Source organism: Nyctereutes procyonoides, unplaced genomic scaffold (assembly GCF_905146905.1).
Source record: "Nyctereutes procyonoides isolate TBG_1078 unplaced genomic scaffold, NYPRO_anot_genome, whole genome shotgun sequence".
In the NCBI taxonomy this organism is placed as follows: Eukaryota; Metazoa; Chordata; class Mammalia; order Carnivora; family Canidae; genus Nyctereutes; species Nyctereutes procyonoides.
The window spans coordinates 1,514,728-1,571,525 of record NW_026575035.1 but is presented as its reverse complement, the minus strand read 5'-3'; the positions used below and the strand labels follow the sequence as shown (position 1 = coordinate 1,571,525).

At 39.0% G+C, this 56,798-nt stretch overlaps 1 long non-coding RNA gene across 1 annotated transcript; it reads right to left on the bottom strand.

Annotated features, from left to right (window-relative positions):
* Positions 1-11,961: 11,961 nt before the first annotated feature.
* LOC129505339 (uncharacterized) lies at positions 11,962-45,461 on the bottom strand. Its single transcript, XR_008663509.1, has 3 exons — positions 45,368-45,461; positions 23,201-23,286; positions 11,962-12,145 (listed from the first exon to the last, which is right to left on the bottom strand). It is a non-coding gene; the product is annotated as an uncharacterized LOC129505339 (long non-coding RNA).
* Between the last annotated feature and the right edge of the window lie 11,337 nt (positions 45,462-56,798).

The window sequence follows — 56,798 nt, the reverse complement described above, 5'->3', positions numbered from 1 at the left end:
AAATAAGGTTTGATGTAGATGGCTTGTTACTGTTAATTTAAAATATTCTATAATTGTCCATTACCTTTTATGTTGTGTTGTGACAGATTTGGCTATATTTTTAGTCAACTGAAATATGATACTTTAAAAGTTTGTTTTTAGAAAGGTAATCCAAAGGAATAATGTTTATACTCTGAATATATTAGCCTCAGCCTATATAAAAATCTCTTCTTTAAAGTAAGCATTTTACCAGAAACAGAATTGACAGATTTTTCTACTTGCTGACTGCCTAACTTATTTTGTTTCATGATCTCAAGGGACTGCCTTTTCCCTTCTAGGTCTTTTTTTTAAAAATAGTTTTAGTACTAAGGTATACTACTGGACGTTTCTATTTTTTTTTTAAGTATATTCTTTTTCTGACTTACAGTACAATTTCAGGAAGTTGATAGATAGTAAGAACTTATGATTGGTCTCAGAGGTGACAATGATATACTCATAATTTTGTCTGTGGAGCCTTGGCAGAATTATGTGTCACACATTTGCTGAATTTTTCTCTTGTAACTTATATTTTAAATGAAACCTATTTTAGAGCTTGTAATTTTAATGAAGAAGAATATAAACTTTTTCTATTCACTCTAGTAACAGACCCTCTCATCCAAACTAAGATCATGTATTCTTAGGCTTCTCAGAGACAGTTACTTCCATATGGTCCCCGCTTTGTCATTATTATCGGCCCTCATTTTTCATATTCACTAGATATTTTGCTCATTTTAGCACCCTAGCAATTAAGAGCTTAAAAAAATGTAGGAAAGGGAAACTGAACACTAATGAATAGCCTTGAAATTTGGTGGGGGGAGGAAACACTAGGTGGGTTTGGCAGAGCCGTCCTGATGGAGAAGAGTAAGATGAAGGAGTTAATTCACGTAAAGCGCTTCAAACACTGTCTGGTACATAATAGAGGCCTAATACATCCTAGTTTAATAGTGGATGCAAACCAAGAGGAAAGGGGGAGAAAACAAAATGAAAGGATCAGGGTTGGGAAATCTATATTCATACAATAAAGTGTAAAATGCCTGAAGATGACTGGAGTAGTATAACATGGGGAAAAGTGTGATGGAAGAGGAGTTTGAAAATATCCTAAATTTCAAAACTTTGGTAAACTTTATATTTTTAGGATTTTTGTCAATTTAAAGTTTATTTTTCTGAATAATATTCCAAAAGCTACTTTTTTCCCCCAGTGCCTACATGTGCCATTTGCGCTTTACATTTTATCTAATTCCCAATAAGGTAGGTGCTACTGTCTCCATTTTATGGAAGAGAAAGGCTCCAAGAGATTTGCATAATGTAACTTGCCCAATATAACACAGCTACTAAGTGGTAGAGCTGGGTTTTGACCAAATTTGATTTTGAATGAAGCCCATGCTCTTTTTATGGGGCTCTATTAACTGCCTCATTGAACAACTTTTATAGAATTTCAGTGCTTTAAAGGAGTTTGTGTATGGAGACCTATTTTCCCTGTAAACCATCTTTGTTAGGAATTTGAGCGCCTCATCTTTCGTTCCCTAAATATCCTTATCACTCTTTTCCTCTGAGTACAGCAGTTTTGTCACCTGACTATAAATAAGATACCTGACCTCAGTGTAGCACATGCTATTAACTGGCCGTGGAGTTTTTATTTTTGAAAGGATGGTTTTAAAGTGAAGAACTTGATGTGAACCCCAGTTTTTGTGCCGTTCAGTCACCCAGATCCTTAAACTTAACTATGATACATAATATATGTGCTTAGAACTAACAGGTGTTTTTTTGTAGTCACTTTAGGATTTAAAGTGGAAGGTTTTTTTCCCTGCTGTATCCCTGCTTTCAAGTGAAGTCGAACAGTTTTAGATAGTTTAAAATGTGTTAGGGATAAGCACACTTTACAAGTTGTTTTTTAGCCCTGGATTTTATGACATTGGGTACTTAATTTGGAGTACACTGGCTATTGAGAACAAGATTTTGGGTTTAGGGGAGAGGGATGGTTGAGGCCATCATGAAATGGGAGAATCAGCATTTTAAACACTGTAAACCTAAAAGAACGCTTTCTTCTGCCTGCTGTTTGTAAAAGCTCTTTGGGAAGATCTTTTACGAAGACCAATTTTTTTAAATGTAATTTACCTACCTAGTATAAGTGTCCTAAGACATGTATGTAAACTTCCAAACCTGTTTTGTCTGTGTATTTAGAAAATACACAAGAATCTTTATCAAACCTAAAAATATAAACTTGTGAGCACTAAACTTGCTTCTGGCTTTGTGAATTTTGTTGACTCTGACATTTAATTCAGATTTCTTTGCATTGAAAGTGTACTGATTTAGACTAATTGGGGTAGGGGGGAACACCTTTGTAAACTTTGACTTGTGTATAATTCAGATATTTTTGTACTTAAGGTTTACGAGTTTGAATTATAGAGTATGAGGGCTTTTGGCCTTTTATGTTTTCTTTATTTTAATGAAGACATAAATGACTCAAAACTACCTCCTAGTGGTGCTTGGAGAGCTGCTTTAATAGATAGCAGTGATTTGTGATCAGTAATTCATCTATCTTTTCATCTTTATTTTCTACAGGTTTTAGTAAACAAAATATTTCCCCTCTAGTTTACATGTGTGCAAAATTTTGGAAGTGGTTTGAAAAGCAAAGGTAGGGCCACCTGGGTGGCTCAGCGGTTGAACATCTGTCTTGGGCTCAGGGCGTGATCCTGGGGTCCTGGGATCGAGTCCCGCATCGGGCTCCCCAACAGGGAGCCTGCTTCTCCCTCTGCCTGTGTCTCTCATGAATGAATAAATGTATGTTTAAAAAAAAAAGGTAAGCTACTTCATCCCATATTTACTGCATATTAGCAGGCTAATGAATTATAAGTATGTTTCAAGTCTTTGAAACTTTAATAATACAGAATACATTTTTCTGTTTTTTTTTTTTCTTTTAGTAATTTGTGGTGGTGGCAGTAATAGAACAAAGGAAATCATAGAAATGACTAGACACTTTTACTAAAGAAGTGAGTCGTGTTTGGAGAAGGCTGCCCATGTAACACATAAGGCACAGGGTCTTACTTTATTTTTTATTTTTTAAAGATTTGATATATTTATTCATGAGAGGGACACACACAGAGAGGCAGAGACACAGGCAGAAGGAGAAGCAGGCTCCATGCAGGGAGCCTGACACAGGACTCGATCCCGGGTCCCCAGGATCAGGCCTTCGACCAAAGGCAGGTGCTAAACCGCTGAGCCACCTGGGCTGCCCAGCACAGTGTCTTAAAATTGTAAAAACTGTCACTTGGCAGAATAATTAGATACGGGACACCCGGCTGGCTCAGTGTTTTGAGTGCCCACCTTCGGCTCAGGTCCTGATCCCAGGGGCGTGGGATCAACTCCCACGTCGGGCTCCCCAGGGGGAGCCTGCTTCTCCCTCTGCCTGTGTCTCTGTCTCTGTGTGTCTCATGAATAAAGTCTTTAAAAAATTAGATATATTCTCTATGGCTTTGAGAGGTAAGGATTTGGACCATTTGGCTCAAGATTAAAAAAGCAGCTTTTAATAATTATCAAAAGATGAAATGTGATTGGGAAAGAAACCTAGTCCCCTATTGTTGAAGTATTCTAGAGAAAGTGAAAGATTACCTGACAAGCATTTTGGCTAAGATAATACAGACCAAACATTTCTACCTAATAAACGTGTTTTTTTGGCTTTGTGTGTGTGTGTGTGTGTGTGGCTGTGTAGGTTTTTGGACCATTGTAGTTAACTAGGTTTTTGTTTTGCTTAGCAATAACATTGACAAAATCATGCATAAATTTGACTCCAAAAAAGGACACTGGAAATTTAGAAATGATGTTTAGCTTTATGGACCAATTTTTGGAAGGTGGTGTAGGAAGTTAGATTACTGGATCCATGGTTAGATGAGAAAATTAAAGGTCCTTCAGACCTTAGTCTTTGTCATAACTTTTTCTGAATTTTGAGCTAAAGAAGGAAATTAAAAAATGAACAGGAAATATATTCATTAAATTGAATCTTAAAAAATAGGTTGTATGACTGCACGGTGCCTCCTTTATATGCTATTGATACCATACTTGTGACTGCCAGCTAGATACTTTTTTCCAACACAGCCAAAGTTGGGCAATAAGAAATTACTATCATCCAAGCATATGTTATGTTTTATAATATTAGTGAAAGATAATCTTAGCCCGCTGTCTCAATAGTCAGTAAGAAAACAAAATGTTGCAAGATATTTGCAGAATGTTTCTGGTTGAAAAATTTTGAAAGAGCAATAAGGAATTGATTCCCCAGAGAGGTTACTACGGTGACTTTTACAATCCGTTTTGGGATCTAGGACTTCTGAACTTTCATTTCTTTACCTGTATCAAACTTGTTCAATAAGTGATTTAAGATTTGGGAAAACATATGTTGTTCGCTAAATGACTATTAAAAGACATCAACTTTTTAAGGATATTGCTAGTATCTAGTGGCATATAGTTAACACGCTAATTTGGTTTACAAGCAGTTTGTAGCCAAGCACAGAGTATGGAGGAGCCCTCGGGACTTTCCTCAGTACTCCCCCAGGTGACTGTATCTGAAGACAGAATGACCAAACACCAACCTATAGCAAATATTACTATAGAAGTCTCAGTGCAAGTAGCCTTTTGATTTTTTTTTTTAACACCATCCACATAACTTGGAATACTTAGTGACAAGGTTTAAGTATTAGCCGTTTGCTACAAAATGTTTTGTTTGGAAATAATGACTGGTGTAGTCACCACTAATATCTTAAGTGTCTAACATTCAGTGTATATAAGGAAGATGTGAAAACCTTAGAGAAAACTCTTGGGAGTTTACACCTTGATGTAGAGTGCAACAATGTAGCAATAAAGCATTTAGGTTTGATGCTTTTGTTGCTGGTAATGATTTTTGTCTTGTAGAGAGGCGTGTAGAGTGAGCATTTATATTTTGCCATATGAAAGACAAATGCGTGTTCATGTGGAAGATGGAACTTAGTACTTACGTCACCCATGTCACCCTCACCCTTTTCTCTGTTCTTGGTAAGACCTGGATTCCTAAACTGGGATGTTGCCATTTACATAGACACACGGGTAATTAATTCTCCAAAGTAGGTTTGACCACACTAGTTTTTCTAGTAATTGCCATCAAAAGCTTTAAATCAATTAGCTCATTCCAAAGAAGAGCAAGTCTAGGTACTAAGTCCAGGGAATTACCCTCACCCATGGCAATTGAGATTTGAAACCCTTTTTTGTGTTGGCATGGATTTTTTTTTATTGGCATTCTTAAATTTGCCTTTTAGGACTTTGTTTCATAGGCTTAAAGATGTTTGTTAGAATCCGACATTAGATTTCAGGCAGGTTTTTGGAGCCATTCGTTCTAAACTTTGGTTATTGTGCCTTCTGAAGGTAGATAACTTAGTGGTACCGCAGTCTGTTTTCTGGCCCTTCTTTGTTACTACTTACACAGTGACTTATACCCTACTCCAAATGGGAGCTCCTATTTTAGCCTATGGATTCCTCTCTTGGTTATAAATGTATTCAACAGATAAAAATCAAAGACTCACTTGTGAGAAAATTGGTTACCTGTGACCGATAATGACCTCACTCCTGTTCTCAATTCATCTACCACAAGCAGATTTGCAGTGGGAAAAGATTCAAAATTTAGCAAGGAACAAAAAGACTGCATTTCAGTGGTTTTAGGAAGGACTGGGAATTGTGGACAGGATAACTAAAAATATAAAGTGGTGCAGACTAAGAAAATGCATACACAGCACTTTGCATTGTCTCCCTTCAACATAAAATGAGAAAATACTTGTACCTTGAAGATACATCTTAAAATTACAGAGGAAAAGGAGTTGCTTCCCATATAACTTTTGCGTGGACCTTAATATTTCTGTCTTGGGATCCCTGGGTGGCGCAGCAGTTTGGCGCCTGCCTTTGGCCCAGGGCGCGATCCTGGAGACCCAGGATCAAATCCCACATCGGGCTCCCGGTGCATGGAGCCTGCTTCTCCATCTGCCTATGTCTCTGCCTCTCTCTCCCTCTCTCTCTCTGTGTGACTATCATAAATAAATAAAAATTAAAAATAAATAAATTAAAAAAAAATATTTCTGTCTTAAGTGGCAAACAAATGTTTGTCTGTTATCTCTTCTGAGATAGGAATATATTACTTTCTAGGTGCCTCCTACTTCTGTAGGACCAGGACTATATTGGACAAGTCTGTAAGATTAGGCAAGCTCTTTCTTCAGAGGATCCATTTAGGTACTCAGGGAAACTGTCTACCTCCTCTTTGAGGAGAAGAAGTTACTCGAACCTAGAGTTTTCCTATCCAGTAAGGCAGTACAATTGCAGGCCCTTGGGATTAATGTTCAGTCCACTTATTTTTGGCACAGGGAAAGAATATCCCCTTTTCTCAAAGGATAAAATTGCAAGCTTCTATATAGTTCTCCCCCCCCACACACACACACACTCCGAATTAATTCTTAGGGAAAGGAATAGCCTATAAGTATCATACTCCATTTTGATGCAGCTTTTTTTTTTTTTAAGCATAGAATTTATACCTCACGGAGTCTCAATATCAAATATCTAATCAGTGTTCAAACTTCCAGTCTGTCTTTGCACATTTGCCTGTGTGTTCTATGTATCTTACAGTTTGCTTTTTGGTCAGGATTCTAATTGCAGGAGTCAGCAAGCTTTTTGCCAGATAGTAAATATTTTTGGCTTTGTGGGCCATAAGGTTCCCATTACAACTAGTCAACTTTGCTGTTGTATCAAAGCAGCCATGGACAACACAAATTAGTGTGGCTGTGTTCTGATAAAGTTTTAGTTAGAAAATTAGGCAGTAGGCTGCACTTTGCTGACCCCTGATCTATTAAGTTCTCCCTCTACTCGACATTATTCATTCTCTCTCTCTCTTGCTCACTATCTCTGTCCTTGCAGTAGATACATCAAAGAATGATGTGCCTTCTTAATATCAATGAATTGTTTTCCTTCCAGAATTACAGACCTGGCATAGCAACAAGATCTCACACCTTGGTGGCACCATTTTAGCTGGGAAGAATGAAAACCTTACCATCTTGGCTCTGATTAGACAGTAGGGCCTTTTTAGGAACTCTGTTAAATATTGTATTTATAGTGTATATAGGTGTCGTCCCCCAACCCCACACCCTGGTTACTAAATAAGAAAATTAAGGAATATATCCAATTTAGAAATAGATTTAGTGCTTAATGAGAGAAGACCTCACTTGCTGATAAAAATACATACTTTTCTAATTTAGGCCTTTTTATTGTCACTTTATCCCATATTAAAAGATGCTTTTATTTTACATCAGGCCTCAACCTTAATCTAAGTACTGACTTTACATAGCCTTTAGAATGTAAACTATTTGGGAGTCTCATTAATAGCTCCATTCATAAAAGCTGTCAGTAAATTAGACTTTTCAGTCATCTTGAACATAGCTTGAAAATGCTAAGCTTGTGAGTAAATGAGCCAAAGTATCTGACCTGAAAAATACTTTCAAGCCCTGAGGAAATATTCTTAAAACTGAAGACTGCCGAACTGAACTGGAAATCTGTCATTGTTTCGGACATACTAATTCCCCATCATAAGCCCTATGAAGATAGTCCTGTGGTCTTACATTGCTCAGCTTCTTGCAACAGGAGGCTTTTACTAAATACGTTGTCAAATGAACCAATATAGAACACAATTCTTCATAGTAAAAATTTTTATTTAAAACACAGTCCCAGGGGTGCCTGGATGGCTCAGTCTGTTAGGTGTCTGCCTTCAACTCAGGTCATGATCCCAGGGCCCTGGGATTGCTCAAAGTACAGGCTCCCTGCTCAGCTCCCTCTCCCTCTCCCACTGTCCCTCCCCTCGCTTGTGTGGGTGCGTGCTCTCTCTTGAAATCTTTAAAAAAAAAAAAAAAGTTTCAATGTGGACTTGAAATGGTTCCAAGAGTTCCTATTAAAGCCCAAATTAATCAGAACAGAGGTCTGATTCTAAATTTAGAAAGTTTTTGTCACTCTTCTAATGAGACACTGGCCCATCAGCATCAAATATATTCAGAAAGGACATGATACAACTCTGAGAAGAACATAGTCACAAGAATGCAGCAGGGTTATACTCTCTGGGCAGTCCATTCACTCCGATCTCTATTGCAACTTCAGTATTTGAGTGAAACTGCATAAAGGACACTAATGATTCGTTGCCACATCCTCATCTCTGCAGCATTTAGTTCTGTTAAGGACTAATTTCCTTCATACGACTCTCTTACTTGACCCCATAAGTATTAGTATCCCCTGAAGTTCTATGTAGGGCACTCACCCAGTGTTCCTCCCCTTGATGTTCTAATTCAGCAAAAGTGATCACCATGACAAGCCCTGGTGACTCTCATCACTGACTGCTGTTCAGAGGTTACAAATATTGGTTTAAGTGACACCATGCATTGTTTTGAAACAAGGGATTTTAATCACAATCCTAATTTGGGTCATAGTTCTTTAATCTCTCTTGGAAGACCTCAAGAGTCTTTAGATTTAGCATTTTACTGTATGGGGTGGCACCATGAGCTGATACTGCATAGCTAAATCACCTTTAGAAAAACTGTAATGTTGGTTTCTTCAAAGATATTTAATGCATCCAACCATGTTAACACTTTATTTGGTGAGGTGGAATCTAAATGACTATTACTGTATCAACATCAATTAACATGTATGTATCTCTGTTAACTAGACAGACCAATAGACTCTTTGAACTGTAGTAACCTTAGGAACAAGTACTCTACACATGCTTACCGCGCCTCTGCTTGATTTCATTCCATAAATGTTCATCTCCAGCTCATTACCTCACATTGCAGGTCATATTAGCTGGAGATGCTTCTCTAGTCTTTAAACTGAGTAGAGTTGAAATTCGCTTATTCCATCTCTTAATTCACAGATTCTCCTTCTGTGTAATAGTCTACATAACAGTCGAAATTGAAAGAGAGGGGTGAGTATACCATATTTGAGGAGTGCTTAGGAGCTTATAATTTTTACATTCCTAGGGGAGCTCAGTTATTTGAGCCTTCAACTCCTGATTTCAGCTCGAGTCCTGATCTCAGGGTTGTGGGATCAAGCCCTGCACAGGGCTCTGTGCAGTCTCCTTGTCCCTCCCTCCCCACTCCCACTCTCTCTCTCAAATAAGTTAAATATTTTTAAAAAGGTTTTTTTCCCCATTCCTAAAATCAGTATTATATACTTTCATTCTTGTAAATATCAGAAACCCATGCTGTTTACCCTTTTCCAGTTTAGCGTCCCACTCTTAAGGCTAAGAATTAAATAGTTAATATAAAAAATTGATGCCCCAAAAGTTATTTTTTTTAAAGATTTTATTTATTTATTCATGAGAGACACAGAGAAAGAGAGACAGAGACACAGGCAGAGGGAGAGGCAGGCTCCATGCAGGGAGCCCGACGTGGGACTCGATCCCGGGACTCCAGGATCATGCCCTGGGCCCAAGGCAGGTGCTAAATTGCTGAGCCACCCAGGGATCCCCAAGAGTTATTTTTAAATTAATTTTTAAAAGATTTTATTTGAGATGCCTGGGTGGCTCAGCGGTTGAGCATCTGCCTTTGGCCCATGCGCCAAACTGAGCCATCCATGTGCCCCCAAAAAAAGATTTTTAAGGAAAAGCATCCAAAATAATTCTCATAAAGTAGAATATTAATTTGCTGGCACTGGTATAGAACACTTAACATAGTTTAAACTTGCTTCTCCAAGATAAGGTTAAGTTTGCAGCTTGATATAAAAATTTAAATGTTGCTTAATCCTGGGCTTTCAGGAATTTTATAATTAACTGATTTTAAATGCAGTGTAATTTTTAACATGTATAAATTTAGCGATTTAACTTCCTTTATAAAATGTATTACAAAGAGGATGAGAGTTACTTTTTCCTTTAATCGCATTTTAGATCATATTCTAAAAGAAGGGAGAAATTTTTCATTTTTATTAAGTTCTTATAAAACTTCAGGTCCCTCAGGCCCAAACTATTCCTCTCCTTAAGCAGCAAGATAGATTTATAATTATGGCTGCTTTTATTTTTATACTTATTTTGAAAAAATTTATGAGTACAGTCCTAGTGCATTTATGTCACTGATGGAAGAATGAGAATATTGTCCTTATTAGGGTAGCCATTAGGTACTGAATGCTCCTTAGCATATTTTTTCTTCAACGTGTGAACTTTAGAAATATGAATCAGGAAATTCCATTAAAATAGTTAGAAAAGCACATTTTGTAAAGTTTATTGCATGCTGTTTGAAAGTTACCACCATATTCCTTCATCTTTGTCTTAGCAAAAATCCTAGAAGAGATCTGAGAATCCTAAGAGTAGGTGATGAATGTCATTGCCATTTTCAGCCATTTATGGATATGAGAGAAGATGAGGATGTTTTCACTCTTTAAGCATTTATCACTGACATGCCAACTGGTTATAGCTTTAAGTTTAATGTAAGCAGTTTCTTTATAGTATTGCTGTGACTCTAATCTAGATCTTGAATGGCCATTTTGGGGAAACTAAGCATAAATGATGCAGATGTATAGTATTTTCTGCAAGCAGATAAAATTTTTGACTTAGATTGTTTGCCACTATATAAGTCTGTTTTGTGCATGTATAAAGGAAGTGACTTGAAAAATCTGATTTGAGAATTTTCCAAATCTATCATACTGTCATTAATGTCCTGCTTTTTAATGGAATCTTTTTTATTATATTCTCACCTTTATTAACATAATTCATTGTTGGAGATGATCAATAAGACAATTGCATTTTGCAGGTCTTAAAAAAACAGCATCAGTTTTACTTTTTAGCCACAAGTACATGCAGAAGGCCAAACTCAAGCCTGACAGTAAAGCCAAGTCTTAAGCAATTGAAATTAAAGACTATATAATTGAGTTCTAGTGTAATAATTTAAGAATATTTAAAAGTATTTTCATTGTGGGATGGATAATGAGAGTATGGTATATATTTAAGCCCTTTGATATTTTAGTTTCAGAGTTGAAAGCTTTCCAAGGCTTCTAAGAAGTAAAGCCACAACTCATTTATGTGGCTTTCTCATTCATGGACACAGGAGAAGGGACTTACATAAGCCTCACGAGGTGCACTATATTGGAAAGATGATTCCTCAAGCAAAAATTTTCATTATTTGAAGATGTGATTTAGAAAGTTTTCAGAATAAATGGAGTTTCATGTGAACTTTATATGTTTGAGCAGGTAAATCTGGTGAGTAATAAAATAATTTTCCTTTAATGTGTCCATTTGGTATATGAGATCATTATTATTCAGATTAGGTATATTTCTTTAGCTTTATTAGAGACTCTTTGTTTTTTCTGAAAAAAGATTTTATTTATTCATGAGAGGCACAGAGAGAGGCAGAGACACAGGCAGAGGGAGAAGCAGGTTCCCTGCAGGGAGCCTGATATGAGATTCGATTCCAGGACTCTGGGATCATGCCTGGAGCCAAAGCCAAAGGCAGATGCTCAACCGCAGAGCCACCCAGGTGTCCCTGTTTTTTTCTTCACAGTGATCAAAATTACCATAATACTGTTGTATTATACAGTGACTAAACTAATTAGCATGAACTCTTCAAACACAGCCAAAGCATTTCTATTTTAAAATCCATCCTTGGGATCCCTGGGTGGCGCAGCGGTTTAGCGCCTGACTTTAGCCCAGGGCGCGATCCTGGAGACCCGGGATCGAATCCCACGTCCGGCTCCCGGTGCATGGAGCCTGCTTTTCCCTCTGCCTGTGTCTCTGCCTCTCTCTCTCTCTCTCTTTCTCTCTCTCTCTCTCTCTATCATAAATAAATAAAAATTAAAAAAAAATCCATCCTTAAAGAGAAAATATTTTGTAGGATAATTGCTAGTAACAAAAAAAAATTGCTAGTAACAATATTCATTTTTAAAATAAATAATACAGTAAAAGTATATATAATGTGGATTTAAAAAAAAGATTTATTTATTTATTCATGAGACACACAGAGAGAGAGACAGAGACAGAGACATAGGTAGAGGGAGAAGCAGGATCCTCACAAGGAGCCAAATGCTGGACTCGATCCCAGATCCCAGGATCATGCCGAGCCCAAGGGAGATGCTCAACTGCTGAGGCATCCAGGCGTCCCTGTAACGTGAATTTTCAAAGTGAATCCATTGTTTGAACATTGTATTTTCTCTTTTTGCATTTGTGCTTGACAGGCAGTCACACATTGTCTACCCTCATCTCAGCGGGTACTACTTTAGCTCCTTGTTTACCTTTCTCTGATCTTTGGCTAACTTCTTTCAACTATATCCAGTTTTAGATATAAATACAAAGCTAAGGATCCACTTCATCCTCAGACTAACCTGATGTGAATGTTAATCTTATTTGCCAAAAATAATGTCAATTAAAAATGTTTTATTCTAAGGGTAACCATGTAAATTTACTGCCTAGTGTATTACTCTCTACCTTAAATTTGACCATTTTGCCCTATGATCTTTCTTATTTAAGCCAACTGGCTAACAAATGCAGAGCAACCCTCAAAAGAGGAGCATTGTTGTCGCTTCTAAATAACCTTCTTCAGGGATTTTCAAACTGTGCTCTAGGATTGTAGGGGTTCTTTGAAGATGCCTCTCTGGGTGTGGAGTTAGCTGGTGTAGAGTAGGTGGGGCTTTAGGCCCTCAACCAGACCTCTAAAACAGCTTCACTTTTATCTTATTCCTTGTGCTTTCATGGCCTAGTGGGTTTTTTAAAATTTTTTTTAATTTTTAAAGATTTTATGTACTTATTCATGAGAGACACAGAGAGAGAGGCAGAGACACAGGCAGAGGAAGAAGCAGGCTCCCTGCAGGGAGCCCGATGTGGGACTCATCACACCCTGAGCCAAAGGCAGACACTCAACTGCTGAGCCACCCAGGTGTCCCAGCCTAGTGTTTTTTTTTTTTTTTTAATTTTAACTGCCAACTTAATTTTAAAATATTCATGGGTGACAATAGTAATAGTAGCTTTTATTTATAAAGTGCTTATCATATGCCAGCCTCTGCTTTAAATATTTTCTAATATTAATCCATTAATCCTTAAAAACCAGTAAGATTAAGCATTTCATTATCCCTATTTACAAATGAGGCTTAAGGATATTAGCTTGCCCAAGGGGTCATGGCTACAGGTGACAGACTTTGGATTCAAATCTCGGGAAATGTAAGGTGCCATCCCCCCACTCTCCCACACTTGAGGCAGACAGGGCCAATGTTAAAATTATTTAACATTCATTCAACAAACACATTAGTATAATGTCACATGACCATTATTATGCAACCCATTAGATCCTTGTTCATAAAAATGTTTGAGTGTATTTATTAAATGTTCTATGAATAAAAAGTTCCTCCCTAAAAGCTATCTTTGATGCATTCTCTTTCCAATTATTTGTAAAAGTAGAAATCACTAAGCCGTGCTGAAGGGAATGAATCATAGTGGCTGGGTCCAATGACAATGCTACCAACTAGGAATTTCTTTTTTTTTTTTTTCTTTCTCCAACTAGGAATTTCTTTGAAGAGAGTTGAAAGAACCACTTTCTGCTGGTGAGGGTGTTGGCAAGATCTATGGTTGCAGTGTATAGTGAACTCCGTGTGCCTCTTTTGCTCCTGGTTTTGGTTTTGTCAAATGAGAAAACAGAAGAGCTGTCCTATTTGTAGCTGATCAGGGCTTACTGAAAAGTCAACCAAAGCCAGTGATTCTAGTACATGGAGGAATGTTAATTAGGATTGGGAGCATACATGAAGTAGAGAGAGAAAAGACAACTAAAAAACTATGTGATTCTAGGATAAGATTTTAGAAATGTAGGAAGAAACAGTATAAATTAAGACTGGAGATGATATCAGGATTATATATATATATTGATATCAGGATTATATTAAATGGTGTTTGGTAGCACTTCAGGTTCGGTGAGAGAGGTTTAGTTACATGTGTTTCAAAAGATTGCTCCCCTTCATAGTTCTAAGTTGCTTTATTAAAGCATCTAAGCCTAAACATTAAAAGTTAAAGTTTTGGTGTGTGTGTGTATGTGTTTGGTTTTTTCAAAAAAGATTTTATTTATTTGAGAGAGAGAAAGCAGGTGCCCAAGAGAGCATGAGCATGGGGGAGGGACAGAGAGAGGGCCACTGGGGAGGGGCTGAGGGGTGGGAAGCAGAGGAGCAGGGAGCAGAACCCCATCCAAGACCCCAGGATCATGACCTGAGTGGAGGGCAGACACTTAACCAACTGAACCACCCAGGCACCCTTGTGTTGCTTGCTTGCTTTCTTTCTTTCTTTCTTTCTTTCTTTCTTTCTTTCTTCCTTCCTTTCTTTCTTTCTTTTTTTTTTTTTTTTTGCCCCTGTGTTTTTTTTTTAAGTAAACAACCAGGCCACTGCAGTTATCTGATGCTACCACATACTAACTGCATGGAAAATATTCCACAGAAATAAAAAGCCCTTTTGAATGTTAACTTATAGATATATAGATCAATGGCAAATATCAATGTTTGATATAGTTCTTTTCCTTAATGATTTAGTGTAATGATTATGATCTAGGCCTAAGATAAATACCAAAAGTTCTTTATCACTTTAACAACTGAAATTATTATTATTTTTTAAGGATTTTACTTATTTATTCATGAGACACACACACACACAGAGAGAGAGAGAGAGAGAGAGAAAGAGAGAGGCAGAGACATAGGCAAAGGGAGAAGCAGGCTCCATGCAGGGAGCCTGATGTGGGACTTGATCTCGGGTCTCCAGGATCGAACAACTGAAATTAAAATACTGTAATATCAGAATACTCCCATGTGGTGGATTAATAGATGGCCATCACTTTTTTGGGAAAAAAAATCTACAGAAATTAAGAGAGTTACAGAAAAAATTCTTCCTTAACCATAAAATTTCTGGCCCATTATTTATTGCATAACTATCATCAGGATAGTGCTATGGTAATAGTACTTGCCATCAAAATACTATTTACATGGCAAATAAGCAAACAAAAATAATTCAGTGTAACTGGTGAAAGATAAAATATTCTAGGAAATGGATCACGTTATTTCTTAAAACTATAATACTCTGAATTAGTAAGTATCAGGTTAATTGAGATTATCATGACTCCTAGAAGAGACTCTCTGGAAAGCAATTTGGTAATATGTTTCACAAGTTATTAAAAAATGTTTATGCCCCCCAAAAGCACTTCAAGAAAACTGTCCCACAGCAGAGATGATTTTTATACAAGAATGTTTTTCAAAGTGTTATTTATAAGAAAGAATAGGGGTGTCTGACTCGCTCAGTTGGTAGAGCATGCAACTCTTGATTTTATGGTTGTGAGTTCAAGCCCCATCTTGGTGCAGAGATTACTTAAGAATAAAATCTTAAAAAGACAAACATATTCCAGTCATGTAGGAATAAATAAATTATATTAGGTACCAAGTAATATTTTCAAAGAATATTTGATAATTTAGTGTATATCTTATCTAAATATTAAGACAAAAAGACACAAACTGTAAATAAATACACAAAAATGTTAACTTTTGGATAATTTTTTATCCCTTACTATATTTTCCAAATTTTTTCCAATAAACATTTATTTTAATCGGAATATTATATGATAAATCATATATAAATCAAAGCATTTATTATTTTAGGAAACAAAGATCATTTCCATTTCAGAGCTTATGGAAATTGTGCTCTTTGATTAGTTGGTTGCCTTATTTCATTTTCCAAACAAACATAGCTTCTTGTGGATCCCTGGATGGCTCAGCGGTTTGGCGCCAACTTCGGCCCAGGGCCTGATCCTGGAATCCCGGGATCAAGTCCCACATCCGGCTCCCTGCATGGAGCCTGCTTCTCCCTCTGCCTGTGTCTCTGCCTCACTCTCTCTCTCTCTCTCTCTCTCTCTGTCTCTCATGAATAAATGAATAATATCTTAAATAAAAAAAAAACATAGCTTCTTTTTTTCCTGATAAGGGTAATGATGCTGTTACTTAAACACACACACACACACACATACGAAAATACAGAAATGTACAAATAAATAAAAAGAGACATGAAAAATTCCCCATAATCTCAATACTCAGAAACAGTCATTGTTATCATTTATTGTATATTCTTCCAAATAACGTTTATGCATGTATGTCTATTTCCAGGGCTGGTTTTCAGGGATATACAGCAATAAATAAGCATATTATTTACCACTGGTAACTGTTCTGGTGGTTTGGTGTCCATGCCTACTGGTAGCAAAATACGTTATCACCCTTTCATAATCTATCAATTGGTTCATCAATCAGTTGGTTAATCTATTTTTATATTTTATACAATTGATCATATCATATGCTCTGTTCTATAATCTGTGCTTCTTTTCATGTCACCACATAGTAACATCTTTTTATGTTAATAAATAATATAGCTCTACTTCATCATTTTAACAACCGCATTATACTTGATTGTGTTTATTTTTTAAAGATTTTATTTATTTATTCATGAGAGACTCACATAGAGAGAGAGGCAGAGACACAGGCAGAGGGAGAAGCAGGCTCCAGGCAGGGAACCCGATGTGAGACTCGATCCCGGATCCCGGGATCACACCCTGGGCTGAAGGCAGACGCTCAACTGCTGAGCCACCCAGGCCACCCTGATTGTATGTTTAGAAAAACCTTCTCTACTTCAAAATTATTAAAACAGCCATTTGTATTTCTTTCCACCTAAGCTTATCTTGAGTCCCGTGGTCAGCAAACTTCTTCTGTAAAGTGTCAAAGAGTAAATATTTTTGGTTTTATGGACCATATGGTTTCTATCAAAACTGGTCACTCTGTCACTGCATTGGGAATATAGCCATAGGCAATACTTTAGCAAATGAGTGTGGCTGTGTTCCATTACAATTTTACTTATGTATACCAAAATTTGATTTCATATAATTTTCACATGCCATAAAATTTTTTTTCAACCGTTTAAAAATGTAAAACCATTCTCCCTCTTCTTAGCTTGCTAATCATACAAAAACAAGCAGCAGGTCAGATTTGGGCCAGAGCTTGCTGACTTCTATAGCTGAATGCTTCCCTTCAAAGCTCTCATTTTCTGCCAAGAAGTGTATCAGTGTCACACCTAAGTTTCCTTCAGTTAGATACTAACCTTCTTGAAAACTGTTCTTTGAATGGTACAGAAAATCCCTCAGGAATGTCACACATTTCCAATCTAAATCCTAAAACCATAAAATTTAGAAGGAGGCTGAACACCTTCATTTCTGGTCTAGAATCACAATGATTTCGCTTTTCCAGAAATTGAACATGTTCACTGAATGCAGTGGTGTATTTTATGAATTCCATTTCTTTCTTTACTTGTAAAATTTTCCTGATGTTTTTATATTTTTACTGAGACAAAATTGACTTGATATTGAAGACAAAGACGTTACCATAGTATTATGGTCTTGGGAAGCCACATTCCCAAGCTTCTGTACATGCTGCTTTTTTATAGTTTGTACTGCTTAAATATTGCTATTTTTTTTAATTCAGCAACTGCCACAAAGGAATACTGAGCATTAATAGTGACCATGTACTCAGAAATGTTTTGTTTGCCAAGTACTCTGCCAAAGTCCTAATATACATTATCTTGTTTAATCATCATATAAATTGTATAGTGGATATTTAGGTCCATTTCACAGGTTTAAAAACTGTAGGTCATGAAGGTAAATACACTCCCAGCTAGCAAGTATAGGATCAGAATTTAAATCTAGATTAGGGAGTCTTCAAAGGCTGTGAGTGCTCCTGAGCAGTGCTAGCCTAGATCCTTATAATTTATCTGCCACCCCAATTAAGTATAATTTTTGGTATTCAATAAAAACCTTGTTAGAAGTTATTTTGATGTAATTACAAAGGCCTGTTTCTACAAGATCCATATCCCACTCAAAACAAATTACAAATTGGCCAGCATAGTCCAAGGCACAGAATGAATTAAGCTCAACAATTTAATTACATTATAAAAACAACAACAACAGGGATGCCCGGGTGGCTCAGTGGTTGAGCTCCGCCTTCAGCTCAGGGCCTGATCCTGGAGTTCTGGGATCGAGTCCCACATCGGGCTCCCTGCATGGAGCCTGCTTCTCCCTCTGCCTGTGTCTCTGCCTCTCTCTCTCTTTGTATCTTTCATGAATAAATAAATAAATAAAATCTTAAAAAAAACAAACCCTGCAGTGGACAGAGGTATGTTTTTCTGTGATACAATACATACAGTCAAAAAACCTTTTTAACATATTTTTATCTATTACCTTTTTGCTGTATGGATTTTTAAATTTAGGCTTCTGCCTTTAGTGTCTTGTATAGAAAGGCTTTCCTCTGAGCACCTGGGTGGTTCAGTCGTTAAGTCTGTGTTAGGCTCAGTCTTGTCCTGGGGTCCTGGGATCAGACTTCCTGCTCAGCAGAGGCTGCTTCGCCCTCTCCCTCTGCTATGTTCTCTGCCTCTCTCTCTCTTTCAAATAAAATGAATGAATGAATGAATGAATGAATGAATGAATGAATGAATAAATAAATAAATAAATAAATAAATAAAATCTTAAAAAAGAAAGAAAGAAAAAGAAAGGCCACCCTCAATTCAAAATTATTAAAATAGCCCTCTATTTTCCTTTCAACATTTCTCATAAAGTAAGCAAATCCCCAAATTGTTAGTAAGATTGCTTGGCAATTTATTTAGAAGAAATCCATATCAGAGGATCTGAGTTTAGTATGCTTTCACCTTGGTTTCAGTCCCAACAAGTTGATAACAATTTTATTGTCATATCCTCCTCCATTACAAGTCTTGACATCTGAATTTGTCATGTTCAAATCTAACTTTGCTTTTTAACAGATTCAGTTACCTTTGAAACTGTGCTTCATGTTTATGAATTGCAGAGAAACCCATGAACTGTGGAAAGACAGTCCTAGAGAATAATCTCAGAATACTCTCTAAATAGTTATCTCACATTTTAAATGATTTCTTAGGTGGACTCTTATTAATTTCCCACAAGAGATAAAATGTAATACAGAAAGTGCTTGTTGTATAGCTTTTCATTTTTTTTTTAAGATTTTATTTATTTATTCATGAGAGACATAGAGAGAGAAGCAGAGACACAGGCAGAGGGAGAAGCAGGCTCCATGCAGGGAGCCCGACGTGGGACTAGATCCCCAGTCTCCAGGATCAGGCCCTGGGCTGAAGGCAGGCGCTGAACCGCTGAGCCACCCAGGGATTCCCCATTTGTTGTATAGCTTATGTGTGTACCTGTGACACTTCATGGAGAAACTGGCTAAAATGTCAATCTCTCTAAAGCTCCACTAAGTTCTTTATCTGTTCTTATTATTGAGATTTATCATTCCCCAAATGAGATCTATGGGTTTGCAGGTGGAGTTGGCCATTAGAACTTTTTGTTTTGTTTCTTTCTGGTTCCACAGAGATGCTCTATTTCTATAGCCTTCCTCTTCTGCTCAAGGTGAACTACTACTGAGTAGCATGTGAGTTTAATTTCACTTACATTTCTTGTTATGTGTTTTTCTGATGAGAAACACGTAAGATTGTAAAGATAAGTGAGTATAAGCAGTATACGTAACTGGCAGAGGTTCTCAATTTTGTGCAAAAGAAGTATATATTCAAAGAGGTTCTTAATTTTGTGCAAAATAAGTATATATTCACAGAAAAATTAAAACCTGGAAAGTCTTAGCATTTGCAGTTGTTATTCCTGATTGATGGGATTGTGGACAATTTCATTTTCTTTATAATTTCTTTTGGTATTTCCAAAACTTTAACACAAACATATAGTACTTTTACTTTAGAGAATACTTACTCGGGTCTCTCCTTAAGTAAGGATAGAATCTGTGACTTGTTTTTTATTTAAAACATTTTTTTTTTAAGATTTCACTTATTTTACAGAGGGAGATGGCATGAGAACAAGTAGGCAGAGCCGAAGGCATAGGAGAGGGAGAAGCAGGCCCTCCGCCGAGCAGAGTGCTCAATGTGGGGCTCGATCCCAGGACCCCAGGATCATGACCTGAGCCAAAGGCAGATGCTCAACCACTGAACCTCCCAGGAGCCCCCGTTACTGGTTTTTAACCAATAAAATATGAGACAGGTGAAAAAAAAGAAAAAGAAAATAGTTCCTTGGGAAAAAAAACATAAGCCTCTTCCCTTTTGCTAAAACATATTGGAATTGCTATTATTTGTTACAATTATAACTTTATTTCTAAGTAAAAATAAAAATACAGCAACATATAAAAGATAATTATCAAGTCATTGCTTATTCTATAGCACTGTAGAGAATAAGGTGATGAAGAAAACCCCAGGACACGGGGACAGATAGAGTGCAGACTACTGAACAACAAATGGTGGGGAGACATTTAGAATCTGAGAATAGTTTCACATCCTTTTTGCTTCCTTCTATTTTTTTAAAATGAATATTTCTTAGAATGAGAATTCTTGAAAACCAAAAGATTTCTGTATTTATTATTTAAAAGACTAAATTAACTCTTTGATTACTAGCACTGGTGATTATAATTTTACCATTTTAAGGAAATTTATTTATTGAAGTAGCACATATAGAATACTGCCCCAAAAGAGTCTCACATGAAGCCAGTTAAGACCTAAGAGAACTGGGGATCCATGGGTGGCGCAGCGGTTTGGCGCCTGCCTTTGGCCCAGGGCGCGATCCTGGAGACCCGGGATCGAATCCCACATCGGGCTCCCGGTGCTTGGAGTCTGCTTCTCCCTCTATCTATGTCTCTGCCTATGTCTCTCTCTCTCTCTGTGACTATCATAAAAAATAAAAAATTAAAAAAAAAAGACCTAAGAGAACTTTTTAAAAATTCAAATGTTATGTTTCATTTCTTGATCTTGGTGATAGTCATAGGGGTGTTTTCATTTTGTAAACATTCATCAAACCCTATACGTAAAATGTGTATACTTTTCTGTATGCATTACACTTCAATGAAAAAAAAACTCTGCTTGAAAAAAAAAATCTCACCACAGCTTCTGTCTTTCTTCAATCCATTGTGATAATTCTGGTGTTCAGTTCCCCTAAATGTTCCTTTTTATCCCTACAATTCAAGATGGGGCCAATCAGTGTCCTTTCTTGGTCTTCACTCTATGTTAGGAAGGAGGGAGGAGAACAGAAATCTAGGTGGTTGAGTTGGTATTAGTGTGTTAAACCCTGTATATAATTTAGAAATATAGACCTTGTGATTATAATCAGAACTCTGGTCTGCCCCCACGGGCTTCTACCTGCCTGTAACTTGGAGCAAAGCAAGATTGTTTTTAAAGTACAGTGATAGGGCTTATGTGTTTTAATATTTCCCTAGGCTTTTTTTTTTTTTTTTTTGTATTTGGCTATTTACAAATTTGACAATTCAGAGAACCAGGAATTTATTCCTCATTATCTCAATCCCTCCTCTTATCAGCTCTCTGTGTTATGGAAAGGAAAGCTGATATTTTTTCATATCCTCAAGTTAACATGCTGCTTTTCTTGGTAAAACATCAGATTCTTTTACCTGAAGGTAAGGAAAATGTTCCCCATGATCCCTCCACCGTTACGGAATCGTGTGAGAGAATGAGTCTTAAGACGTATACAAATTTAAAAAAACAGTATTTAGTCTTCATATTTACCTTGTTGTGTTAGCTTGAATAAACACAAGTGTGGAATATTTTGTTGGTGTAGTTTGCATTTGCTACTTCCCAGGAAAAATACATTTCATCATCTCTATCAATGAATGTTTTATTTAGGGACGCCTGGGTGGCTCAGCAGTTAAGTGTCTGCCTTCGGCTCAGGCCGTGATCCCAGGGTCTCAGGATCGAGTCCCACACTGGGCTCCCTGCATGGAGCCTGCTTCTCCCTCTGTCTGTGTCTCTGTCTCTCTCTGTGTCTCTCATGAATAAACAAATAAAATCTTTAAAAAAAATGTTTGGGACGTCTGGGTGGCTCAGCGATTTAGCACCTGCCTTTGGCTCAGGGCATGATCCTGGAGTCCTGGGATCGAGTCCCACGTCGGGCTCCCTGCATGGAGCCTGCTTTTCCCTCTGCCTGTGTCTCTGCCTCTCTGTCTCTTATGAATAAATAAATAAATCTTTTTAAAAAAAGTTTTATTTAAATATTTAAACACCAGAAATACTCGATGCAAGTATGTAAAAGTATACTCAAAATTTGAAATTACTCAAAAAGAATTATATTGATTCATATATATATGTATGAATATATATATACCATACATTTCTAGACTAAACATTAAACATTAGTTCTATAATTAAATGTTTAAGAGTGACTTCCTTCAGGGCACCTGGGTGGCTCATTTGGTTAAGTGTCTGCCTTCAATTCGGGTCATGATCCTGTGGTCCTGGGATCAGCCCTGCACTGGGATCCCTGCTCAGCTGGGAGCCTGCTTTTCCCCCTGCCTCTGCTGCTTCTCCCCTTGTTTTTGTGCTGTCAAATAAATAAATAAAATCTTTTTAAAAAACCCAGCAACTTCATTTCTGGCTTTTCTATACTTTGTATATCTTTCTAGTATCTGCACATCTAACCTTCCATGGATGAGGTCCAAAGAAAGTCTATGTACATGTAAATGCATTCCCCCCCCCAAATCATTAAGAATGCATGCCACAAATACTTTCAAAGAGCATCTGAAATTATTCAGTGCACATAAATCTTAAAGCTTTTAAGTATAAAAAGCCATGATAAAAAATAAAAAGACAAAAATTTACGAATTTATGGCAGACAGATTTACTGGAGTGCCTGGCTGGCTCAGTTGGTAGAGCATGCAACTCTTGATTTTGGGACTGTGAGTGTGAGCCCCACGTTGGGTGTAGAGATTACTTAAAAATAAAATCTTAAAAAAAATTACTGTTCTGTGGGTATAATGAATTTTTAGAAGACAGTAAGGAAAATACCAATACATGAACTGAAAAATAGATATGGGTCATAAACTGGCAATTCACAAAAAAAGAAATAGAAATGGCCAACGAATGTGTAAAAATATCACACTTCATTAGTAATTACAGTGCATGGAACACAACAATGGGATGCATATGGTTATGTAAAATCTACAAAAATCAAGAATTTTGAATGAACTGTCGCCTGATACCTAGGATGCTGAGAAATGAGCACTCTCATTTGCTGTCAATGTATGTAAAATGCTGGAAACTGTCAGGAAGGCAATATGACCATATGCCTCGGATTCATACCTTTGGCCAACGGAAGTAGCTTCTGAGATTCTCTTCTAAATAGTAATAGATTAATTCGAGGATGTATGTGTTGGTATTGTACACCACTGTGAAAAACAGAAAATAAAAACCACCTCAATGTCTGACAATCACAAATAAGGAAAACAGAGACTAAGTATTTAAGAAATTTTCCAATGCAGCAAATGAAATGCAAGGCTGAACTTAAACCTGGGTCTGTGTGCCTCCCGCACCCTTCCCTAAGCTCCTTTATAAAGCTGGTGGTTTTCCTGAGATTTTCTTGAAGTGTCTCTCAGATTCTGGTATCACGAGTTTGCTTCTGAGCTCAGTATTAGATGGTGGTTTTCAACCCTGCCTGAGGCCCAGCCTCAACACTCTGGGGTCCAAGTAAGATTCTGGAGCCTGGGGGAGTAACACTGCTACACAACAAAACCTCTGACACCCTCCATCCCAAGGTTGGGAGACTGGCACAAAAAACCTGGACCCAACATTGCATCAGCACGATGGCATATCTCATGAACGCTAATTGCACTTAGATATACAGATTGTCACCTTCTCCAGGAACCAATGCCCTGGCTGGCTGTCTTTTCTGTTTTATTTTCTCACTAAAGAGGTGGTGCTTCTAAAAGCCTCTACTGTAGTTCCTTTGCCAAACATTCTGACATGGAAGGACAATGGTTGAGATGTTTCTCTCAGCAGATAACTATGATCTCTAAATTAGATTTCTGACTATCTGCATCGGAGGCTGCAGCTAAACAAGCCAAACATCTCCCACACCCTGGTTCAATTGTCAACTAAACCTCATGACCCTAAATAGTGATTTTCAAAGAATGCACCATCACCTGAAGCTTGCTAAGATATGTGAATTTGGGATGCCCCACCCAGAATCCTCTGGGTCCTCTGGCTGAGGACGGGTGTGGGGGGTGGGAAGGTGCAGGAAGGGTGGGGCCCCGAAGTCTGTGTTTTAACAGGCCTTTCGAGGGATTCTGAGGAGCTCAAATAGGAACCGCTGCACAGAGCCTGCAGTCCGCATCCTTTCATATGCCCACTCATATAGTATGTCTTATAAATTGACCTATTGAGATAACTTTTTTAAAGTTGTATTTTACTGAGCCTCAACCAAGAGTCATGCAGAATCCTGGATGGAGGGAGGACATACAAGAAGCCAAGTTGAGATTCTTCTTATTCTTAGGTGATGGCAAGAGTAATAGTATGAAATGCAGTGAGTAGGTGAAGCCTTGTGAGACTGCAGTTCATGATTAATTTCCAAGGGAATGAGGAGGAGGAGGACGAAGAGAAACTCCGTGGTTAAACAGGACTGTAGAATCCTTTGCCCCAGGCTTAGGCCTGCTAGGATCCATCCTAGAGAGCTGGAGGTTTATTCAGTGTTTACGCACTTCTTCCTCAGCTTGTCATGCTGTAGACAAGTGGTTGATGTGTGCAGACTCTTTGAGAACTTGTCAGGGCATACTGACAGTATTTCTACAGAGTATGCATATTTGGGGTCGGAGTGCTTGCAATACTGGAGCCGAACCATGAAGGAGGGCATCCTGAGAGTGTTTGCCACGTGACTGAGAAAGGTGAGAATCACTGTCACTGTCTTCTACACTTTGTCCCCGCCACTGCTGCTCTTCCTGGACTGAGATGCCTCTGCTTTTGAGAGCTGAATATCTCTAGGTGCAATGAGTAAGGAGGGTTACTCTGGCTCTGCATGAAACCTAAGGCTCTGGAGAAAGGAAGGGAAGTAGGCAGAGGGAATCTGATCCCAGAGGAATCAGAGGGGTGAGGCTCCAGGGATGGGAAACCCTTTGCTTGTCTTTTCTACCAGGCCCTCTTCCTCTTTTCCTTGGGGTTCCCAAAGATGTATAGCTGCACGTGCTGGTCACTGAAACATTACGTAATGTAACATAGAGTGTGTGACAAATGTCTGCTACAATGCCTGGTGCATGATAGGCCTTTATTATTATTATTATTATTATTATTATTATTACTACTACTACTAGTGATTTATTATTAAAGTGGGTTTTTTCCTTCTTTCATCTATCTTCTTTAGTTAGCTGTCTGGCAAACTCCCACTCCAAAGGCTCGTTAGAAATAGTACTGCTTTCTCGTGGAAACCTTTTCCACCTCTTCCATCCCTCATACTAACTAGATAACATTGCTCACATCCTTCTTCCATGTGGACACTTATATATTATATTATGTTGTGTTGTGTTATGTCATTACATCATATTTTGTTGTGTGTCCACACTCCCCCCTCATTGCGAGCTCTTTAAATGACAGGGCCCAGGTTTTACACATGTTCAGATCTTCCCAGGAAGCACAGCACTGAGCACTTACTGAATGTGTGTTAAGTGAATATTGAAGGAACTGAGTCATGGAGAAAAAACCGAAAGTCTAAGAGCTACATGTGTTAGTGTGAGAATACTATCTATCAACACAGCCTGTCACCACATATCGTTGTGTCCCCAGGTTTCCAAACGCTACCTCTTTTTTTATTATCTTTCTTAAGTCTCACTGCCCTGCTTATTTCATGCGGATTTTTTGCCAGTTTCCCAGTGCATAATATTTTTTTTAAAAAAATCTTATTTATTTATTTATTTATTCATGGTAGACACAGAGGGAGGCAGAGACATAGGCAGAGGGAGAAGCAGACTCCCTTCTGGGAAGCCTGATACGCAGGACTCGATCCCAGGACCCTAGGATCACGCCCGGAGCCAAAGGTAGACACTCAACCACCTAGCTGCATAGGTGTCCCCACTGCACAATATCTTGAACTGCAATTTGCTCCAGTTCTTTCAGCTTTTGTCACATCTTCCATGGGGTGCATTTTTTTTATGTTAGCAATCTAAGACATTGTTAGCTAACATTTACTGAACCCTTTTCCCCTACTTTTCCCCTAAAAGTTACTTTAAAAAATGTTTTTTTATAATAAATTTATTTTTTATTGGTGTTCAATTTACCAACATACAGAATAACACCCAGTGCTCATGCCGTCAAGTGCCCCCCTCAGTGCCCGTCACCCATTCACCCCCACCCCCCGCCCTCCTCCCCTTCCACCACCCCTGGTTCATTTCCCAGAGTTAGGAGTCTTTATGTTCTGTCTCCCTTTCTGATATTTCCCACTCATTTCTTCTCCCTTCCCTTCTATTCCCTTTCACTATTACTTATATTCCCCAAATGAATGAGAACATACAATGTTTGTCCTTCTCCGATTGACTTACTTCACTCAGCATAATACCCTCCAGTTCCATCCACGTTGAAGCAAATGGTGGGTATTTGTTGTTTCTAATGGCTGAGTAATATTCCATTGTATACATAGACCACATCTTCTTTATCCATTCATCTTTCGATGGACACCGAGGCTCCTTCCACAGTTTGGCTATTGTGGACATGGCTGCTAGAAACATCGGGGCGCAGGTGTCCCGGCGTTTCATTGCATCTGAATCTTTGGGGTAAATCCCTAACAGTGCAATTGCTGGGTCGTAGGGCAGATCTATTTTTAACTCTTTGAAGAACCTCCACATAGTTTTCCAGAGTGGCTGCACCATTTCACATTCCCACCAACAGTGTTTTCTCCGCATCCTCTCCAACATTTGTGGTTTCCTGCCTTGTTAATTTTCCCCATTCTCACTAAAAAATGTTTTAATTGAAGTATAGTTCATATACAATATTATATCAGTTTCAGCTCTGCAACACAGTGATTCAACAATTGTATTTAATATGAAGTGCTCATCATGAAAACTACAGTTACCATTTGTCACCATACAAAGTTATCACATTATTGACTATATTCCCTATGTTTTTCATCCCTGTGACTTGTTCTATAAGTTTATACTTCCTAATCTTCTCTTATTTCATCTACCCCCTCTCCTCTGGCAACAACCAGGTTTTTTTCTGTGTTTATGAGTCTGTTTCTATTCCATTGCTTTTTGATTTGGGGGGGCGGTTTTTGTTTTTTTCAGATTCCACATATAAGTGAAATCATAAGGTATTTGGTTTTTCTCTGCCTGATTTATCTCATTTAGTGTAATACTCTCTAAGTCCATCCATGTTGTTGCAAATAGTAAGATTTCATTCTTTTTTAAGGCTGAGTTGTGTCTCTATAACACATCTTCTTTATCCACTCATCTATCAAAGAACACTTGGGTTGCTTCTGTGACTTGGCTACTGTAAATAATGCTGCAATGAAAACAGTCCATATATCTTTTCAACTTAGCATTTTCATTTTCTTTGAATAAATATCCAGAAATGGAATGGCTGGATCATATAGTAGTTATATTTGTAATTTTTTGAGGAACCTCCATACTATTTTCCATAGTGGCTGCACTAGTTTACATTCCCATTATTCACATATTTAACAAATATGTATTGAGTATCTACTGTTGTAGGTAATTACATAATAAAAGATAAAAATTTGTGCTATGTACCAGCTCTGGCCTGGATGCTGTCTACATTATCATCTTATCCAGTCGCATGTTGTAAGAATGAACTTTCCAAGTATCATGGCACACTTCAACCTAGAGAACTGGGAAAATTTTCTGATTTACACTAATCTCTTTTATCTTGAGTGGCAAAAGAGATAATGAAATTACCACTAACTATGCCATATCCCTTCACATATTATAAAATTCACTAAGTTCCTTTTCTGGCTCACAGCTCTTCATTGTTAACCATTGAGTAGGCACCCATGAAAACTGCATCCTAGCCCATGGGCTACACGCAGCTCTGAGTATTTACTGGGAGAGGTGACTAATCGTATTTTGCACCCAGGCAGCAGCTTCAATAAGACCATGAAAGCTCACGTGTGCCTGGATTCTTATAACTACTCTTATTTTTAGGATAACACCCACATGGCACACAACTTTGAAATACCTGACTTGGTTTGTAATCCATTTCTGAACCTGGGGACTACTGAAGAATAAGGAAGAGACACTTTATCTAATGTTCCTACTTAAATAGTATTTTAAGAAACACATGATGAAATATAGTTTTACTATGGTGAAAAAGACAACGTAAAATTTACCATCTTAGTCATTTTTAAGTATTCAGTTTGGCAGGGTTAAATATATTCATATTGTTATGAAACAGATCTCCAGAACTTTCTCATCTTGCAAAGCTAAAACTCTGTGCCTATTAAACAATAACTCCTCTGTTTCCCTGAAATATATTTTATAGGGCTTTCATATACAAAGCTTATAGCGTTCAATCCTTTTCTTGTATAGGTTTCTAAGAGCACAAGAAGCAAATAGTAAAGGCACAAAATTGCTGTGTTTCCCTATGAGTCATTCTAGCCATCTGTAAAAATCAGTGGCTGTCAGAGAGCACCCTAAGTGGCTTCAGGCCTTTAACAGATAACTCAGGGCCTCAGTGGTACCAGGGAGTTGGAACACCTTTTGCTTGTTTGTGTGATTTGGGAGAACTTCTAGAAACAGGTTCTAAGAGATAAAATGGCTTCAGAGCTGTGGGCTTATCCCCAACCCTCAATGCTGGCATTCTTTTCCTCACACTTCAGACAATAATCACATGGCCTATACTGAAAAAGGTCCAATGACAGAAATCTCACCACACCTGAAATCAATGTTCCTTCATTGTCTTCCCTTTATGAAGACAATGGTTTTGAGAAAATGGCAAAAAACTGCTCTCTTGTGCACCTGAAAGAAAAGTGTTTGGAATTACCTGTCTGGTCTGGTTCTATGTCTTGACAGCTTCAGCCTTTCTTTCCTCCTAAATGCAATCTGGATGTAGGAGGTCTTAAAAGAAAATATTTTTAATGAACAGAGTATGTGACAACTGAGCCTTGCACATCAGTATAGTTCATTCATGCATTCAATAGTCAGCTGTCTAGAGAAACAGTCTGATGTGCAATGGAGTCTAGAAGCTGGGAGACCTCCTGGGGGATACATTTGTTTGTTTTGTTCAGTCTTTTGTCTTCTCAAGATCTCTGATGTCATCCTTCCTCCCATTCTTTGTCCATGTGATTAAGGCAGAGCTAACCCAGCCCTACTTTTATGGGCAAGCATGTCATCCTAACCTGCTTTCCCAACATCGCATTCCATGTGATGACGGAAGCCATCGCATGATCCCTTATCTCTGTCTGGGGTTCTAAGAATTGCCTCCTGCCAGACACGGGTGTCCAGAGCAAGATCCAATAACAGGTACTATACTGTAACTTTCAACTACAGGGTAACATGGTCAGAGAGAGTCAAAGTGACCAGTTAGAGTGAAGGTCACCAGCTCAATCTGATTGGAAGGAGAGCAAGAAAATTAGGTATATTAAAGGAAAAGGAGATTTCATTAAGAAATTGCTAAAGAATTAAGAAAATGTAAGGGCATACCTGAACCTTGGAACATTTTTAGAGAATTGAAATCAAGTAAAAATATTCCTAAACTATATTAAATGGCATATATGTATCTAAAATATATTGAAATTATTTTTTCAACAAGAAAAAAAAATAGCGCATGCTATCTTTACTCCAAGTCCTATTGTATAAGGTGTTATTGTCAGACTGGTACATTAATACATTCTATACAGATAGTTGATTTATCTATCTCCTTTTTTTTTTTTAAACATTGGTAGCAAGTATTTTTTTTAATTTTTATTTTATTTATGATAGTCACACACAGAGAGAGAGAGGCAGAGACACAGGCAGAGGGAGAAGCAGGCTCCATGCACCAGGAGCCCGATGTGGGATTCAATCCCGGGTCTCCAGGATCGCGCCCTGGGCCAAAGGCAGGCGCCAAACCGCTGCGCCACCCAGGGATCCCGATTTATCTATCTCCTATTTCAAGAAGTTTTTCTGGACATTTTGAAATGAACTGTGACTTTGAGTTGAAGATTAACTTGTTTAGAAGACTTTGTGCTGCCAAAAATACCAAAAGATAACAAAAAATAATAAAGAAATAAGCAGCTCAAACTTTGCTGATCTTTATGATAACCTAATTTCTCTCATGGCTACCTACTTTTGGAAGTTCCATTAACTCTATCTTGCACAGATTACTAGAGCAGTAGCTTTCCAATTTTTTGAGCCTGACACATCACAAGAAATATTTTAAATTGAAATCTAGAACAGGCATTTACATGTAAACATATAACTGAGAAAGTGTTATGGAAATATTTCTTTCCTTTGCCACCTGCAATTCAGATATTTTATTTTCTATTCCATTCCATCTTATTCTTGTTTTGTTCTATCATACTCTATTTAATTTCAAAAAGTCAGTTATGACTCACAAAGTTGATTTCACAACTTCCTAATTGATCTTAATGAGTAGTTTGAAAAACATTGCTCTTGTCTAGGATACAGCAAAGAATGAAAACTAAAAATGTCTTATATATGTACCAGCTCCAAAAACTTTGCCAATATACTTCAGATTCACTTCCACACTTCTTTTTCACTCATTTATTTATTCATTCATTTCATTTATTAGAGGAAGACCTAAGAAGCCTCTGCCAGGAGTTGGGCATTTTGTCAATTATTGGGAATATGGTGGTGGGCAGGATAAATTCCAGAGTTTACAGGACTAACCAACTCTAGGAGAGCTTGAGTCAGAAGAGAGGCAGTGGTGGAGTGAGGAAGGAGGTGGAATGTACTCTTATATCATGGCTCTCGGGGAGTCATTTACTCAAGAGTTTCTTGGTGGTAACAATGAATACAGTTTTCAGAAAGGAAGACATTGTACTTGGGTTCTGCTCCTATGGTGATGAATAAGTATGGGCAGTCTCTTCACTGCTGCTAGTCTGATAATGTGGGGGTAGGCAAGACATAAATAATTATGATAACCCTGTAATAGTACAATAGACCAACATAACCACTTTTAGTGGCATGGAATTAACAGATAGTTAAAAACAGAGTAAATGAAGACTGCAAGCAGGGAAGAAATGACAAGAGATGAGGACAAACACTGGGAAAGGAACCTGGTTGTTGGGAGATCTTTTCCAGGATAGGAAGAGATTTGAAGATTTTTTACAGGTTGAGGTAAAGGAACCAGTGCAAAGGCCACGACTGGGCATGATTAATTGATGTAGTACAGTGTTGGTGGATTTGAGGGGTGAGAGATCAAGTATAGAGGTGGAGGGATTCACCTGGGAAAGATTAACAGTGACCACTTTATGCATAAGACAAATGAATAATAGCCAAGGCCTGCAGTATTGTTAAATTTTTTATGAGAACAAAAATATTATTTGATGTGGAAATTTTGTCATTAGCCACCTTTTTTCATTTTTTGAATGCTATATAGATAGAATTTTGTCCTGAAACTACTCAAATTACAAGTCCTCTTGCCTCATCCTTTATTTCATTGATTCCTTTGAGTTTGTCAAAATGACATCATCTTTTACTCCACGGTCCTTTATTTTTTTTAAGTTGTACTTGAAGAATAACATAATATTGAAAAGCAAAGGAAATAAAAGTAAAGAGCTAGATGAATTTTCACAAAGTGAGCACATCTGTGTGAACTTTGTACCCTTTTTAAGAAACAACATGACCAGCAGCCTGGAAGTCTGTCCTTCCCAGGGACCCCTAACAGTTATTCTCTCTCCATCCAAGGGTAATCACTATCCTGACTTCTAACAAGGAGTACATTTTTAAACAAGAAAATAATCCAAGTTCTCTGATAGATAAATCCACATGCAAGAAGGTATTTCTTTAAAAGTTCTCCAAATAAGGATTCTATTTCCAGCCAGTTCTTAACTGTTTACCCAAAATGTTTCCCTCACTCCTATACTGTTTGCCTAGCTGGAGTAAAAGTAGGGTGAATAAAAGGCCAATCAGAAGGCTTTTTTCTGGAAGACTCCCCTTAGAAACAAACATTTTGAAATAAAATGGGGAGCAGAATTAAAACCAAATGTGAACAGCCTACTTACATAATAAGTAACCTATCTCTGGCTATCTTATGCATCTGATACATTGGTATCTTTTTAAAAACAAAATTTTTTCATAATTCTTATAAATGAAATTTTAGAAAATACGGAAAAGTCAAAACAATCCACAATCACCCAGAGATGCCATTGTTTGTAACAGTGAAACACTAGAAACATTTTAATGCCCATCAGTAGGAAATGGTTAGATTATAGTATATACATACTAAGACACCCTATGCTAAAAAGAATGAAGTAGAACTATATGAACTGGCTTGGGAAATATTCACCATCAATTTAAAGTGAAAATGTCTCAGTATTATATGCATAAAATGACCTCATTTATGCTAAAAATGCAAATGCAAAAGGATTTGGATGTTTATTTTTTTTTTTACCCAAAAACATCTTCAGGGTGCCTGAGTGGCTCAGTTCGTTAAGCATCTGCTTTTGGCTCAGTTCATGATCCCAAGGTCCTGGGATTGAGCCCACATCAGGCTCCCTGCTTGGTGGAGAGCCTGCTTCTCCCTCTCTCTCTGCCTGCTGCTCCCCCTGCTTGTGTTCTCTGTCAAATAAATAAAATCTTCAAAAACGTTTTCCTTGATCTCACATAAACATGACTTAAGTTTGTTTTAGGAGTAATTAAGGAACACATTATACTTGAGAGACAGTGCAATTTGAGAACAATGACAAATGGCTATTCATTGATTCAATGCCTATGTACTGGTAAATAATGGTTTGAAAAACAATATTCTCATGTCTTGTGGAAATATTAGATATTTAGAGTTATACATTTATAACATTTTCTGTTATGTACTAATTCCTATTTTGTGTGCCATTCTCTTTTGTGAAATATTAAAGTGTTCCTAAGTCAGTTATGACCTATTCAGATATATTGCATGTAAAATTAAACTTAAGATGCAACCAGAATAACCTGAGGACAAGATCATTTATTTCCAATAGTCTGAAAGTTGGTATCCTCATTAGAAATATGACTAATGAGGTATCTTGTTCCCCTGACTATAAATAATTCCTTCTCCGTCCTTTTTTATTATACTTAAGAGCCAGTATAAAGGGTCCTCTTCTGTGAAGGCATCTATATTTCACTAAGATAGAATGAGAGGCAGTTTACTTTTCACATACATATTAATACATACACTGTTGCACTCATCACATATAATTGTAATTCTTTATTTCAGGATATCTCCCAAGAGATTATACACTCCTTAAAAGCAAGGACAGGGGCACCTGGGTGGCTCAGTGATTGAGTGTCTGCCTTTAGCTCAGGTGGTGATCCTACAGGGAGCTTGTTTCTCCCTCTGCCTAAGACTCTGCCTCTGGCTCAGGTCATGATCCCACAGGGAGCCTGCTTCTCCCTCTGCCTATGTCTCTACCTCTGTCTCTGTGTTTCTCATGAATAAATAAATAAAATCCTTAAAAAAAAAAAGAAGGCAAAGACAATGCCTTATTCCTCCTTAGAACCCTAGCCCCTAGCTTAGTGTTCAACATACACCAATACTATTCCTGAGATACTGCCAATGTTTAGATAATTTTACTTAGACATGAATACCTAATATAGACATGAATACCTAAATATTTTTAAAACAGCCTTTGAAAAAATGAATATTTCCACCTGAATGATTCATTTAGCAACTGTGGAAGATTTTATTTTCCAAAGATGACCACCACAATATACCCTATCCCACGTGCTCCTTGAACAATGAGACCCGACATTCTTCCTATCAAGTAGTGTGGTTTAGGTCTCCTCCTTTTGAACCTGGGCAGATCTCTGTGATTGCCTTGATCAATATAATACAGTTGCAAGTGATGCCATATGACTTAAAAATGCCATGGACTTTTGCTTTGTCCTCTTAGGACACCTGCTTTTAGAACCCAGCTTCTATGTGAAGAAGCCAAGCAGGCTCATGGAGAGGCCACATGCAGGTGTTCCATCCAATAGCCCCAACTAATGTCCCAGCTGCCAGCTAGCATCAATTGCTAGACATGTGAGTGGGTCCTTGGATGATGGTTCCAGACCATAGCTGTTGTCACCAGCTGATGCTGTGGCAAAGAAAAAGGCTGTCCCTGGTGAACCCTGTCCAAATTGTAGATTTATGAGCAAAATAAATGATAGCTGTTGTTTTAAGCCACTAAGTACAGGTAGCTTGTTATGCAGCCATAGATAACCAGAACAGCCACCACTAGTTTACATGCCAGTGGAAATGGAGGGAAGAGCTAGGGCCCCAGAGCCCTCTCTTCTATTTTGTTCTTAACCCAGTTGCAGAGACAAGCAACATCGTCAAATCCAAATGGGATTCCAACCTAATTGGGGGCTCAGTTGGTTAAGTGTCCAACTCTTGAATACCGCTCAGGTCATGATCAGGGTCATGAGATGGAGCACTACATGGGCTTCATGTTCAGTGAGGAGCCTACTTGGGATTCTCTCTCTCCTTCTCTTCCCTCCACCTCTCTCTCTCTCACTCAAGTAAAATAAATAAATCTTAAAAAAAAAAAAAAAGAACCAACAGGATGACCCAAACTAGGACAAACAGTCCCTAGGAAATTAATTAGAGCCCATTAAAGTTCAAACAGATACACTAAAAATGAATTTGTAATGTCTGGAGTTTTGTTTTTTTGAGGAAGCAGAAAAGAATATTGTGAGCAACTATAAACAACAACTCTATTATTATCTTACTGACATGTTAAGAATCGTGTTACAGGTATGGGAAATTTAAATTAATTATCTAATGCTGGTATTCTGTGATGTCGTGACAAAGGAACTGTTATTTGCTGCAGGATGCTTCAAGATTTACCTACAGTTACTGAATAATCAGTTTGAGCAAAATATAGTTACTGACCTCATCAATGCTTTCGTCACAGTAAATCAAATTGTGATGAAAAAATTACAATTCAGTGAAATTCTTGATGCAAGTGTAGATGAATTAACCAGCTGGTTTACAGTCACGGGCTGCTTCTTTTCCTCGGAAACTACGTGTGACAGTTAAATTAACCTGAAGGGACTTGGAGGTTGGCAAAGATTTGCATATTTTCCCCCCATTTTTATTTATGAACTGCCAAGTTCTTTTGAGAGTATAACAGTGCACTTTTATATTAACAATGAAATACATTATTTGGGAGGAAGTAATGAAGAATGAGATTGAAGAAACCAGTTTGTGGCTTATCAACCATTTCCATCTATGAAAATACTGAAAATACTGCAGCATATAACCTTGAGTAGCACTCCCTCGGTTCTTTATTTTTTTAAAGATTATATTTTTAAGTAATCTCTATACACAATGTGGGCTCGAACTCACAACTCTGAAATCAAGAGTTTCATGCTCTAGCGACTGAGCCAGCCAATGACCGACCGCTGGCTGGATTCTTTAATGAAGATAAAATGTAAACTATTTTTTAAAGGTTTACTTTTTTTTTTTTTTAAAGGAATCTCTGTGCCCAGCATAGGACTCAAACTCACGATCTCAAGATCAAGAGTCGCATGTTCTACTGAGGAGCCAGCCAGATGCCCCACGTAAACTATGTTTATTAAGAACAAAAGGTTAAAGGGCAGCCCTGTCAGCTCAAGAGGTTTAGTGCCGCCTTCGGCCCCGGGGCCTGATCCTGGAGACCCAGGATCGAGTCCCATGTCCGGCTCCCTGCATGGAGCCTGCTTTTCCCTCTGCCTGTGTCTGTGACTCTCTCTCTCTGTGTCTCTCATGAATAAATTTTTCAAAAAAAAAAAAGAACAAAAGGTTAAAAAAAAAATAACACAAGGTTATGGGATTCTAATTTTCAGGGTATCTGGCTGGCTCAGTTGGAAGAGCGTGCAACCCTTGATCTTGGGGTTGTGAGTTTGACCTCTATATTGGGTGTAGAGATTATTTAAATAAATAAATTTTTAAAAAAATTTTAATTCTAATTTTCCTTTTATTCCCATTTAAGTCAAACTATCTATTTTTTATCTTGATAATAGCAGCTGTCAAGTCCACAGGAGTCTGACATTAACTAACAAGGGTGTATTCCTTTGGATATCCAATCAAAGGAAATGACAGCATTTCTACTTGCTCTCTAGCAAGTAGGATACCCTCCCTGATAAAGTTGGAAGAAATGATCTTCAAGGCCCTCTGCTCCTCTTGACGTTTTTTTCGTCTTTTCTCTTTTGCTTATAATTCTGAGTGGCTGGTTGACTTAAACAAACTACAAATCTGACTCCTAATACATTTTTTAAAGTTTTAAAATCAGTGCAAATTTCTAGAAGGTTGTCATCCATTGTCATTGTGGACTCCCTCCTGGAGTACCACTCTACTGTATTGTTTGAGTCTTGGAGGGCTAAGATTCATTAAAGATAATTATTAAACCCAAAATATTGATAGAGCATATGCAGAAAATGCTCATCACAGTATTGTTTATGATTTTCTAAATGTTTAAAATTAAAGACTGTCAAGTTTGTTGCATTATGTAGAGCTTGCACATCATGATTATGAAGAACATTTAGTAACCAGGGAGATCTCATTCTATAGAAGTGAACCCCAAATTTTAACTAGATTATCAACACAACTATGCAAAAAAGAGCTGATAGAAAAAGGAAGGAAACACATTAAAATGCTAACAGTTGCAGAATAGAACAAAGGGTGTTCTAACAGTAATAGAACAAAGGGTGATTATTTTTTCTTCTCTCATTTCATTCTACATTCCATGAAGGTGATTACATAATTATTACTAAAGTTATTTAAAACAATCACTAGATACTTAACAATGCTTGGATCCAGCAGGAGAGAATGGAGATCATTTTAAGCTATAGGTTAAAATGAAGTGACACATAAATATGGAGAAAGTCTTGACAGGGGTCCTTCTTTTGTCATTTTACCCAGATTCAGGAGGCACCTAGAGGTGACTTTTATCACTGAACAGAAGAGTCCCCTTACAAATAAACTCTGCTCCTTGGATGCCTGGGTGGCTCAGTGATTAAGTGTCTGCCTTTGGCTCAGGGTGTGATCCTGGAGTCCCGGGATCGAGTCCCACATTGGGCTCCCTGCATGGAGCCTGCTTCTTCTTGCCTGTGTCTCTGCCTCTCTTTGTGTGTGTCTCTCATGAATAAGTAAATAAAATCTTAAAAAAAAAAACAACTCTACTCCTATCCTTCAAAAGAGTCTTTGCCTGACTTCTCCATCTAACTCCTTCACATCCTCAACCCTTCATACAGCCTGGAGTTAACATAAGGCATTCTGTTTATAAGTAGGAGTGAAAAATATTTTACTTTTCAATTTAGAAACCAGCAAATGTACATCAGAAATTGCAAAGTTGTTTTTGAGAAAACATGATTCAGTCAGCATGAAGAGATATGAAGAATATATGAAGATGTGATACTGTCAGAGGTAAGCCTGATTTTGAGGGAAAGACCTTAAATCTAGCATAAGAAAGCCAGTAAGAAGTGGAAGTGGAATTTGCAAAATAGGTATAGTTGAAACCCAAACTTTATAGACAAGTACTGGCATAAACAAAAGTTAGATTATGGACAAAAATCAGATTAATCTGGATAGGGATGATTGGGAGAAAGAGGGTATTTTGGGTTTCCAAAGTGGACTGGGACTTTCTGACTTGTTCTTTTGTCATAAGCATGTTATTAAGCTGCAGTTTACATGTGTACTTAAAACACAAATTCAGATTTTAGACATTATCAAAAAGTTCTTGCTTTTTCCCTTTATCTGAACAAGGAGAGTTTTCTCCTCTTGCTTAAACAAGTTTAATTTTGGATGATTTTTGTTTTCCTGTTCAATGCAAACTTTTGTTTAAAAGAGTATTCTAGTTACAAGTAACTATGAATAGATTACTGCAAAATTTATACAAAATGGTATTTAAAATGTTCTTTTGGTTTTCTACCCTGCATGCCCCTAAAATAATTCCACAAAAGTTTATATTCATTTCCCAAATGTGAAAACCAACATTTCTGAAATTCTGGCTGGTATCTTTTGGGCTAATCAATATTATTTGCATATATTTGGAAAAAGGACAAAGGACAAATAACATTCTCTGTGCCTTGCTCGAAGTCAAATTCTTCCCAAACAAGGATCATTAAAAATTATCCTTCTCTTAGCAAATCCATTTCATCGTCCTGTAGTATTTCATATAAATATGTGCTTATGGGCAGCCCTGGTGGTCCAGTGGTTTAGTGCACCCTTCAGCTGAGGATGTGATCTTGGAGACCTGGGATCGAGTCCCACATCAGGCTCCCTGTATGGAACCTGTTTCTCCCTCTGCCTGTCTCTGCCTGTCTCTCTCTCTCTTTCATGAATAAATAAATAAAATCTTTAAAAATATATATGTGCTTGTGGTAGTTTTCTTTTTTTAAAAAAAAAGATTTATTTATTTTAGACAGAGAAAGAAAGAGAGTGTGTACATGAGCAGGTGGGAGAGGTAGAGGGAGAGAATGGCAGACTCCATGTTGACCACAGAGCCAGTTGTAGGACTCAGTCTCACCACCCCGAGATCATGACCTGAGCCGAAATCAGGAGTTGCTTAACTCACTGAGCCACCCAGGCCCCCCCTTCTTTGTTAATATGGTTATAAGAAATTTTTCACAAAGTAACCAGTTGGGTATAATACATCCTTTATCCATTTCTCATCCCCACAATCATTTCTCTCTTTGACAGAAAATTATAAAATACTTGTTTGCAGAATATACCTTACTTGTTAATCCTTTTAAAAATGCCTCTTTTCCTTATGTAAATAATTCTAATAAAATTTTCCTCAGACCTTAGGTGCAGCAATCACCCTACCCCCCATAAAAAAACAATAGACCTATGAATTGGTGGCTTCCCAGTCTTTTCCAATGTTAGTTCCCATGATCAGGACTCAAGGTATGGTCTACATCAGTTATTTAACTAATGACTGAGGAATCTAGCAAGTACATGTTTGTCATTCAACTGTTATACATGATTCAAATATGAGCCAAGTCCTTTGAACACGATTCACACATGGATCAGGCGCTTTATTCACATCTACTTTTCTTTTAACAGTAATCCTTCTTAATGCTCTAATTTTGATATAATTTTAGTAGTGGAATTAACCTGGAACAACTCAAAATTATGTAATCGATTACATTCAGTTTCATTTATAATTACTGTTTAATCTCAGCCTCTCAGCCTAACACCCCAGCAGAAATCTGGTACACACAACGTCAGTCATGGGTGGGTGGAGAGGCCTTTCCAGCTTGCTGATTCATATGGACTCACTAAATATATAAATTGTATTTATTTTTGCTAAAAAGTCTCAAGATTAGTCAAGTATTTGCCATTTCCTTAAACTCGAGGCCTTGGAGAAGTTAAGGGAGAGAGAGTGGAGGGAACTCCCTTCAGCAATTCCTAATTATGTTTCCCTTAACACTCATTTTGAAACGATTTAATTGGTGTAATTTTTTTTAAAGTTCCTGTGGTCAAATAAATTTGGTTTATGTTGGATTAAAAAATTAAATAGGGTTCTTTACCATAGAGTTTCTTGGTCTTTAATATGTTAATATATGTTGTGACTCTCAGAGACACAGGATATAAAAAATGTTTCCCGGGATCCCTGGGTGGCGCAGCGGTTTGGGGCCTGCCTTTGGCCCAGGGCGTGATCCTGGAGACCCGGGATCGAATCCCACATCGGGCTCCCGGTGCATGGAGCCTGCTTCTCCCTCTGCCTGTGTCTCTGCCTCTCTCTCTCTCTCTCTGTGACTATCGTAAATAAATAAATAAAAAAAAACCTTAAAAAAAAAAGGTTTCCCAAACTGTTTTCAACAGAGAACACCCTTTCCTTTAAATAACAACAACAGCTTCATTGAGGTATAATTTATATGCCATGAAATTCACTTGTTTTAAAGGCACAATTGTATGATTTTTAGTGAATTTACATAGCTGTACAACCACTGCTAACAACAGAAGTTTAGAACATTTTTATCACCTCAAAAGCATCCCATGTTCTCATTTGCTATTACTTTGAATTCCCATCTCCAGGCCCAGGCAACCACTAATCTATTTTCTGTCTTTATAGATTTGCCTCTTCTGGAAATTTTACATAAATAGACTCATACAATATTTTTGTGTGTGTGTCTAGTTTCTTTCATTAAGCATAATGTGTTTGAGGTTCATCCACTTTGTAGCATGTATCAGTACTTCATTTACTGACAAATGGTATTCTATATGGATATAACTCATTTTTTTAATCCATTCATGAGTTTATGGGCATGTGAATTGTTTCCACTGTGAATTTTGGCTACTGTGAATAATACTACTTAATATTGATGTACAAATATGGACATACATTTTTACTTCTCTTGGGTATATACTTAGGATTAAAGTTGTGAATGATAAAAGTTTATGTTTAACTTTCTAAGAACCCCCCAAACTGCTTTCCAAAATGGCTGCACTATTTTGCATTTCCATTTGCACTGTATGAGTTCTAATTTTCCCACATCTTCCCCACCTACTCATCTTAGTGGTGACTTGTGGCATCTCAGTTGTGTTTTTTTTTAATTTTTATTCATTTATTTATTCATGAGAGACACAGAGAGAGAGAGAGAGGCAGAGACACAGGCAGAGGGAGAAGCAGGCTCCATGCAGGGAGCCCGATGTGGGACTTGATCCCAGAACTCCAGGATCAGGCCCTGGGCTGAAGGTGGCACTAAACTGCTGAACCACCCGGGCTGACCTCATTTGTGGTTTTGATTTGATTTCCTAATGGCAAATAATATGGAGGAGCTTTTCATGTAATTATTGGCCATTCACATATCTTCTTTGCTTAAATGTCTATGGAGATATTTTGTCCATTTTTAAAATGGATTGTTTTCTTATTATTGTGTTGCAAGAGTTCCTTGTATTCTGGATACAAAGCCTTAATCAAATATCTGCAAGTACCTTCTCTGTGGTGTATCTTTTCACTTTTTTTCTTTTAAAATTTTTTTTCTTTATTCATGAGAGACACACAGAGAGAGACAGAGACATAGGTCAGGGGTAAAAGCAGGCTCCCTGAGAGGAGCCTGATGTGGGACTCAATCCCAGGACCCTGGGATCATGACCTGAGCCGAAGACAGATGCTCAACCACTGAGCTACCCAAGTGTCCCATCTTTTTCTTTTCTTTTCTTTTCTTTTCTTTTCTTTTCTTTTCTTTTCTTTTCTTTCTTTTCTTTCTTTCTTTCTTTCTTTCTTTCTTTCTTTCTTTCTTTCTTTCTTTCTTTCTTTTTCCTTCCTTCCTTCCTTCCTTCCTTCCTTCCTTCCTTCCTTCCTTCCTTCCTTCCTCTTTCCTCCCTCCCTCCCTCCCTCTCTCTCTCTTTTCTTTCTTTTTTTCTTTTCTTTTTTCTTTTTTCTTTCTTCTTTCTTCTTTCTTCTTTTTTCTTTCATTATATTTATTGGGATCCCTGGGTGGCCCAGGGCGCGATCCTGGAGACCCAGGATCGAGTCCCACGTCGGGCTCCCGGTGCATGCAGCCTGCTTCTCCCTCCGCCTGTGTCTCTGCCTCTCTCTCTCTCTCTCTCTCTGTGTGTGTGACTATCATAAAAAAAAAGATTATATTTATTAATTCATGAGAGATACAGATAGAAACAGAGGCACAGGCAGGGGGAGAAGCAGGCTCCATGCCAGGAGCCCAATGTGGGACTTGATCCTGGGACTCCAGGATCACATCCTGGACCAAAGGCAGGTGCCAAACCGCTGAGCCACCCAGGGATCCCCTCTTTTTACTTTCTTAATGGTGTCTTTTTAAGCACAAATATTTTTAATTTTGATAATGTTCAACCTATCAAATTTTTTATTACTTGTGCTTTTTTGGTCATTTATGAAAGTCATGAGAATTTTCTACATTTCTTCTAAGAGTCTTATAATTTTAGCTCTTACGATTAGATGAATGATTCATTTGGAGTTAAACTTTGAGTGTGATGGGAGGTAAGGGTTTGAATATATCTTTTTTGCATGTGGATATCCAATTGTCCCAGCACCATTCATTGAAAAGACTACCCTTTCCCTATTGAACTGCCTTGGCACCTTTGTTGAAAATCAATTGAGCATAAGTGTAAGAGTCTTTAATATGTAAATATATGTTGTGAATCTCCAACAGGGAGGATATAAAATGTTTCCCAAAATGTTTTTAACAAGGATCCTACCACCTGCCCCCACTCCTTTAAACACAGGCTTTCACACAGGTTCTTACTGCTGTCCACAGAATAGACTTCAGGGAATGCTTCTCTAAGGTGCTCAGGACTCTAACTTTCACTTGCAAAGTTATTGCTTGTTTTTAGAGGCTGAGAGGCTGAGGGTTAATTTGAAGCTGCAAAACCAAAGACATAATTTCTAGTAACATGCTTACAGTTAAGTACAGTAAGGCATCTCACTATGTAGAAATGTATGGAAAGGCTGTAGAAAACACTTGTTACTGAATTAGGCCCATATTTCACACATTGATAGTAATAAAAGGGAGTTTTATAGGCATAATGCATGAAACTTTGGAAGTATGAGAATTCTGCAATTGTGTGTTTAAATTTTTAGGGCAATGTATCTTGCTTGATCATGACATCTCACAGGTCATGTATTAAGGTGTTAAAGAAGATCGATTTGTATGCACCTTAGCATATATATACACATACATGATACACACATTCATATATACACACACTTTAGAGATATATTTTTCCCTTAAAAAAACAGATTTTATCTTAATGTTCTTTAACCTATGTAATGTAAAATGTTGGATAAATGTTGAACCTCGGTGGCTCAGTCAGTTATGTGTCTGACTTCAGCTCAGGTCATGATCTCCAGGTCTTGGGATCCAGCCCAGCATGAAATTGGGCTCCGCGCTCAGCGGGGAGTCTGCTTATCCTCCTCTCTCTGCCCCTCCCCCTGCTTTCTCTCAAATAAATAAATAAATAAAATCTTTAAAAAAATATCAGATAAGGGCAGCCCGGGTGGCTCAGTGGTTTAGCGCTGCCTTCAGCCCAGGGCCTGATCCTGGAGACCTGGGATAGAGTCCCACATAGGGCTCCCTGCAAGGAGCCTGCTTCTTCCTCTGCCTGTGTCTCCGCCTCACTTTCTGTCTCTCATGAAAAAATAAATAAAATCTTAAAAAAAGTCAGATAATTGCTTAAGTAACCTCCTTAAAATGACAATACTATCTTTGTCATTGTATTACTACAACAAAAACAAACCTTTAGTACAAAAATAAGAAGGGAAATTAAAAATAGTATCTTTTAATCACTTTGTATATATCTGCGGGACAAGAAAAATACAGAAAAGGTCAAAGATGGGAGAAAAAAACATGCAAACATTTTGATGGAGGAGAATGTCATCATAAATCTAGAAAAGCAGACCGGAAGAGCTTTGTCTGTGCTTTGCTTCCAGAGCCTGGTGGATGTCGTGGACCTACTGACAGGTGATCCCAGTGAATGCCTGAGGTTCTGGAATCCTCAGAAAAAGACAGTATAAGCCAACATACAGGTTTCTACCAACTCATGCTGAAGTGCATTCAATGACTTTAAACTGATATGTAGATTTTCTAACTATGCCTCCTTCTGCTAGTGATTTCCTGGTTCTTTTAAAGAGCTTGATGCTCTGTTCCTGAATATTTAAGATGTATCTTCCTTTCTACAGGAGTTTCCAAACAGAACAACAGCATCTGTTTCTTTTGGATATTCTGTTATTCTATTCAATTATTATTCTATTATTAACATTTATAGAAATTATCTTTCCTTGTAGAATTTAGCCATATTTAGGGCAGCATTCAGAACATGAAGTACCTCCTCCCTCCCTTTGCCAGGGTTTGTGTGCTCTCTAGTTTTGGGGCTTAATAGCCTTCATCCATCTTTTTTTAAGGTTTTATTTATTCATGAGAGACAGAGACACAGAGAGAGAGAGGCCGAAGGAGAAGCAGGCTCCTGGCAGGGAGCTCCATGTGGGACTCCATCCTGGGACTCCGGGATCATGCCCTGGGGAAGGCAGCCCCTCAACTGCTGAGCCACGCAGGCATCCCCCCCCCCCTTTACTTTTTAAGTAACGCCAGCGTTCATCATTTAAATCTCTCTCTTTTTTTTTAGGATTTTTAAAATTTATTTATGATAGTCACACACACACACAGAGAGAGAGACAGAGACACAGGCAGAGGGAGAAGCAGGCTCCATGCACCAGGAGCCCGACGTGGGATTCGATCCCGGGTCTCCAGGATCGCGCCAAACCGCTCCACCCAGGGATCTCTCTCTCTCTCTCTCTCTCTCTAAAAGATTTTACTTACTTACGAGAGCCACACAGTGAGAGGCAGACACACAGGCAGAGGGGGACAAGGGGAGCACCGCGGGGAGCCCGATGCAGGACTCGATCCCAGGACCCCGGGATCACGCCCTGAACCAAAGGCAGACGCTCAACCACTGGGCCCCCCAGGCTCCCCGAAATCTCAAATCTTTTTCGCAAATACCTGTTAGTCATTTAGCGACTAATGTAGGAAAACCTAACTAGTATTTTATTCTTTTATTTGTTCCCTGAAGCCACGTTGGATCTCTGCTCAGTATGTATGTATGTATTTTCTTTGCTCAGAATTTATTTATTTATTTATTTGTTTGTTTATTTTCTTTGCTCAGTATTTCTTATTTATTTTCTTTGCTCAGCATTTCTTATTTATTTGCTCAGTAATTCTTATATATTTATTTTCTTTGCTCAGTACTTATTTTATTTATCTTCTTTGCTCAGTAATTCTTATATATTTATTTTCTTTGCTCAGTATTTCTTATTTATTTTATTAATTATTAAATATTTATTCTTTTTTTCTTATAATTTTTTCTTTGCTCAGTATTTATTTTCTTTGCTCAGTATTTATTTTCTTTGCTCAGCATTTCTTATTTATTCGTTTATTTTCTTTGCTCAGTAATTCTTATATATTTATTTTCTTTGCTCAGTATTTAATTATTAAATATTTATTATTTATTTCTTATAATTTTTTTCTTTGCTCAGTATTTATTTTCTTTGCTCAGTATTTACTTATTTATTTTCTTTGCTCAGCATTTCTTATTTATTCATTTATTTTCTTTGCTCAGTAATTCTTATATATTTTCTTTGCTCAGTATTTCTTATTTATTTTATTTATTATTAAATATTTATTATTATTTATTTCTTCTTATTTTTTCTTAGCTCAGTATTTCAAGATTTTTTTTTCTTTTCCCCCCTTGATACTTGGAAACTTCCAGGCTACTGCCCCCCGCCCCCCAAGGAGGCCATCTACAGATTCTGTGTTCAGCTGTTTTCTCCCCGGCCTGGGGGTGGGGTGGGGGGCGCTCGCGTCTTTGCCTCCCGGGCTCCGCGGCGCTTACCTGCGAGGCCCGGCCGTCGACGGGGACGCGCGGCGCGAGGACCGCACCAAGGAAACCCTGCGCGCCCTGCCCTCCGTGACCTTCCCGACCCGGCGCGCGGCGGGCGGGTGCTGATGACGTCACGGCCCCTCGCCGCGGCCCGCCGGACGGCTGGGTGCTTACGTCCAGGGCCTCGCGCTGTGCGTGCGTCGTGGCTGCCGAAGGAGGCGTTTTCGCGCCGAAAGACGGGCGTCCGCGGTTTGTTCTTGAGGGAAACCGCTCTTCAGCCCGCCCCCCCCCCTCCTCCGCCGTCTGCCAACAGAAAATAGAACTTCCATCCGCGCAGCTGGACGGCTTCAGGAGTAGAAGCCCAAGGCCGAGGAGAGCCTGGTGCCAGCCGCAAGCCCCTGCCCTGCCGCCGGGACCGAGGGACGGGAATTCACTGCTCTTTCTCAAGAGGCTCAAAGTCTGGGAGATCTTCCCACCCCGAAGTAAGCTGCCCTAGACTGGATGGAGAGAGCGGCCTCCCGGGAATGAACCCCGGGACCCCCGCCCCCTATAGGGGCAGGAGAATTTGGATGCGACGGGAAGAGGAATCCACTCAGTGATGGGGATTCTTCTGCCCTCGACCTGGATGACATTCTTAGGAGCAGGAAGCATTGAAAATGGCTGTGTTTGTAGTCGTGAATAAACCAGGTATCGTAGGATGCTCGCGGTTCTCCTTCTGCAGTGTTGGCGCAATCCTTGCCACGTCAGTCACTCCTCGCGTTATCTTTACAAAGCTCTGATGTAAAGAACTCTTTACCCTGTTTTGTTATAGATAAATATCTGGGCCGGCGAAACTCCCACATCACCGTCAGTAACCAGTAGGGCTGTTTCCAGCCTGTTGACTTCAGGGCTACATTTTGCACCAGCCAAGGCAAATACAGTCCACGAATGACGACGTGGATAGAAAATGAACTCTCCCCCCCAAAAAAAGTCTGTAAATTCCAGTAAATTGACAATATATTCCTACTTAATTACTAGCACTCTTCCCATCTCCGTTCCTTCTATTTACTTTGCAGAGAGAAAAGCCCTTTGAACCCAAACATTCATCAACCCCAGTCCCAGACCAGTCGCAGAAGAGGCCAAAGGGAACCCAATCTCTTCAGCATCTACTTGTAGCATAAGTAGAATTGCAGGGAGTAACCCACTCAGGAGCAGTTCAGCAGAATTGGCAGTTTTCCCCACACAGTGCAAAGATTTAACTCAAAAAACATCTTCACGGGGATCCCTGGGTGGCTCAGTGGTTGAGCACCTGCCTTTGGTCCAGGGCGTGACCCTGGAGACCCAGGATCGAGTCCCACATCGGGCTCCCTGTGTGGAGCCTGCTTCTCCCTCTGCCTGTGTCTCTCCCTCTCTCTCTCTCTCTCTCTCTCTGTGTGTGTGTGTGTCTCTAATAAATAAATAAAATCTTTTTTTAATTTTTTATTTATTATTTATGATAGTCACACACAGAGAGAGAGAGAGGCAGAGACACAGGCAGAGGGAGAAGCAGGCTCCATGCACCGGGAGCCCGACGTGGGATTCGATCCCGGGTCTCCAGGATCGCTCCCTGGGCCAAAGGCAGGCGCCAAACCGCTGCGCCATCCAGGGATCCCCCAATAAATAAAATCTTAAAAAAAAAAAAAACAAACTTCATACAGGCATTCAAAATGGAAGTACAGTCTATTTACCAAATTAAATGTGAGTGATTTTTAAATTGTTCATACAACTGCTTCCCCCCTGTAGATTCTTTTTAATTACCTTAAATAAATGTGTACATTTTGAGTAGGTAAAAAGGAGGAAAGAAGAGGTGGGAGAGGAGGGAGGAGGGAGAGGAGAGGAGATTAAAGAAGAAAAGGTTCCCATGCTAGGTTAAACTGTATTCTTTATTTGCTTAGATATATTTGGGATGGAGGAAAAATCTATTCATATATAACCAACATTGATACTTCTTCTGAATTATAGTCTTTTTTTTTTAATTTTCAGAAGTATGGAGAGAAATGTCCTTACTGATCAGAAAATGAATTTTAGTATCTTGGAAAGTAGAGAATGCGAGAGCATCTACAAGGTGAGGTTCATGGCTGTATAATTTGGATTTCAGAGTGGTGTTTGAAAGGCTAGTAGTATATATATATATATATATATATATATATATATATATATATATATATATCACTTTATAATCACTTAGCACCCGTCTGAACCAGCTCTATGACCTCAGCGTTGCACTGCTTTGGGGATATCATGCTATTTATACAAGGAAACTAAAAGTTTATTCCAAAGGATAGTAGATAGGTTTTGAATCTTCAAAGTACTTGTTCTGCATAGAAACTAAAAGGAACTCTCTTGTTTGAGAAACTGTGGTGAGTTAAATATGTCTGCAAATTCTTTATCACCACCTCCCTGACCTCAGAGGTGGAATATACTTCTCCTCCTTTTGATTACTGGCTGGCTCTAGAAGAGCCAGAATTAATAGAAGATGGCACAAAGATGGAATGCCAGCTGTAGGCTTAAGCCTTAAGAAGGCCTGAGGTTTCCATTTTCTCTCTTTTGGGAGCCCCAAACTACCACACATGAGCCCTGCATGGAGAGTGAGGATGCTCAGCCTGCTGGCCTCTGGGGTGGGGGAGTAAGTGTGGGGATAGGAGATGGGGGGTAAGGGATGATGGGGTGGCTCGATGCCTCCAGCTGCAGCCATCCTTTGGAAAACACCAAGGGAGGCCAGTAGAACTGCTGGTTGAGCTGTCAACCCACAGAAGCTAGAAAGCAAATAAAGTGGTTGTCATTTTAAGCCACTAAGTTTGGAGTAATTTGTTCCGTAGCAAAAAATAACTGAAATAGAAAGCAAGCCATTCACTGTCACCTATGACTCTTGCTTAACAGGGGATGGCTTTGTTGGACGGACAGCTAAACATGCTTCTGTAGATTGGGTTTTGAGGATTTACTGTGAGTATCAGAGGGCACAGGCAGGGGTTCTTGTGGTTAGGGAGGATGGGGAGATGGGGTCAGAAAAGACGATGCAGAGGCGATCATGTGACTCTTGATTTCAGGGTTGTAAGTTCGACCCCCACATTGGGTGTAGGGATTACTTTAAAAAATAATAAAATCTTTTAAGAAAAAGAAAAGGTAATGCAGAAAATTGAGTGGGCAGAAGAGGGCAAGGGTTGACCTTCTGAGCCTGGGATGTTGGCAGCAGACAAGAGGAACTAAATAAATTCTGTGAATGAAACCAATGATTCTGGGCATCTGGGAGGCTCAGTGGTTGAGCATCTACCTTCGGCTCAGGTCATGATCCCGGGGTCCTGGGATCGAGTTCCGCATCAGGCTCCCCACAGGGAATGTGCTTTTCCCTCTGCCTATGTTTCTGTATCTCGCATGAGTAAATAAATAAAATCTTTTAAAAAAAGAAACCAATGATTCAAAGGCAGAGTGTTGACCAGGGGGTGTGGGGGTGTGTGTAGAATTAAATGCATAGGGGAATCCCTGGGTGGCTCAGCGGTTTGGCGCCTGCCTTTGGCCCAGGGCGCGATCCTGGAGTCCCGGGATCGAGTCCCACGTCGGGCTCCCGGCATGGAGCCTGCTTCCCTCTGCCTCTCTCTCTCTCTCACTCTCTCTGTGTCTTTAAAAAAATAAATGCATAATTATTCAAATAAAAATGTTTATTCATATGCCACATGAAATGATCTACCTTTCTATGCTTTCGGAAATGCTGCCTGAAATAGCATCCTTTTTATTGCATTATGGCTCCTTCTGAAGAAGTCCTTAGGAGAAAGTAAGTACATAGGTATTTTTCCATTTTAAATTTTTTTTTTTAATTTATTTATTTATGATAGAGAGAGAGAGAGACAGAGAGAGGCAGAGACACAGGCAGAGGGAGAAGCAGGCTCCATGCACCAGGAGCCCGACGTGGGATTCGATCCCGGGTCTCCAGGATCGCGCCCTGGGCCAAAGGCAGGCGCCAAACCGCTGCGCCACCCAGGGATCCCTATTTTTCCATTTTAAAAAACTGACATTTGTTTTCTTACATAAATCTTTCTTCATCACTTTATGTGGCAGTCATACTTAACACCATTAATGCAATTAGACACACAGAAACACAACACACAAGCACACATTCTTAGATGATTTTTTAAATTGGCAAACATGAAGAAAAATTTTCAGTTCTTAAAATTGAGTATTTGATATCAATTTTGGCATTTTGGGGGGAAATACATTTATTCATATTGTCATATAAACAGAACTACATAATTTAAAAATTTCATATCATTTTTTATTTGCAAAATTGTTTTAGCATTTATTAAGTTGAGATTTCACCGTTACCCTTTGTAATTAATTAATTATTTTATTGATTTATTCATGAGTGCCACAGAGAGAGGCAGAGACATGGGCAGAGGGAGAAACAGGCTTCCTATAGGGAGGACTTCCAAAGCAGGACTCGATCCCAGGACCCCGGGATTATGACCTGAGTCAAAGGCTGTTGCTCAACCACTGAGCCACGCAGGTGACCATTATTCTTTTTAAAAAGAATCAAAATGAGGGTATGTTCATTGGATAAAATAAAGCATCTCTTGATTTCAGAAAATTACATTTCTGTCAACCTATTGAAACCTTGTGGTATGATCTCATGAGCATATTGTTTTGCCTGAGACCCATTTCTTTGAATCCCAGTGTCTTCATTTATTTTATTTTATTCTTTAAAGATTTTTATTTATTTATTTATTTGAGAGACCCAGAGAGAGAGAGAGGCAGAGACGCAGGCAGAGGGAGAAGCAGGCCCCATGCAGGGAGCCCGACGTGGGACTAGATCCCAGGTCCCCAGGATCATGCCCTGGGCTGAAGGTAGGCGCTAGACCGCTGAGCCATTCAGGGATCCCCCAGTGTCTTCATTTATCAAGTGGGTATTTACCTGCTCCAGACCAGGATCATTGCCACGAGTTAATGAGCTTCATAAGCTGCAGAAAAGAATAGCTTGCTTGTGTCTTAAAGATTAAATATGTAGAATTTTATTTCATGATTTTAAAAACAGTTTATTGTTGAGATTGTTTCTTCCTTTACACAGTGGTTACAAGAGCATTTCCTCAAAATTCTTAAGCAGCTAATTACTTGGACTGTTTTTAAAAATGCCTAGATCTTTAAAAAATTGTATTTAGTCTGAGGAATTCCTATCTATCCCTTTTGTGTTTTCTTGTATGATGAATTTCTCCTGTTCTTTCTACATATTCACCATGGAATTGTGAGAGTTTAGAGCTTCAGGCAGTCATGGAAGTCACTTAGTTCTTATCCAAATATTTAATTTGGTAATGGTGGCCCAGAGAGAGTTGTTTTTGCATGTGATTTCTCTGGAAGATCCCATTTCTATGATGTAGCAGCTCTTTCAGCAAAGGAAGGTCCACTGGGCCCTAAAGGTGGGCAGCATCCCAAACAGCATCCCTGGTCTTATGAGCAAAGCCTCTCCAGAATGCAGAAAGACTTAGACTCAGACTACAGATAGTTCTGGCCATCCAAAATTCTGCCTCTCCAAACATCTTTATGATGGCATGCATGTGCCAGCAGGAGCCCATCAGTAAATGTTGCCCACTCTGAGCTGAGACATAGGCTGGTGAGATTCCTGCTGTTCCTTGTCTCATTCTGTGCCTTGGTCCCCAACACACTTGGGTGGAAGGCAGTGTGTTACAACAGGAAAAGCCCGGTACAGAGAGTTCAGCCACAAATGTTCACCGCCGGCAAGGCACTTAACATCTTTAGTTCTTAATGGACAGGATTAGATGATCTCTAAAATAAAAGGAAGAAACAAACAAACAAATGCTTAATCTAATCCTAAAAAGGAGACTAATTATTATCACTTCTGTTTTTAAAAGAATATACTGTACTTGATTGCATTGCAACAATTCAGCCTTCCCTCCTGCCCCTTAATCTGGAGACAAGAAGACTGAGTGGGGGATTCTTTTTTTTTTTTTTAAAGATTTTATTTATTTATTCGCAAGAGACAGAGGGAGAGAGAGAGGCAGAAACACAGACAGAGGGAGAAGCAGGCTCCTCACAGGGAGCCTGATGCGGGATTCGATCCCTGCATGGGATCACACCCAGAGCCCAAGGCAGATGCTCAACCACTGAACCACCTAGGTGTCCCAGGAGGTGGGGTTCTTAGAAGAGCAATATTCTCTTTGTGTTGTGTCTCTTTGAGTTGTGAAGTTGGGGCTGGGAAAAGCAGAGGACACATTATTTTTAAAGTAACAAGAAGAGTAAGTAGCAGTTAACATGAAATAAGGGGGAAAAATATATCTCAGAGAATCTGAAGTCATGAAATGAGGAGTTAAAACATGATGTGGAAAGCAACAGGGAACCTGTAGGAGGCTGCCTGCCTAGCTCACACCAAACCCGTTTCTCCAGGAGGGAATTTTCTCCCTATTTAAAAATTGACATTCGCAGCCACAGATGATTGGCTCTACGGTGAACACTTGACTGAATTGGATCAGTCCCATTTTTGCCCTCGTGTTTGGACATGAGGTTCAGTGAGTAGTGTTCCTGGAGCTAAGGTGACAGAAACAGCTTTTCTGTGACCTCATTGATCACATGTTCATAGGAGCCACCGTAAAGCAAGGTCTGCAGAGGTGAAAAGTTAAGAGGCTTAATGAAGAAAAATAGAGACAAAAGACAGAAATGGTGAGGATGTTCTGTCTCACTTTTTATTACTTTCAGGTTTGGGACCAAGTCCATGCTGGGGCCCCCAGGTGCACTTGCCCTTGGACCAGGAAGTATGCCTGTGTCCCTGAAACCCTACAACAAATTCGTAAGGGCAAACATTGTGGGTTTTTTTTAATAATAAATTTATTTTTTATTGGTGTTCAATTTGCCAAAATACAGAATAACACCCAGTGCTCATCCCGTCAAGTGCCCCGCTCAGTGCCCGCCACCCAGTCACCCCCACCCCCCGCCCTCCTCCCCTTCCACCACCCCTAGTTCGTTTCCCAGAGTTAGGAGTCTCTCATGTTTTGTCTCCCTTTCTGATATTTCCTACCTATTTCTTCTCCCTTCCCCTCTATTCTCTTTCACTATTATTTATATTCCCCAAATGAATGAGACCGTATAATGTTTGTCCTTCTCTGATAGGGCAAACAATGTTGAGGGAATACATAAAAGGGGGCGGGAACACTGTGGTCTGGTTGAGGCTAACGGGGGAAATCAGTACAGATAAAACATGTCCTTGGTCTGAAAGTTTGGCTCTTAGACAAAAGATGAAAGGGTGAATCCCAGCAAAATCCAATCTGTCAGCTTCACAGGGTCTTTGCGTAGCAACCCTGCATCCCTGCATCCCAACTTCTTTTCCTCTTCAATGTTTCCCAAGGTTGGGTCCTTCTTAACTATGAGGCTGCTGAAAATCACCACCTCAGGGGAGTCTTTCCTCCCCAATCCCAGTGTCTCTATTCCTGATTCTTCCCTCAAGGCCATGAAGAAAGAAGCTAATCATTTCCAAAGTAGCAAATTTCACAGAAGGAGGATTCTTCAATCAGATTTAATAGTAAAAGGATCCCCATTGTCCTCCATCTTTATTTCATGTTTCAGCTCATGAATTTAACTAAGAATTTTTCTCTCGCATTCTTTCAGTTTACTTCCTAAGCAATGATCATCCCCTCACAGTTCTTTTGGGCCAAAACTTTTAGTTCAAAACTGAAAACTGTAGTCCGTCCTCTGGATATTTCTAAGCATACTTGGATGCCAAGAGATAGCCTCTGGCTTTAATCTGATTTTAGGTAAAAGAGATGACGTTATCTCCTCTCTGCAGGGAAAGCCAGCAACCCCACCCCCCTTCAGGCTTCTTCCTGTGATGTGAGGAGTAGAAAGTGGAAGATGGTGAGCTCTAGGGCTAAAATGTGCTCGTCCATGTAGACTTTTCTTTGGGAGTCTGGGAGGGGTGCCCCCCCCCCCCCAATCACTAATCGCTATGATGGAAGGATGAGGAGAGAATCCAGATGGAATCCCGCCTTTGCCATTCAGGATGTGGGTGACCTGGGGTCAGTTACTTGGCCTCTCCAATCCTCAAGTCTTCTCACCTGTATAATCAGCACAGTATGAATACAGTGGATAGCTGGGCTCCCTAGGGCCTATATGAGGGTTGTAGACAATGTGTGTAACTTTACTGCCCAGCATCATGCACACGAAAAAATGTCAGGTGTCCTTTGTCTCAGCAGAAAGCCCAGGTGGATACTTAAGCTGTCACTGTTGTCCTCACTCAGACTTCTCTGCTAGCACAGCTCTCATCCCACATCTTATCCTCTGTCCCTGGACATTATTACAGCTTCTGCTAATTAAGTTATCCTGCCCAATGAAGTTGGTTTCCAAGGTGGCAGGGCCATAAGTTGCACTGTATCAGCCCTTTTTTCTCTTTTCTTCATGCTAATGAGCTTCAGATAGAGTGTTGTTGCTTTTATTTTTTGGACAAAATATATTGCTTCCTTTCTATGTGAATAGCACATATGTTTATAATTATTTGGTGATCAATACTAATTAGGTATTCTGTTCAGTGGCTGTTTAATGCTTTCATTGTAGACCTTCATCTAGTCACTTTGAATTGGTTGACCCAAACTCTATATTGATGAAACTGTCTTCTTTTTGTTTGACCTCCTTAGTGAGGAGGGAAAAAACCACATTCAGTTGTATTCTTTTAAATTTCAAAGCTAAAAATCAGTCTGTGGATATAAAAAGAAAAAACGAGGCATGCAACCATATTATAGCAAAAATCCTGCTTATGAATTCAATTAAGGTTTAATTGAATCGAAAGACATTCTACTTTTTTTATGGAGACAAAAACTAGAATCCTGTGAAAAATTCTTAATAGTTTTTTTTTTTTCTCTCTCTTTCTCCCCCTCTCTGTTTTCTTCATTCTTACTTTCTAATAAATCTTATTCAGACTTGAGACCCTACTGGGAAATTTCACTTTTAGTTTTGGGAAATGTCAGTTACCAGTGGTGGGAATATCAGAAAATCCAAGCAAGAAAAAATAATCTCTTCTCTCTCACATGTGCTAAAAATAGTCACAGGGTACTCCCACTTCCCCTGCCCCCTAAATTCTGTAAAAGGAAAAAAAAAATCACCTTTGGACTAAAGTTAATGAGGGGTTGTTTTCCTAGGGGAAAAATCTTTTTAGAAAATTAGAGGAAACAAAACGATTTGAAATTGCAAGCAGTCAAGGCAGAAGGACAGAGCTAGCCAGTGGCATCTGCTAAGGCAGAGCACAATGGGTCCCACTTTCTCCCCTTGCTCTCCAGGCCTTTGGACAGGCACATGTGGGTCATCAGGGAAATTGGCTCTGACCATGAGCAATACCCTTTTTCCCCTTTCAGCTTTTCAGTGGGAGGAAGAGGGAAGAGTAAATCCATACTCCTGGCCTCTTAGGCTGGGGTCTCAGCCCATCCCCAGTGAGTCAGCTGAAAGTCAAACTTGACCCCTAAGCCAAGCTTGCAAAGAAGCACTTCTCCCTCTAGTTTTCAGCCTAAAAAATGGGCCTCAACCACCTTACCAGGCCTCTCTCGCTACCCCCCCTCCTTCATCCTGAGCCCTGCCCACTTTTAGCTCCCCGCCCTGCTGATCCTGCACAAGGAGAAGTTAGTTCTTTGCTGCTTTCCTCCCAAATGTTTCACCTTTGTTTCTTTTTCACTCCTTTCCTCTGGGGCCCACAGGTGCATTCTTCCTCTAGCTAAGTCAAGTGAAGGACTATAGGTCTGATTCAGACTGAGGACAAAAGATGCAAGGGCAAAAGATTTCAGCAGTGGGTATATTCTTGTGACCCATTTATAGAGGCTGAATTCAGCAGAAGACTCTCAAAGCTCCACTTGACTTTCAATGTACAAACATTGAATAGTGCTTAGTGTATTCCTCCTAATTCATAGGTGCCTAAGAATTTAAGATTGTGGTCAGATATTAGAAAATAAGGGAGTCAAAGTATAAGTCACTGGACAATCCCAAACCTGGGGAACCTTGCATCCAGGCTCTGTGCAAAGAAAAGGTCCCAAGGCAAGGGTAACTAAAATAAAACCACATGTGTGGTCTACAGATGTGAAAATTTTAATGGCTTCCATGATCATCACCTTTCCAGTTCTGAACCACAGACTCGAATGGAAATTACCAGGAGGTATTCATGATTCCAAGTTAACTTCCTTAGGCGGATCCCTACTCCTCTAAGGGAGTAAGGAACCTTTACTTAACTCTTGAAGATACTGCAGAGCCCTCAATTATCCTTTAGCTGAGCGAGGTGGTGTTTGTGTCATGGCCAACACTACTTGTTGCATTTGGATTAACACCTCTGGGGAAGTTGGCACTTGGTTACATAATATCACTGAACAAGCCACTTGGCTTAAGAAAGTGACTCCTTCAACCGGGTCTTTCTTTGATCTACGTTGGTCTGGGTAATGTAGGCTGTGACTTCAGAGTCCCCTCCAAACTTTGGATATTATTTTGCTTATAGTCATTCTAATAGTCTCCTTGCTTCACTGTGTTTCCTCAAGAGCTTTACATGCATGGGTGCAACCACTGGTGACTGGACAAATGATTTCTCATTGCCTACACCCAAGACAGGATGATGAAAAGAGCCAACTAAGGGAACAAGGCCTCGATATCCTAACCTATGTATCCCAGCCTGAGATCCAAGTTGACCCCAAGGTCAACAGGAAGCAGTAGCCCAGAGCAGTGGTGGTGCTAATATTTTACTTTTTGATCAGTAGTCTCAGGACAATGGGCTGGAGTGCTGAAGGACTACTGTGTATTTGCTCCTGGCAAGTGGTGAACAATTTTGTTTGAGAACAAAGAGTTAAATACAGAGTCAAGATCTTTCTTGTCAATGCTGGGCCCCAAAGACTGTTTTCCCATTCTACTTCTTAGAACAGAAGAAAGGAACAGTTCCGTTTACAGAGCAAGAGAAAATTGCCAAACTCAAAACCTATGTTAATTGAAGAGGCAAATGAGATATGTGATATTCTCTGTTAACATTCTGTTATTTCTTGGGGAAAGGGGCTTAGCATGGCATGCAGGCGTCTTTGCTAGGAATCTCTATTTCAAAGTGGTTCCTGGCTTCATTTTTCCTCCTTTATTTAGAACAAGTTTGCAGATAAATAGTCTTGAATGCAGTATTTGTTTATTTCAAAAGAACGTATTTACAATAAAATCCTTCTGAGAGGGGAAAAAAATAAGAGTATTGATCAACAGAGGGAGCTGAGGGGCACCTAGGTGGCTCAGTGGTTGAGCATCTGCCTTTGGCTCAGGTCGTGATCCCAGGGTCCTGGGATTGAGTCCGCATCAGGCTCCCCGTGGGGAGCCTGCTTCTCCCTCTGCCTGTGTCTGTCTCTGCCTCTCTGTGTCTCTCATGAATGAATACACAGAATCTTAAAACAAAACAAAAAAACAAAACAGAGGGAACTGATAAAGTTAAATAGTA